The sequence below is a fragment of the Dipodomys merriami genome, unplaced genomic scaffold (genome assembly GCF_024711535.1).
Source record: "Dipodomys merriami isolate MVZ:Mamm:240054 unplaced genomic scaffold, mDipMer1.0.p SCAF_1, whole genome shotgun sequence".
NCBI classification, from domain to species: domain Eukaryota; kingdom Metazoa; phylum Chordata; class Mammalia; order Rodentia; family Heteromyidae; genus Dipodomys; species Dipodomys merriami.
In genome coordinates, this window is record NW_027202270.1 from 13,656,172 (window position 1) to 13,728,260 (window position 72,089).

At 44.1% G+C, this 72,089-nt stretch overlaps 2 protein-coding genes and 1 long non-coding RNA gene across 3 annotated transcripts in view; 2 read left to right on the top strand and 1 right to left on the bottom strand.

Moving 5' to 3' along the window:
- Positions 1-370: 370 nt before the first annotated feature.
- Positions 371-44,436, bottom strand: LOC138823154 (uncharacterized). Its single transcript, XR_011370753.1, has 3 exons — positions 44,158-44,436; positions 42,866-42,923; positions 371-531 (listed from the first exon to the last, which is right to left on the bottom strand). It is a non-coding gene; the product is annotated as an uncharacterized lncRNA (long non-coding RNA).
- Positions 43,485-48,162, top strand: Rnf228 (ring finger protein 228). The gene is made up of 2 exons (XM_070016115.1): positions 43,485-43,570; positions 44,080-48,162. The coding sequence occupies exon 2, from the start codon at positions 44,187-44,189 to the stop codon at positions 45,213-45,215; it is 1,029 nt and encodes a 342-aa protein (XP_069872216.1). The 5' UTR covers positions 43,485-43,570; positions 44,080-44,186; the 3' UTR covers positions 45,216-48,162.
- A 17,096-nt stretch (positions 48,163-65,258) lies between these two features.
- The window catches only part of Pax3 (paired box 3), a 6,920-nt gene continuing 89 nt past the window's right edge, over positions 65,259-72,089 (top strand). The window contains exons 1-6 of the mRNA XM_070026290.1: positions 65,259-65,343; positions 66,600-66,835; positions 68,127-68,256; positions 69,422-69,556; positions 70,175-70,435; positions 72,075-72,089. The exon at positions 72,075-72,089 is cut by the window's right edge and continues 89 nt beyond it. Coding sequence (XP_069882391.1) covers positions 65,259-65,343; positions 66,600-66,835; positions 68,127-68,256; positions 69,422-69,556; positions 70,175-70,435; positions 72,075-72,089 — 862 coding nt within the window. The remainder of the gene's footprint in view (positions 65,344-66,599; positions 66,836-68,126; positions 68,257-69,421; positions 69,557-70,174; positions 70,436-72,074) is intronic.

Here is a 72,089-nt window from a genome sequence, read left to right on the forward strand (position 1 = left end):
TAGGATGAATTTGATTAGTGAGATCACTAGGAAGCAAAAGAGTCAAGAGTCTCATCCTTTGACTTTGGGAAGACACAGAAACAATGCACCAAACCTGGAAGTTGGGGGTGGCCAAACCGTATCAGCAAGGGCCTTTGTCTTGGTTTTTTCCAGCCTCTATAACTTTGAGAAATAATCCTCTTTGTTCTTTATTAGCCACCCAGTCCATGTTAGTAAAACAGTTTAAGAGGGCAAAGGTTTCTCAAACACCTTCTTGCATCTACTGGCTCTTAAGAAACAACTTGTGCCATCAAGTTTTCTTTTAACATGGTCCATTTTTATTAGTAAGTTTTATTATTGAAACTAGACTGTACATCATTTAACCCTTTATTCAGAAGAACATGTTATTTTCAATCAGTTTTAACAGAATTCAGAAATATAGAGACTTGGCAGCAACTGTGCTCACAGACTAGATGAATTGTTCTAAGTTTGACCAAGTGAGAAAGCCAGTGTACCAGCAGCTCCTTTGTTCCAGATTTCAGCCCACTCGAGCTAGAGAAAGACAGTGATATCATTAATTTGGAAAATTATTTTCTACAGTAGAATAACAGCACAATGTGGCAATTTCCTTAAGCTTCAGCTTTAAGTCATTTTAAAATAGCAGCAATGGCCCCTGGCCAACTTAGGAATGTAGTGAATTGAGTGAGAGACCTCAATGCTGGGTTATTCCAAGTGGTGCATTAACTCTGTCAACTTGCCAACGGCTCAAACAAAAACTTTTTGATAAAGTTCTATTGCTTCTTCAGTAAACAATTTAGAAAGCTCGGTCACTAGATTTGAGCCAAGCAAAAAAGCACTTTGTTTTGCATGTATTTCCTATCTTTTTTTTCCATTTCTTCTGCTTTTCCCAGCAATTGTGCAGACACACAGTGAGCTGGCTCTATCTCTTCTCCCCAGCATCAGTCAGTGAAGTATAAAAAGAAACAATCATTTATTAAAGCATTACTATTTTAATAGTGCTTGTGAATGTGAGAGAGAGGGGGGGAGGGAGATAGAGGGGGGAGAGAGAGAAAGGGGAGAGAGGGAGAGAGAGAAAAGGGAAAGAGGGAGAGAGAGAGAGGGAGAGAAAGAGAGGGAGAGAGAGGGGGGAAAGAGAGATGGAGAGAGAGAGAAAAGGGAGGGAGAGAGAGAGAGATTGAAAGAAAGAGAGTGCCTTGAATTCAGGGCCTCAGCACTGTCCCTGATCTTTTTTGCTAAGGCTGGTGCCTTACCTCCTCTTCTAGCTTTTTGCTGGTGAATTGAAGATAACATTTTTTTTTTATTTATCTTCCAGGGCTGGCTTTAGACCTAGATCCACAGATCTCTGCCTCCTGAGTAGCTAGGAATACAGGTGTGAGCCGCAGGAGCCTGGCTAGTGCTTATATTTTTAAATGACATCACAACACTAGGAGAGTGGTTCTCAACCCTAGCAAAAGACTCTGATCGACTGGGAAGATGCACCAAACCAAAAATAGGGATGCTGGAATATATCCCTAGAAGTTCTGATCTAAGTAGTTCTGAGGTGGGAAGGATCTGGGTATCAGTGATTAAAAAACAAAAACATTTCCAGGTGATAAGATACAGCCAGATAGGAAGTACCTTACCTTAACTGAATTTCTAATCACAAATAATACACAAACTTCTTGGAGGTCCCCAGAGAGCCTTTAAAAGGTTCTTTAAAATCATCCCCAAAAGTCTTTTCCATTGATTTTCAAAATTCATTATAAAAATGAATATAACTATGTTGTTATTAGCACTTCACTCCAAAAAATATTATAAAGTATGTGTGTTGGCTTGGGATGCTCTTATCAGAGCATAGAAGGATAGAATGCAATTCATGTGAATTAGGCTATGATACCTAACCAAGCTTTCCCCATTGACAGCCCATAGGCAATCCCATAACCATGGATTTCACTGGTGCCCAAACCTGGATTTCTAAATAGCATTTTCTACCAAAGGGTACCAGGGCTTGAAAAAATGAACAAATTCATGTTCAGATGTGGAAAATACATCACAGGCCTGAAGATAGCTATTTTCTCTCAAGCAAGGAAGCTCAAAGTGTAATGAAGTTGTTTCAAATAGACTCAAAAGCCAGAGTGAAGGCATTCTTATAAGCTACATTTGAAGTAATTTGAACATCAGAAGGAACAATGACCTTAAGGTGGTTGTAACATAACCAAAATCTATAGTCTACAATGACATTCCACATTAAGTAAAAAAAAACAACAACTGGAGAGATGAAGAAACTCATTTGCCACTATTGGAATCAATTATTACAACTTCATTCTAAAAGGGGAGGAAGAAGTAGACATAAATTCTCCTCTTAACTCTTCCATTCTAGGGATGGAAGCTAATCTCCAGTTGATACAGCGAAGTTCTATTTTATGTATGGATACTAACTATTAAAAAGTAGATTTTATACATGGGGACATGATAAATTATACAAGACTCTAGGCATTCACAAACAGTGAGGCCAAAGGAGGACATTCTTAGGAGAGGAACACAAAGGGTGCACCTGATCATATAAAATGATATTTATGGAAATGAACTCCAGGAAATAGAAACAAGATTTTTTTTATCTTTGTACAAAAAGATTTTAAAAGATCATCAGGGCTGGGATGTAGCTCAGTGGCAAAGCGCTTGCCTAGCATGTGTAATGTCCTGGGTTCGATCCCCAATACCAAAAAAAGAAAAAGACAAAAAAATACAGTTAAAAGATCATCAAACTACATGAAAACAATTGATTCTTGTAACAGTTGCTAACAAATGATGAAAATAGTAGGTAGAAAGCTAATAGTACTTCTGCTTTTGTGACAGATGAACTAACAGGGATACAAGAAACCCTTCCACCTGACAGAACACAGAATGTAGGAAAATTTAACATCGAGGGCATTGGCCATCAGACAGAAAAGGACAGTGGCACTTGAGAGATGGAAACAAATGAGGTGAGCCCTTTGAATTGCCAGCTTACTGCTTGGCATTAGATTTCTGGCTGCATTTGCTTCTCAGTATTTTGACTAAGATCAAGTATAGATCTTTCTGACTGCAGTAGAAGTGAAGGGAATCCAGGCAGAACTCAGAGTGTCTCCCTGACTTGAGGAGCTAAAACTAGAAGTTCAAAAACTATAGCTGAGGGGGCTGGGAAGGTGGCTCAGTGGTAGAGCGTTTGCCTTGCATGCATGAGGCCCTGGGTTCGATTCCTCAGCACCACATAAGCAAAAAGAAAAAAGCTGGAAGTGGCACTGTGGCTCAAGTGGTAGAGTGCTAGCTTTGAGCTGAAGAGCTGAGGGACAGCACCCAGGCCCAGAGTTCAGGCCCCATGACTGGACCAAAAACAAAAAAAAAACAAAAAACAAACAAACAAAAAACTATAGCTGAGGATGTAGCTCAGTGGTGCAGAGTGTACTTGGCATGGGCAAGGCTTTGGGTTTGATCTCTTCCATTCCACAAAAAAGACAAATGTCATCCAGGATGAGGTTGTAGTGAGAGGTTGGAAGGTGAATGAAAAGGGTGAAGGCGGGCAAATATGGTCACAATACATTATATACCTGTGTAAAATGGCACAATGAAGCTCATTGTGGTTGGTCTGGGAATATGAAAGGGAAGATAAGAGAGAGTGTTGGAGGGGGTAAGTCAAATTAAGATATCTTATATGTGTATAGGGATATGTCAAAATGAAACTCCATGTACAATTAATGAGTGATAATAAAAATATAAAACAAATGAACAAACAATTCTAGATTCCTCAGAATTTTTAGGGCAGAAAAGTAATGAGCTTCACAAAGAAAATTCTGGAAAGGTGTTTTACTCAGGTATTTAACTAGTAATGACCAATATATGCACCAGAGAAAGAAGTATCTGAATGAGTAGAAGGAGTTGGGTTTTCTAATTAAGCCAAAACAACAAATAAACTAAAACTTCCAACAAGAAAACTCTGGCTTGAGTATGTCTTCATTTGTGAAATATATTTAGTATTGCCGATGTAGTCTTAGCAATCTTAGTCTTACAGAAAATTATTGAAGCTAGTCTTACTTTGAAACCAGAACCAGAATGTATATATGTATACATATGCATACATACACACATGTACATATGTGCATATGCACATACCCATGCACACACTTGTAATCCTAGTACTTGAGAGGTTGAGTAAGAGGATCATGAGTTTGGAGCTACCAAGACAATGTCACAAAAGCATAAATGAGTGAATGAATGAAGAAAATAGTCATGTACCAATATCATTTACGAACATATATAAAGGCTAAGCAAAAGTTAAGCAATTTGAATCTAATAGAATATAAATGTCATAACCAAGTGGAGTTTCTCTCAGGAATGCAAGGTTGGTATTTAAACAGAGGAAAGTTCCCAAACTAACAGCAGAAGAAAACCATCCAAATCTGATAAAGGGAATCTCTGAGGATAGAGATCACATCGTATTTAAGTTCTATAATCTTTTTTTTGGGGGGGGGGTCTAGTCGTGGGGCCTGAACTCTGGGCCTGGGCGCTGTACCTCAGCTCTTTAACTCAAGTCTAGCGCTCTACCACTTGAGCCACAGCGCCACTTCTGGCTTTTTTTCTTTTTGCTTATGTGGTGCTGGGGAATCGAACCCAGGGCCTCAGGCATGCAAGGCAAGTGCTCTACCACTGAGCCACCTTCCCAGCCCAAAGAGATCACATCGTATTTAATGGATAAAAGACTACATGTTTTTCTCCAGGAATAAGTTCTACTGATTTTATGTGGTATTGTGCAAGCTGGGCAGCAAAGATGTTTCTTTTTTGGTTTGAGTTTTTTTAACTGTTTTAACATTGTTGTTTTAACAACTGTTGTTGTTTCTCTGGGATTGAACCCAGGTCATTGCACTTGCTAAGCAAGCACTTTGCCACTGAGCTACATTTCAGTTCCAAAAGATGGACCTTTAGTCTGTGGTAGGGAATAACACTCCCTCCCCACCCAATTTTACTGTAGGTAAAACTTTACACATATCTAGAGTCCTGCAGAATTCTTCAGATGCTTATTTGTTCTCCAGTGCTCTTGAAATGGAGTGTGCATCCACGATACTTAACTTGGAACAGTGGGGCCTGGAGACAGAAAAATGACATCACAAAGGAACTGGTGCTATCTGGCTTAAATCAAAGAGTTCTGAGCAATCTGAACAGCCTCAAGGTTGCCCTTGTCTACCAAAGTATGTAGTGGGAGCTCCTCCCGCCACTGCTGCTTTTGTAATTGTGTTTGAAACCAGAGTTTTTCATCACTTGTTAGGCAAAAAAAAAAAAAAAAAGACGGAATCCACTGACATTTACATTTCATCCAATAGTGCTCTAGAACTTCCGCCTGTCGCTGAAGCTAAGTAAGAGCAGCTTTGTTATAAAACTCATTTGAACAGATTAGCATGTACTCTTTGTTTTATTTACTTGTATATAGACAGTTTGAGATACAAAAATTTGCATATTTTTTCCAGAATGGTCATTAACTTCTGCTTTTAAAAAGTAAGTCTGAAGCCAGGCACTGGTGGCTCATGCCTATAATCCTAGCTACTCAGGAAGGTGAGAGCTGAGAATCACGGTTCAAAGCCTACCTGGGAAAGTCTGTGAGACACTTATTTCCAATAAATTCCTCAACAAAAAAAGTTGCAAGTAATGCTGTGGCTCAAGTGGTAGAGCACTAGCCCTGAGCAAAAGAAGTTCAGGAAAAGCACCCTCAGGACTAGAAAATGAGCACGAAGCCAAGGCCTAAAGATTATGTAGAAGAATGAACTTTCTTTGTTGCAAGTGGTGCAAAGCATTGTGGTATCAATGTTTATAAGCTTTGTCCCAGGATGTATGTTTCTCTTGGCTTCTCAAAGTGGCAATTACTGAACATGAAAAGTAACACGCAGAGTCAGGCATGGAGGTGCATACCTGCCATTCTAGAACTCAAGAGGCTGAGGCAGGGAAGTCTTGAGTTCCAGCCTGTGCTACATAGTTAGACTCTGTGTCAAAAAGAAAAGAAGGAAAAGAGGAAAGGAGGGGAAGAGAGAGAGGAAGAAGGAGGAGAAAGAGGAGGAGAGGGTTGGAATTTTGTTATGCTTTCAAAATGTAATACGTTTTATTTTCAGGCAAGCAACCATCTCATTGACTTCATTTCTAGATGTTTGTTGTGATAACTATATTCGATTCTTCTTTTCACCACGTGGCAAATCAGAAAGGGAAACTATGACCTTCTGGATAGGCTTCATCTCTTTTGAATGGATAAATTTCAATGCAGTTAATTAACTTCATGACACTGGTCTAGGGGAAGAGAAAGAAAAGGAGGAGAGAGAAGAGGAGAAAAGTAAAAGAGGAGAGGAGAAAAGAGGAAAGGAGAAAATAGAAGAGATGAAAAATGAGAGGAGAAAACCATGCAAAATAAATGAAGTTTTAACAGTGGAATTTCAGTTATTCCGCAATGGTGAGACCCAGATTTATTGCACCTAGCTTTAAAACAAGACAGTCTCTCCATCGTCTCTGCCTGAGCTCATTACCGTAGAGTCTACTTCGAAAGTGAAAAAATTAAATTGTCTCAGCTTTACAGATTTGACTCCCTACTTTTCTTTTTTTCTTTTTCTTTGCTGTCAGAAAATGGTGAACGGAGTGGAAATTTTGTTTCAAAGCTGTTCAAGGATTATTACAAGCATAAAGTAGCCTTGTAAATGTCTCCCACTTGGAAGCAAAGGCACATCAGCAAAATACAACACTAGTGACATGAAGGATTCTTTTAAGTGGTGATACTTTCACATTTCTGTGTTTTCAACTTCATACAATGTTTTTATGCTGGTCACATTTGAAACATCTCTTCAGCCACACAAAATAAATAAGAGGTCTTTCAAGGTGCAACTACAACTTACATAGTATTGGAATTGAGGAAGAAAAAATTCAGTCTGCTTCATATACAAGATGGAGCAACAATGTAATCCACAATGTAACACTGACCTTCTCAAAAAAGGTTGCTAAGAAACATCTCCCATGTGTAGTATTCGAAATAAAACAATTTAGATTCTCACCGAAAAGTTTAAAAATAAAAATCATCTCATGTAAAAAGCAAGACATTTCAATAGGAAAGCTGATTCTTCTTCCCCTATTTTATACTTTCTTGTCTTCATGTAATAATTCTAAATTCATGAGAAAAGAATTTTATTACAGTATAAAAACCTTAGGAACAAGCTACAAGTACTGATTTTTTAATAAACAAATTTTCCTTCCTGAAATGTAATCAATCATCAGTAAAATGTACTCAACATTTGGAGTATACCTGTAACTCACTTAGGAAAGAGGTGTAATTAAGTATATTTGCTGATAAGGCTGTTTGTCTTAATATAAAGCACTTCAACAAAGAACTAGATCACCAATAAAAAGTATACTCTTAAAGCAGTCTGGAGGGCCCTCAGAAAACTAAATATTGACCTCCCCTATGACCCAGCCATACCACTCCTAGGCATCTATCTAACAAGAACCAGGATACAAGGACATATGCACCTCCATGTTCATTGCAACACTGTTTACAATAGCCAGGATATGGAAACAACCCAGATGACCTACTACAGATGAATGGATTAAAAAACTGTGGTATTTATATACACTAGAATATTATGCAGCCATTAGAAAGGACAAAATAATGGCATTCGCAGGGAAATGGATAGAACAAGAGAAATCATGTTGAGTGAGGTAAGCCAAGAGCAAAGAGACAAACAGCACATGGTCTCTCTGATAGTGTATGTTAAATCCAAAACATAAGGTGATACCACATAGTAAACCAGACTCGAGAAACAAAGGACCTCCACTCATCTGGTCAAACCATTACTAAATAAACCCATGCTGCTGATCACATATATGGCATATATGTGCACATCAGAGGAAAACTAGGAGGAAGACACAGAACTAGAGGGAAACAGCGGAAAACATACAACAGCAGGACCCATCACTGCACTGGACATTGATCAAAATGAACTAAGCAACTCAATGGCAGCGATGGGGGGGAGGGAATGAGAGGGAACAAGGGAACACTAAGCAAAAGGAAAGGAATGTACATATCACACAGTATGGAAGAAATAACTGTATTGTGAAAGCTCATAGAACTAATAAACTTTATACACCATGGTAGACAATTTGCCCCATGAAGGTTAGAATGTGTTTGTGACTTCAACTAAGTATCACTACCCCACAATACTGTGAAATTTGTGAAATTATGTAATCACTTAATCACAATAAAGAATTTGCAGAAAAAAAGTGTACTCTTTCACTTATTTGGGTTTACTTATTTAAGCAGAAAGTCATTCATTTTGGTAGAATTTTTGCCTATAGGACCAGGCCACAGAAGACATTGGAAATGTCAAATTGTCATTTGGTAAGAGACTAGTGCTTTCTTTTTTTTTCTTTTTTTTTTTTTTTTTTTTGGTCGGTCGTGAGGCTTGAACTCTGGGCCTGGGCGCTGTCCCTCAGCTCTTCAGCTCAAGGCGAGCGCTCTACCACTTGAGCTACAGTGCCACTTCCGGTTTTCTGGTGGTTTATTGGAGATAGGAGTCTCACAGTCTCTCCTGCCTGGGCTGGCTTTGAACCGTGATCCTCAGATCTCAGCCTCCTGAGTAGCTAGGATTACAGGCGTGAGCCACCAGCGCCTGGCGAGACTAGTGCTTTCTTAAGACAGAGAGGCAGCCATTCATTGTTTTGTGCTTGAAGAATTCCTCAATCAACTTCCTCTTTAGAATCAATCACAGTCTCTGAGCTCCCAGAAGGGCCTACCTCCAAGGTAACTCCCAACCCTGGGTGGGCACAGCCAGACAGGTATCTTTCTGTGTGCAGTGCAGTGGGCCTCGACCTTGAGCAGCTCCATCTGTGATTGCAGGATGTTCCCGTTGGCCTTGGAAGATGTGGTAATGGCGTTGATCTTTATTTAATTTTTATTATAGCCTATCCTTGCATAGCCCAGGCAGGCTTCAGACTCACCATCTATCTGCTGCATTCAGTGCTGGGATTACAGGCATATCCCAACATGCCCGGCTAAATGTGTCTTTAGTAAACTGTTGTAGTATTTTTATTTAATATCCCGTTTTACTCAGCTGCCATACTCCTGTGTGCTTCCTTAATTCAGAGCTCTTGTTCTGACTCTGTATACTGCTAGGCCAAGAAACCATTTCATCAGAGTTTTGCACTTCACACCAGTCATGTCTTACTTAGACATAATGCTATATTTTGAGCATAATTCAGGAATGTTACTGTTTTTAATTCTGTTCCTACTGGAAAGTAGGTCTTCTACTGAAAGTTTTGGCTTCTACGACAGAGTTGACTCAAGACTAGAAATAGATATGGTTACAGCACAAATCGAGGACTGAACTATCAATTCTAATGCTGGTGTTGCCATTGACAGGCATGGAGTATCTGCTTTCCTTTGATATATGGGTCAGTGATAGTGAATAGAGACAAACATGATGGAAAGATGCCAGTTCCTTAGACCTGAATGAGCACTTGTCAATGAGCAACGTGGCTTCATAGTTATGGTGAAATATGAAAATTGAAAAGTGACAGCAAACTTAATTTTGTTTTGCTTTCAAAATGTAATTGTTTTATTTTCAGGCAAGCAACCTTCTCATTGACCTCATTTCTAGACGTTTTTTGTGATAACTATAATACATTCCTCTTTTTACCATGTGGCAAATCAGAAAGGGAAACTATGCTCTTCTGGATAGGCTTTTGAATTTGTAAGTTTCCATGTAGTTAATTAACTTCATGACATTGGTCTAAGTGTAACTGAGACAAATCTCAAGTAGGAAATAGAAAAATCTTTTTCTATTACATAAAGAACATAACTAGAAGAGAGAATAATAATGTGTTTTATAAATATGTCATCTTTTAATTTTTCTCTTTCTATATGGTTCTAGTTGATTGGGTTTTAGAAACTGGATAAGATTTCCACTTTTACAAGGGACCTTGTAATGAATCATTTGACATCTGATAATAAGTGCCAAAGGAATAACACTAAACATTTTAAATGCCCATTATGGTGAATATGATTATTTCTGAAGGCTTAAATTTCCTTATTCCATAATATTGTTCATTTCTAATGTATCCATCAAGTTAGTTCACAAAACAGCACAGTAAAAAGAAAAGAGCACAATTATTGTGGTCTCCATCATTATTCAGATGTTTTCAACAGAAACTTCTAGTAGCATAGAATAAAAGGAAATATTTTAATGTGGTATAAAAAAGTCTTATAAGAATCCTATGATGAACATATTAAGCAATAACATTGGAATTGTTTCCATTAAAATTTAATTATTTCCATTAAATTATTTCCATTAAAGTTAGGAAATAATAATTTCCAGTTTTTTAACTCTAACAAGAAAAGAAATAATCAGTATAAATTTTTAAAGGGGGAATAAAATATCTTATTTTCTTCTTAATATCATCACATATTCAGAAAAGCCAAGAGGATAATAAACTTCTTTGAAAATAACAGCAGAACTTAGTAATATGATTAAGTACAAGATAAATATACAAAACCCACAGTAATTTTATTTTATAATAGCAATAATAAGTTAGAAGTAGAAATGGAAAAATCCTATTCATAATAGAATTTACAGAACAAAACTTATAACCTAAGACAACAGACATAAGGCCTTTACTCAGAAAAATAAGACAGGGTCAGACTATGTAGCCTCGGCTGTCCACAAGCCTTGGCCTCCTGAGTGTTGAGAGTCAGATATGAGCTAACCTCCCCAGGTAGGAAAGCATATACATGTTTTTTCCTTGAGGGACATGAAATAGAATGTGAACTAACAACTATTTTCACATCCAATATAAGGAGGTTTTTGGTTGTTCGTTTTTGTGGTTCTGGGGTCAAACCCAGGACTTCTCCCATGTTAGTCTAGGTCTTTACCACTGAGCCACATTCCCAGCTCCTCTATACTTATTTTTAAGTTATGTGGAGAAAGACATCATATAGGAAACTGAAAAGCAAATGGTAGATTAGAATGATATAATTATATTGTACGTGACAGGTGAAGGGTCATTTCTGCATACACACAATTTTTTCCTACCAATCCTTGAGAAAAAGATAACTCAATGAAACAAAAGGCAATTCACATAAGAGAAAACATAGGTTATCAAGAAATACTTGAGCCAGGCGCTGGTAACTTACACCTGTAATCCTAACTACTCAGGAGGCTGAGATCTGAGGATGGAGGTTCAAAGTCAGCCCAGGCAGGAAAGTCCATGAGATTCTTTTTTTTTTTTTTTTTTTGCCAGTCATGGGGCCTGAGCTCTGGGCCTGGGCGCTGTCCCTCAGCTCTTCCGCTCAAGACTAGCACTCTACCACTTGAGCCACAGCGCTACTTCTGGCTTTTTCTGCTTATGTGGTGCTGAGGAATCGAACCCAGGGCCTCATGCATGCAAGGCAAGCTCTCTACCACTGAGCCACCTTCCCAGCCCGTCCATGAGCAATAAACCACCAGAAAACCAGAAGTGGTACTGTGGCTCAAGTGGTAGAGTGCTAGCCTTGAGTTGAAGAGCTGAGGAACAGTGCCCAGGCCCAGAGTTCAAGCCCCACAACTGACAAAAAAAAAATCTTGAAAATGTGCCTAAACCCATTAGTAACATAGAAACACAAATAAGGAAGACAGAATGTCAATCATTTTAGAAATCCACAGGAGCTAAGGTGGTTGGAGGTGGGGTTGAAGTTGGCAACCTAATACATAACTGTTGAGAGAGTGTCAGTTGCTATGGTAGTTTGACTTTTGTTTGTTTGTTTGTTTGGTGTTTGGTGTGTGTGTGTGTGTGTGTGTGTGTGTGTGTGTGTGTGTGTGTGTGTGTGTGTGTGTGTGTTGGTACTGTGGCTTAAACTCAGGCTCTCTTGTTCACTTAGCTTTTTTACTCAAGGCGGGCACTCTATCACTTGAGCCACATCTCTACTTCTAGCTTGTTTTTGCTAGTGAATTAGAGACAAGAGTCTCACAGACTTTTTTTTTTAACTCACGCTGACTTTCAACCATGATTCCAGATCACAGCCTTCTGAGTAACTAGGATTATAGGCTAGACACTGTGTTTTGATATTATTCATCCCCTAATGTTCTATATTATTTTTAAAAGTAGGATACAAAATCCTATATTCTTATTTTCACATCCAAGGAACACGACAGCAAAAATGTCATAACTTCTGTACCTTTTAAGAATTGCATCTGTGGAACGTCAGAAGGAAGAAAAAACCCACCCTTGTCCTCTCTGAAGGGGGTTAGTTCCTGTCCCTCCCACTAGGCTGATCACCAAAATCAGCAGATGCTCTAGTACCTTAGACAATGCAACAGTGTTTACATATACTACGCATTGCTTCCTGTATATTCTTAGTCATTTTTGGATTACTTGTAAAGCTTAATGCAAGATCAATTCTATGTACCTAGTTGCTATGCTACATTGTTTATGGAATCATGATAAGAAGAAGAGTCTGCACATATTCAGATCAAATTAAAAACTATTTTCTATCTGATGATGCTTGAATCCACAGACACAGAATCTGGGATCTGAAAGGACTAGGTTTTGTCTTATGCAAAAGAGATATCCTGATGGACAATCTCTTCACTGCTGTAGAACTGTAAATAGAGATCCTTTTTCTACATGTTCATGAAATAGTGATAAGCGAATAAAAATATTACTACTTCTGTCCCCTCCAGTTCATGTCTAGTTGAATGGTGGTTTTGCCAACTAACAAGTTAACCAGCAAGAAGTACTGATGAATTAATAATAACAAAGACCAAATCCTTTGTCAGTGCCTCTCCCAAAAGCGTTTGTTTTATTCCTTGATACTTCTGACTCACTAGAATAAGAGGTACTGATATTAATATGTTGTCTTCAGTCACCTCAGCCTGTGAAAAATAGATTCCAACTTGAATCAACAGGAAACCTAGTAAAGTTGTCAGGAGTTAATGGGTTAAAGTTAAAGGGTTCTTTGAGTTATAAGACATCTACTCACATCTTTCCTCCTTTTCTCCCCGTTTTTCTCCCCTGAACCTTCCCCATAAATTGTTTAGTTCATTTTCAACATAGTGTCTAGTGAGTATAATTACTAATTTTCATGTGTACTTTTCTTTGAACAACTGGTGATAAATATGTATTTTAGTGTTCTTGTGTATATTACTCTACTGTAACCAAAAAATACTGTTTCACTGATCATTTGTTTCTATTTTACTCTAAACTGTGACATTTCTGGCTTTATTACATGATGCCCCACAGAGTTATCCTTTTATGTGTCCTCTTTTCTCCATGTAGCATTTTCTCCATCCCAGTGCACAACTATCTTCCTAGTCTTCTCTAACTCCATTCATGAAAGATGTGTCTTCATTATCTACATAATGGCTTCATTTCTCTGGGAACAAATGTTGGCCTCAATCACATTATATCATCTGTAATTTCATGTTGCATTTCCTGTGGGAGCCAAGCTTTAACTTCCGTGCTCAGAGAATTGATCATGTTTTTTTGTTTTGATTTTTGCTTCTCTTCTTCCACTCTGCTAGTGAAACACAGAGTGACATTGCTCAGGCCAGTCCTTCATATAACACCTTGCTGCTCAGCCCTGAACTTTTCTCACTTGAAAGTGATTTCCTTGGCCGATAGCATCTGTCACAGTCATAACCAATACCTTCCCCAGGCCTGCAGATTCTTTTTCTGACCTTGAGTAAATTTCAAGTATTCCTTAAGTTTTAATATTTGAATATAGGGCAGAAATTCTGGTCACTTTATGCCTGGCTTTTCCTTTCTCTTCTTTTCTTTTCTTTTTTAAAGATGATTGATAGAATTCAACTGAAGTCTGTACTCAAGTTTTTCCTCTGTAATTAGATGTCACCAAAAGATTCTGTTTTGCCTGCAGTATCTCTTCATTTCTTCTTCTATCACTGACAAAATACAACTTCCCAATCTATGAAGGTCAAAAAGTGAAAAGCATCTTAAAGGTTTATTGGCTTAATTGAAAAAGACGTAATAAGGGCAATAATATTAGCTCATTAGCTGATGTCTTTTCCTGTAGGTTACATGTTACTAGCAGCCTAAATTTCAGGCTGTCAGATGGGTGTTTTCAGCTCTATGTCTAGACTTTTTTATTTTAGCAATTTGACATCTGGGAATTATTTATGTGAGTAATTAAAGAAACAAAATATAGCCCACATTCTTGACTCCCTTAAAAATCGTACTACTTGAAGCCAGAGCTTGTTTCTTGGGACTAAATGTATTCTGCCTCCTCTGAATACATCACTCATCCTGCAAATTAGAAACTAGCGATCCCCATTAACAGCACCATTATTCTCCCTTATTGTGATTAATATCTCTTCCTCCTGAATGTGCATCTGGATTATGGCGTCTGTCCCACAGAGTTTCCATCTGGGAAGCTGAGAGCCTTGTCTTTCCCATGAACATATTTAACGTCATGGTCATGAGGTAGGCCTTAAAAATACCAATAAGTACTGATACAAGGAGCCTTAAAAAAAATGTTAGTTTTTAAAAACTTCCTACTGGGGCTGGGCGCTGGTGGCTCACGCCTGTAATCCTAGCTACTCAGGAGACTGAGACCTGAGGATCACGGTTCAAAGCCAGCCCAGGTAGGAAAGGCTGTGAGACTCTTATCTCCAATAAACCACCAGAAAACCAGAAGTGGTGTCATGGCTCAAGTGGTAGAGCGCTCACCTTGAGCTGAAGAGCTGAGGGACAGTGCCCAGGCCTAGAATTCAAGCCCCATGACCAACAACACGCAAAAAAAGCATACAAAAAAACCCCCTTACTACTGGGGAAGCATGGTATCAGTGAAATCATTGCATGTTTAGATCAAACAGAATTACATAACTAATGTAATTGGTCACCATAATTTGGATTGGTAGCAATGACTGATTAATGAATTGTCCATTTTCTGCCTTCCATAGTAGGATCCCACATATAAGATAATGGTTCACTAATGTACATTTCAATCAATGCTTTCTTCTCTCTGTCAACTAAAATGCCAATAAAATTCTGAGTGTGTTTGTGGAATATATGTATGGACCATTTAACTCCATACTTCAGTAGCTATTTATGCTCAGCTGTTACTTCTGATGACATTTTGGCACTTTATACCATACACACACACACACACACACACACACACACACACACACACACACACACCATACCATATACTATATAGTTTATAGTATATATAGTTTATATATTTTATAGTTGGTTCTTTTCTATTTACTGGAATGGTATAGGAAATGGATGGTCTGTACTTGAAACTGAATGACCACTTACTAAATGTATGATTCTGGGTAAATTACTTATCTGAGACTCTAATTTTCATCGTAAAATGGGTATTCAAGGAGGCAAAGGAGCATTCGACAGATGAGACCTGTTCTTTGGGCATTCAGGTCTAACCTGGTCCAGCAGCTAGATCATTTTATCATTAAAGGATACAGCAGTTCATTATTGTTTGTTCCTTCAGGAGAACTGTATTATAAACTTTCTATATAGTCTGTAATAAATCTGTATAAGTTTTTACCATCAAGAGTAAGCTGAAAGTTGCTTCCCTTTAAAGGAAAGCTTGATTCTTGGCGGCATCCACATATTGAGTACATATTTCATATGCTCTTCTATCCAGAAATGCCATTAAAATTATAATTCAGAAATAAAAGGGGTGATAAAAGCTAAGTTATTCAGAGGAAAGCTCACAGGTGAGGGAGGGTAACAAAGTTCTGTGTGACACCAGCATACCAAAGTGAGTCATTTTAAAAATATAATAATAAAAAAAGCTTGAGGAGTATCTGAACAAAAAGAACAATGCTGGAGCAATCACAACCTAACCTCAGAGCTACAACATGATACTGACACAAAAACATGCAAAAAACAATGGAACAGAAGCTCCAGAAATAAACCCACAGACCTATAGTCACCTAATTCAACAAGGTTGTCCAAAGCATGTGTTGGAAAAAAGGCAGATTCTGGTGCTAGGAAACTTGGATACATAATATGTAGATGACCTAATAGATCCCTGTCTCACAGCATATAAAAATGAAATTACTAGAGAAGAGCATAGGCTTTTACTACACAATATAGGCACAGTACGAACTCTGAATGGGACTCCAATAGCCAGAAAATAAGAGCAAGCAATCATGTCTCAGACATATACTAGTTATTGCAAATAAGGGAGACCATGGGACCTATGTTTCTTTGGGCCTGGCTTACTTCACTTAATATAATTTTTTCCAAGTCTTCCCATTTCCTAACAAATGGAGCAATGTCATTCTTTCTGATGGAAGCATAGAATTCCATTGTGTATATATACCACATTTTCTTGATCCATTCATCTACTGAGGGGCATCTGGGTTGGTTCCATATCTTAGCTATGGTAAATAATGCTGCAATAAACATAGTTGTGCTGGTAGCTTTAGTATGTTCTTGTTGGTATATGTCTGAGACAAGCAGAAATGGTCAGATAGGTTGATGTTAAGCAAAATGAACCCCAAGATAAGGATTCAAAAGTTTTTTTTCTTTCTGGCTATTGTTTCGAACATATTTATAAGATATTTCTTTGTTGCTTTGTATATCCCTCCCTCATGGTATAACCCCTGTTTTCACTGTATTTGATGTTGGTATAATTTGTGGAGAGGAAGGGAAAAAAATGTTTAAATAGGGATACAGGTGAACCCATTGCAACAATGAGATGTACAAGATGTTAGTCAAAAATGAACTTTACAACTTTGGTGCGGGGGGGGGGTGAGGGGAGGGGGGACATGGGAAGGGATGGGAAGGGGAAACAATGGAGGAGGCAGCCATGCTTGATAAGAAATGCACTCATGACCTTGTCCATGTAATTGTAACCCTCTGTATGGTATTTTCACAATAAAAATATTTTTTTTGAGTTTGGAGGGAGGGATGTTTAATTTGTTTTATGATAGTTGGGTTTGGACTCAGAGCTTCAGACTTGCTAGTCTGGCACCCTACCACTGGGACATGCTTCCAGACTTGTTTTCACTACTTATTTTTAAGATGGGGTCTCCTTCCTACCTGAGCTCCTAAGCCACAATCCTCCTACTCAAGGAGTCCTATTGTTGCTGCATGGTGCATGTTCACCACCACATCCAGCTTCCCCTCTGTGGAAAAAGTCTTTTGGACTTTTTCTGTCCCAACTAGCCTGAACCTCACTTCTCTCATTATCATTCTCCCCCCAGGAGCCCCTGATGCCTGGCTTGTTTGTTTCATTTTTTTTTAATTTAATTTTATTTGTGAACATACTGTACAGAGGGGTTACAATTACATGGGCAGGATAATGCATACATTTCTTACCAAGCATTGCAGCCTCCTCCTTTGTTTACCCTTCACATCCCTTCCCAGCCTCCCCCCTCCCCCCCACAATAAAAATATTTTTAAAAAATAAACTTTACAACTTTGGTGTGGAGGCGGGGTGGGGGGAAAGAGGGGGGGGAGATGGAAAGGGATGGGAAAGGGAAACAAAGGAGGAGGCAACAATGCTTGATAAGAAATGCACTCATTACCTTGTCCATGTAAGTGTTAACGCCTCTGTACGGTATTTTCACAATTTAAAAAAACTGAAAAATGTGATTATATTAAATTAAAAAGCTTCTGTATATGAAGCAACTAAAAAAAGCAGTCTACAAAATGGAAGAAAAATATTTCGCTAAGAATCATCTGACAGGAGGTTAACATCTAGAATATATAATGCATTCAAAAAACATGGTGTGTCAAAAGAACAAATAATCCAATTTGTAAACAGATAAATGAATTCAACATTGAACAGTCTTCAAAAGAAGAATCATAAGGGGCCAAAAATACATAAAAACTATTCAATACCCACAGCCAATAGGAAAATGTAAATCAAAAACACATTGTGGACAGGCAACGGTGGCTCTTTCCTATAATCCTAGCTACTAAGGAGGCTGAGATCTGAGGACCATGGTTCAAAACCAGCCCTGGAAGGATAGTCCATGAGACTCTTATCTCCAATAAACCACCAAAAAAACAGAAGTGGTGCTGTGGTTCAAGCGGTAGAGCACTAGCCTTGAGCTAAAGAGTTGAGGGGCAGTGCCCAGGCCCACAGTTAAAGCCCAATGACCAAAAAACAAAACAAAACAAAACAAAAACCAAAAACTACATTGTGATCCTATCACATACCTATCAGAATGGCAATCACCAACAAAAAAAAATACAAATGATGGTGGGGATGCGAGGGCTAAAGGAACCCTCATACTCTGCGTGTGAGAATGTAAATAAGTGCAACCACTAGGGAAACAAGTATGGAAGCTTCCCAGAAACTAAATGTAGACGTATGATTCCTGGGTAATACACAAAGGAATGTAAGTCAGCACACAGAGGGGACATCTATCTACTCATGTTTATTGTGGTACTTCTTACAATAGCCAAGTTAGGGAATCAGTCTAGGACTGGATAAAGAAAACATGTGGCACCGGTGGCTCATGCCTGTAATCCTAGCTACTCAGGAGGCTGAGATCTGAGGATCTCCATTCAAAGCCAGCCCGGGTAGGAAAGCCCATGAAACCTTTATCTCCAATAAACCACTCAGAAAAACAGAAGTGGTGCTGTGGCTCAAGCCTTGAGCTGAAGAGCTAAGGGACAGCATTCAGGCCCAGAGTTCAAGCCCCATGACCAACAACAACAACAACAAAATGTGGTGTATCTACACAATGGAATCTTATTAAGCCACGAGATGATGCAATTATGTCAAAAGCAGAAAAATTGATGAAACTAAAGGTCCACATATTAAACAAGATAAACCAGACTCAAGAAGATAGAAATATATTTCCTGTCATACGCAGACACCAGATCAAAAAGAGAAAAGGGACATGAGCAGGATGAATAAAGAAGAATAATGGAGGTAGGGGTAGATAAACAGGAGGAGGTAGGAAAGGGAAAATAGTTGGTAGAATATGATTGGAGTACATGGTCTGTATGCTAAGAGGTCTTAATGAAACCCATATAAAAATTATAAGCAAGGTCAAAAGTGAAGATGATGGGAGGAAACAGGAGAAGGGTGATATGATCGAGCACATTGTGTGCATGCATGGAAATGCTACAATGAAACCGCTCACTTTGTACAGATAATATATGCCCTTAAAAATACATGCTCACCCTGGGTCCACTAAAAATGAGAGTAAGCACAGGACCTCAGGTGTCTGCGCTTTTCACACCTTCCCTGGTGTCTCCAGTGAGTAGCCAAAGCTGGAACATTGCCCTTTGCTAATCAGAAATGAAATCAGAGAGCTTGTAACAGAAAGAGAGCGCATCGGGGTGGGAGCCAGGAAATCTAGATTCTAGGCTGAACTTTATTTAAAGCTGATAAACTTCAAACGATTCCATTAATACCTTTGGAATTTACTTTTTTGTTCCCCCCTTCAGGAAAAATAAAAGCACTTCCCAAGATCAATGAAGAAGGTCTAATCTTTGTTCCAAGATTTTATGGAAAGCAATTGAATATAAAAAGAAGAAAATGATTCTACTTTGGCGTGACTAAAGTGTTTCTCCAACTGTATTTCCAATAGTACCATAGACCATACCCTCTCTACTGCAGTTAACTTGTATTTGGCTTGCTTCTTCAAGTGGTAGAGCACTTGTCTAGCAAGGTGTAGGTCCTGAATTCAATCCCTCCTACTGAAAAACACATCTTCTTAGTTGTCTTTCCCTGTTCATTTTTTAGTATCACATTTAAGTTAGTTGTTTAAAGGGGTTTAAACTCAATGTGTCAGTTCGAGTCCAATGCAGCTGGATCAAGGTCCCTCCTTTCATTATTCTCCCCCATAATCTGACCCAACTTTACCATCCCCTCAAATTACCTGGTTCCATTTTTACATTGCATATAGAATATGGTGACTGTGTCTACGCTTCCTCTGCCATTTGTCTCCTCCTATCCCTTGGAGCTTCACCCTCCTCTGACAAAACATGTTTCAGCTTCCTGGCATGCATTTTGTCAAACTGGAAATTAGTTGCTCAAAGGAGTTAGGTCCTCGGAATCCTCCCCTGCACATACCATACTTCAGTCAATGTGTTCCGGTATATACGTACATATTTGGTATATGTTTTCATTTATGTTTATATTTTCCATCTAACTTCCACATATGAGAGAAAACATGTGCCCTTTGTTTCCCTGAGCCTGACTTACTTCACTAATCATATTTTCCCCTAGGTCCAACTAGTTTCCTGCAAATGGAGTAATATTATTCTTCCTGATGGATGAATAAAAGTCCATTGTATATATACATGCCACATGTTTGGGATCCATTCAACCACTGTAGGACATCTAGGCTGTTTCCTTAACTTGGCCATAGTGAATAATGCAGTGATGAATGTGGGTTTATAATTAGTGTTACCACTACAGAAGATCCATTGGGAGATTCCTCAAAAAACTAACCAGCAACACACTCCTGGGTATTTATCCAAATGATTTCAAGTCAAAGTACAATGAAGACACCTGGATACTCGTATTTATAATTTTTTTATTTTAAAAATACAAACTTAACCAAATGACAGTGGCTCATACCTTGTAGTCCTAGCTAATCAGAAGGCTGAGATCGGAGGATCACGGTTCAAAGCCAGTCTGGGCAGGAAAGTGCACGAGACTCTTATCTCCAATTAACCACCCCAAAGCCAGAAATGGAGCTGTGGCTCAAATGGTAGAGTGCTAGGCTTGAGCACAAAAAGCTCAAGAACAATGCCCAAGCCCAGAGTTCAAGCCCCAGAACCAGCAAACACACACACATATACATATACACACATACCACACACACACACACACACACACACACACACACACACACACACACACACACACACACACACACACACACACTCAAACTTGGACATACCACTGGGAAGTTTCAAAGCACCGAGTGTGGAAAAAAAAATATTCTTCTAACTCTTCCAGAGAGAAACAACAGTCACTCGTAGGAAATGAAACTCAACTGCCTGGACCTTCTCAGCAGAAAACTTCTGAGAGAAAATAGTTTTGAGCCAAGAGTGCCACAAAAATGCTTTATTGCCTATCAATGGGAAATGCTCTGCTTCCTCTTTTGACATTCACAGCTCATGGTTTGCTTCACATCATTTATTTCTGAAGCATTTACCAGAACCCTAAGAGGAAAGGAGACATGAAATACAAGAAATGAGCCATTAACCAGAAATCTAATGAAAACAAATATCAAGATGCAAGTTTGATCAGCTGCTCTGAAAACCTAGATTGTAAAATGAGAAGTTTCCAAGAAAACACACAAGAAGGAGAGCAGAGAGAAAGGAGAGGAGGAGAGGAGGTAGAAGGTATGAAGTAAATTCCAATTCACAGAATAAAGGTATTCAGAAAACTGCACGTAAAGTGCATTATTTTTATTTCAACAGCAACAATAAAAAAGGCAATCAGAAAGTAGGATTAAAAAATCAATTACAAGCCAGGTGCCAGTGGCTTACCCCTGTAATCCTAGCTACTCAGGAGGCTGAGATCTGAGGATTTCGGTTCAAAGCGAGTCTGGGCAGGAAAAGTCCATGAGACTCTTATCTCCAATAAACCAACAGAAAACCAGAAGTGATGCTACGGCTCAAGTAGTAGAGTACTAGCCTTGAGCTGAAGAGCTGAGGGACAGCGCCCAGGCCCAGAGTTCAAGCCCCATGACCGACAAAAAAAATAAAGAGAAAAAAAGAAGAAATAAATTGCAAACAATATTTTGGCCATGCCCATGCCTGTATTCCTGGCTTTTTAGGAGGTCATCCTAGGAAGAACTAGCTTGAGAAAATCCCATCTCAACCAATGGTTGGGTGAGGTAGCCGGCCATTCCATCTACAGGGACAGCACAATGGCTAGGCACAGTGGCATGCACTTGGTATACTCAATGACAAGGAAGCACAAGCCTGGGCATAAAATAAGATCCTACCACAAAAGTAATGGATGCAAGTCAGACGCTGGTGGCTCGTGCCCATAATCCTAGCTACTCGGGAGGCTGAGATCTGAGGATATGGTTCCAAGCCAGCCCAGGCTAGAAAGTCTATGAGACTCTTATCTCCAATAAATCATTTAGAATAAGCCAGAAGTAGCACTGTGGCTCAAGTGATAGAGCGCTAATCCCGAGCAAAAGAAGTTCAGGGATTACAACCAGACCTTGAGTTCAAGCCTCATGACTGGCAATAATAATAATAATAATAATAATAAGTAAAAATGGACTGAACAGGTGGCTCAAGTGATAGAGCACTTTCCTAGCAAGCTTGATACCCTTAGTTCAAGCCCCAATACACACACATGAACACACACACACATACACACATAATGATACTTATTACAGGTTGCCTTTTCTCAAAGCAGATGCTGGCAGGAAGAAATAAATGGTGAACCTGAGGCTGGGCACTGGTTGTTCATGCTACCAGGAGGCTGAGATTTGAGGATTGCAATTCAAAGTAAGCCTGAGCAAAAAAGTCCATGAGACTTTTTTTTTTCAGTCATGGGGCTTGAACTTGGGGCCTGGGTGCTGTCTCTGAGCTCTTTTGCTCAAGGCTAGCGCTCTACCATTTTGAGCCATAGTGACCTTTCCAGTTTTCTGGTAGTTAATTAGAGATAAGAGTCTCACTGACTTTCCTGCCTAGGCTGACTTTTGAACCATGCTCCTCAGATCTCAGCCTCTTGAGTAGGTAGGATTACAGGTGTGAGTCACCAGTGCCTGGCTCCTTTAGACTCTTCTCTCTAATTAACCACCAGAAAACTGGAAGTGGAGCTGTGGCTCCAAGTGGTAGAGTACTAGCCTTAAGAAAGCAGAGCTCAGGCACAGCACCCAAGCTCATGGAGTTCAAGCTCCATGACCCAAAAAAAAAAAAAAAATGAACCTGAGGATGCCAAATTTTGGTGTAAAGCAATTAGTTCCTTATCAAGTTGATTAGATCGTAAGAAAATCGTAAGAAGGATTTGTATTACCCTAGCTTTTTAATAGCCTGAATAGACAAAACCTACTTTAGGTTAGTTTAGGGACAGAAAACAGATCACAGGTTTCTGTGTATGAAATGCCATTCCAAAGCATGGCTACACTGAGACCTCAAATAAACGTCTATCCAATACTTCACAACACAGAGAGGGCAGCCATTCAGTGCTTTCTGATAGCAGAGGTGGAGGGCTATTGTATTGCCTTGGCTGGCCCAAGTGGCCATGTGCACTCAATCACTCCAAATCAGATTGGCTATTGGCTAGACTTGTGCTACGAGACAGCCTCTGTCACTCAGGAGTGCTGTCAGCCCCCTTCAACCTGGGACTTGAGAGAGGGGTGGTGCCCCCTTCCAAGGGAAACTAAGATGGGTGTTCGGAGTCCCTGTGTGGAGACACTTCCAGCTGAGGCTGGACTTGCTTTGTTGATTTCCCTGATTTCTTCAGCTCCTGGTGACTTCCAGCCATGAGGCCCAAGGGAGAGGTGCTAAAGAGCTTGTTTGGTGATCTAGGAGCTTGTTTAGTGATCTGCGAGCTTTCTACCTACTCTTGGGCAGGGTTCCTATAAACCATGGTCAAAGGTATACCTCCAAATGATTTTTAAAACTGTTTCTTTGTATTATCATTAAGTAGCTGAACAAAGGAAGTGTCCCTTAATAGAGCAGCTTGTGAACACAAGACATCGCGATCAGCGTCACCCTTCATCATTCTTACCTCCCTTTGACATACCCTCTTCTTACTTTTCTTAATTTTGCACTAGAAAGGATGAGGTCTTGACTGTATTCTCTCTCCCCTCCCCCTCTTTACTCCTCTACCCCTCTCCCTTTGGTCACCCTCCTTCATTGCAAGTATCTATTTATGAGTGCTTATTTTGTTGGGCTTTAACTTTGTACTTCTACAGAATTACATTATTTGATCTCTCCATAGAATATACTATACTTCAGCTCATTCCTTTGCAACTACCTGCATGCCACCCAATGCTTTTATTTATATGTTTACAGGCTCATTCTAGCATCCAAATATTTCAATGGCATCATAGTTTTTCAAACTTAGCAACACATTCAAATCAAATTGAGTGTAAGCTCAACATGTTGACCCCAGGGGTCAACAGAATCAGAATTTCTTGGCTTATATGGAAGGAAGGCATAGTTGTTGTTTTTTTTAAAGATACATAACCTTCTGTAATCTACTGCCAGATTTAACCACTGGTCCACATAATTACTTTATTAGATAGAGTAAGTAAGCCAGCTGGGATGTAGTGATGTCTCTCGTGCACTTATGTTGTATTTTCTAAAGATCTGGTCCTCAAATTCTCTTAAGAGATCAAAGTGCAGCCTTCTAAAAGAAACAATGGAACGTGTGATAGAAGAAAAATTTTAAATGATAAATAGATTAACCACTGAACAAATGAAAGTTAACTTTCTACACCACTTGCTTGAAGTAGTTAAGTGTTGCTCTGGACACACGCTCCCCTAAAGCTTGGAGGAATATGATACCTCAACTGCAAATGCTGGAGACCACCGTGTCTTTCCCTTGTACTTCCTCTTGGCCAAATTTCTTCTTGTGTTGGATGGCATGGGAAAACCTATGAGCATTTTTGAATTGCAACTAGTGACGCTGAAGGGTATACATACAGTTTTGATTTTAAGGGATACTTATGTGATTCTTTGCCTCTTTTTCTTTTCTTCTCATTTTGTTACTGCTGGAAGTCTTGGTGCCAAAACAGTTCCAGTAATAATCCTCCCACCACCTTTCTTCACACCCAACCTTGTGAATGGAAAATGCTGGGCTGCCCATGTATGGTTCCTATAATGCCCAGTGATCTGGAGACAACCCAGACAAGCTGGTCAGAGGACGTTGTCAATTCAGAGCTCCGTACAGCCTCCAAACCCCGAACAACTTTGCTGTCTTCCAGCTCCTCTAAAGAAGGTGCTTGAGAGTGCTTTTCCCCAAAGTGACAATAATCCTAAAAACGGATGGGCCAATTCCCACAAAGAATCATGAAGCAAAAAGCAATGTCATTTAATGCAGCCTGCAGAGAACAGATTGAACTCTCCGTCCAGTCTCTCCGAACAAAGTAGGATAAAATCATTCTTACAAGAGGAGGCAATCAAATGGTGTGCAAATAATTTTACTGAGGGTGTGTCTGATCAATATATTTTTCTAGATTTTCAGATCTTTCCAAGGCTTGTCAAGTTTAAATGTTGTGTCATGGTGGTTTGTTTTATCATTCCAAATGAAATTTCCATGTCTCTTCTTACCTCATAATTTGTATTATTTTTCCCTATAAAGGGCCTGAAGATCTCTCTGAGCTTCAAGTCCAGTTTCACCCCCGCACTCAGATAATGGATGCAAAAGACCATAATGGATTTGCCCTTTATAGATGCCTCAGTCTCCTGAAAACCAAATCTGCTTATTATTAAGTCAGCAGATGCACAGCTGATGGATTGTAATGACTCTGAAGGAATCTGTATGGCCAAAAAGATAAATAATACATTGTCTAAAGGGTTTCTTGAACGCATAAAGTTTTGGAAGAAAACCCTTTTTCAAAACACAAGAGAAATTAGCAGAGAGGCTGGATCGTGGTCTGGAGAAAAATTGTTTATATATAAACAAGTGTAATTAGCTATGCTACAGGAAAGGTGACTTGGCTGGAACTTCCATCAGGGGAAATATAACAGCATTGTTACACGCAGTCAGTTTAGTGACCACATCTCACACAGCTTGTCTGCTTGGCTCAGGCCACCTTCAGAATCTGTTTGCTGGTTTTCTGCAAGGGCTTTGGGGAAGAGACTGCCCAGCTGCTTTATTGTTATAACGACCCATATCTCCACCCAGGCAGAACCTTGCTTCCAGCTCTAGTCCCTTATGGTACAGACAAAAGGAGAAATCAATTTCCCCTTATTTCCTGAACCTCTTTGCACAGTCTCAGCATTGTTTTGAATTCTCTGCTTTGAGTGCATTCAATCATGCCTTTGATTCACTGGGTTTACTAAAAATAATATTCTGTGGCCATAAACACTTGGGACATAGGTTTAGACAACACTGAACTGATTTCTTGACATCTTGGCAACAGTACTCAGAGCCTTGAATTGTCAGCCATCAAATGCATACTATGGTTGTAGCTTGAAATGCTTGCTAGGTGGTTTAATCACAAAATGCTTACATTGTTGTTGTTGTTGATGATGATGGTGGTGGTGAATGAATGAATGTGTATGGGGCTAACTTTGGGAAATGCTGTTTCAGACTACAACAGAATGAAATAACAGAGGGTAAATGCTTCATATAACGTGAACTCAGCAAATTGTATGATGCTGTCATGGTAACTATCATTGTGATTAGTAGGACGAAGGTGGTCAAAAAAATCAATTGTTCATGCCAAATTATTGGTGCAAGTCTTAGAATGACAGAATAAAACAAATATGTTTACTTGCATAATGATCTGATGTAATAAGTTTTATTTTACCGAAACATAAGAAACACTGTGCATGCCTGTTTGTTTGTTTGGTTTTTTTAGAACTAAGGTTGGAGCCCAGTGTATCACACTTGCTTGATAAGCACTCTACAACTTAAGCCATGTCTCCAGTCCCATTGCCTTGAGATTATTTTTCACATTATGTCTTACTTTTGTTTGGCACTGGCCTCAGACTGCAAACTCCTACCTCTACCTCCCAGTTACATATGCTGCATACCACCAGGACCTATTTAATTTTGAGATAGGTCATGGTAACCTTTGCCTAGGCTGGGCTCAAACTGTGATCCTCTCATCTCTGCCTCCCATGTAGCTGGGGTTACAGGCATGTGCTACTACACCCATCCTGCTATCAAGCTTTGTCTGTTACTTCAGTAGATTTCATTGCATTTCCTAAAAACCAGAGGCTTTCAATGCCATCTCTATCAAAATCTCAATGGCGCCGGGCGCTGGTGGCTCACGCCTGTAATCCTAGCTACTCAGGAGGCTGAGATCTGAGGATCACGGTTCAAAGCCAGCCCGGGCAGGAGAGACCGTGAGACTCCTATCTCCAATAAACCACCAGAAAACCGGAAGTGGCGCTGTAGCTCAAGTGGTAGAGCGCTCGCCTTGAGCTGAAGAGCGGAGGGACAGCGCCCAGGCCCAGAGTTCAAGCCCCACGACCGACAAAAAAAAAACAACAAAAAAAAACAAAAAAAAAATCTCAATGGCATTTTTTGCAGAAATAGAAAATTTTACCCAAACATCCACATGGAATATTAAGGCACCCCAAAGTACCAAACAATGTTGGAAAAAAAGAACGAAAGTAGAAAATATTCATACCTGATTTCAGAATATATTACAGAGCTACAGTAATCAAAACAGAGTGATACTAGGATGGAGGCATAATTCAATGATGGAGTGCTTGCCTAGCATGCATGAGGTTTTGGATTCAACTTCTAGCACTGGCCTCTCAATGAGGTATTAACATAAGACACATGAATACTCCAATGGAATAGAGTACAGAACCCAGAAACACCCTCCCTCCATTAGATATCATGATAATGATTAAGATAATCACATGATCTTTGACAAGAATGTCAAGATCATTTCATGGGGGAATAATCTCTTTAACAAACAGTGCTAGGAAAACTGGATACCCATGTGCAAAAGAATGAATTTGGACTCAGAACATACAAAAAAATGTAAGCCAAATGGATTAAAGGCAAAGGCTATAAAACTTCTAAGAGAAAACAAGCAAGGCTTTGTGATATTGGTTTTAACAATATCTTCTTTGATACAGTAAAAGCACAGAAAAGAAAAGGAAAATAGATAAATGGGACCATATCAAACTTAAGAACTTCTGTGACTCAAAGAACACATTCAACATACCAAAAAGACAATATATGACAGAAACTATTTGCAAACCATTAAGCTGATAAAGAGTTAATCCTCAGAACAGATCTCAGTTTCTACTACTCCACAACAAAAACAGGTAATAATGTAAACATGAACAAAATCTAGGAGTATATATTTCTCCAAAGATGAAACACAAATAGCTAACAAATACATGAAAAGATAGACATGATGACTGACATCAGAGAAACTCAAATCAAAACCACAATGAGCTGTCACTTGATCCCCTTCAGAAGAGGTACTATTAAAGGACAGAAAAGAACAAGAGTTGCCAGGGATATGGAAAGTCTGGAGCCCTTCTATTCTATTGATAGGAAAGCAGATGGTGCAGCAACTATGGAAAACAGTATGGAGTTTTGCAAAACAAAAAAAAAGTAGAACTGTAATATGGCATAGAAAGCCCACTTTTGGGCACATATCCAAAAGAACTGAAACCTGTACTTAAGCTAGTATTATTTATAATATCCAAGAAGTTAAAACACCATGTCCATTGATGAGTGAATGTATATAATGTAAATAAGATACACATATAAGTACAATAGAATAATATTCAGGCTTCAAAAGGAAGGAAATCCTGACATGTACCATAACATGGATGCACACAATGCCAAGTGAAATAAACCAGCCACAAATACACAAAACTGTGTTATTCCATGTACAGGAGGGATCACATGTGGTTAAGTTGACAGAAATAGAAAGTAGAGTGGTGGTGGTGATCAGGAAATGGAGGGTAGAGGAGAAAAGGGCAGTTGTTGATGGAGACAGAGTTTCAGATTTGTAAGATGCAGAAATTCTTAGCATCTGTTTCATAACCATCTGAACGTACACTATTGTTTGCGCATATGCTGGTCCTGGGACTTGAACTCAGGGCCTAGGCACTGTTCCTGAGCTTTTTATTCAAAGCTAGCACTCTACCACATGAGCCACATCTCCATTTCCAGACTTTTCATGGTTAACTGGAGATAAGAGTCTTGCAGACTTTCCTGCCCCAGGCTGGCTTTGAACCACATTCCTCATATCTCAGTCTCCTGGGTAGCTAGAATTACAGGCCTGAGCCAACAGTTTCTGGCTTTTATACTTATACTATTGGACTGTGTACGTAATCATGGCTATGGTGATGAATTTCATGGCCTGTGGCTTTTGCCATACATATAAAGAAGAGAAGAGCCATGAGCTACTCAAAGACGACTCAAGGTCATTCACATCTGGACTTTTGTTGACATCTCTTCATCTTTGTTTTGACCAAATGTGAGAACCAGAATATAATATATAAGAGGTTATAAATAGATGCTTATGTGCATAAAACAAGAGAATTCTCACAATGAGTGAGAAATAAAGGAGAGTTAACATGTTTATATTCCAAATTCCTTTTCCTTTCCCAGTTTTGTGCTTTTAGTGATGATTAGCTTGGCTAGTCAGTCTTTTAGACCCTCACAAAGTATCAGAGATTAGAGACTCAGCCCTCCCACAGTCCACGGGAACCTAAAACATCGCCTCTGGCTGTCACTTTCTTGTCAGGTTGAGATCGTCTCTGGTGTTAGCCTAGGAAGCTGGTTACCTTCAATATTTCATGGCATTTGGCAGCTTTTAGAGTCTTGATATTCATTGCCAAGATAGAAGCAGCTGAAGAAATAATGGTAAGAAATGCATAACAACTGCACTTCACGTAGCCTCTTCTTGGCACCCGAAGGGCTGCTTTTCTTTTTTTTACTAAAAGTCTTATACATTACTTCCATCTCCTTTCTTCCACAGTTCAAAGATCCACAGAATTTGTGCTTTTGTGATTTTTATTAACATACATTATACAAGAGGAGGGTTCACTGGGACATTTCTGTGCATGCAGCCGATGAACCCCGATGAACCATCTCTCCTGCCCTGCCTCAAAACAATGTCAATAGGTTTCACTGTTCTGTTTTCACGTATACATAGACCTATACAGACAGATTCACCTTCACTCCCTCTGTTGATGGGTACCCCCTCCTTTTGGTACGCACTCTTCAACAGAGCCTTTGCTTCACTCTCATTATATGTTTTTTTTCTCCCATTTTTATTAATCATACAAAGAGGTTTCACCATGGTAACTGCTGTGCACATAACTTAGTCAGATTAACCTTTAACCTCCTCTGATGTTTGCTCTCTCTGTTCCCTCCCCCAATTCACTATTATTACTCGGCTTTCGGTGAGTTTTCTTAGGCATTTTCATACATAGACACACTATTCATCCTCCATTATCCTTTCTCTCCCCTTTCCTCTCTCATTCCCCTAAGCCCCCACAGTTATGTTCCTGTTACATGTATAAATATTATGTGATTATATAACATATGCCATACATACAACATGTATATATGCCATGTGTGTGTGTGTGTGTATATGTATATATGTATATATATATATATATATATATTCACTTTAACACACCTTTTCTACCTAACGTATAATGATCTATCATTTAATAAAAAGGCAGGTTTAGGAAAGGGAAAAAAGTTTCTGGCAGCAAGGCAGGTTGGATTCAAGAAAGACTGTCTTGTCTTGGTGGTGGTATTGGAATTTTAACTCAGTGCCTTGTACTTGCTAAACAAATTGTCTACCACTTAAACCATGGTCTAAGCCTTTTCTGTTTCCTTTTATTTTTTTCATATAGATCTTGAATTTTTGTCTGGGGCAGGCCGGGACCATGCTCCTCCTATTTATGATTCCCTCCTGCCTGGCTCGACAGGCACACACCACCATGCCCAGGATTTATAAGTTGAGATGGAGTCTTATGAGCTTTGTAAACAGGCTGTGTCAAAATTCAGTTCTCCTGATCATACCTTTCACTAGGATTACGGGAATAATCATTGCATCTGCTGAAAGATCTTTCAGAGAAAACAACATCACATATCCATGTCCAGCTGCCTTGACCACTCAAAGGGTACTACATGATACAAAGGCAAGAGGCAGCCTTAGAAACGAACCTGGAAATTGTTAGCACATAAAGCATGAACTGTTGAATAGATTGGAGATATTTCAGTGGGACAATCTTAGTTCATAGATTTCTTCCAGAGAGGAGCTAGCCAAGCTCTGCGGATCTGCAGCTCTCTAATACTTCAGAAAGATCTGGGTGGCAAAAAGCTTCAAGATGATGGGGAGAAGGGTGTATTTAAGTCTACTGCAGAGCAATCAGTGAGTATTCCATTCTGTGCACAGAGGAAGCACCGATAAGAACCAAATTTTTCTCTTCTTGCCCTGGACATCCTCATTCCAGGATTTAGAGCAACGATGTCCTATGTCTGGAGTGATTGGGGCAGAGCTCTGGCTCAGAGACCCAGCAGAGTCTGCAGAGACAGGAGAGAAAGAGGCAAGATCCCGGACCTAGCCCTGGGCAGTAAGCTCTGCAAACCTTGATCTTCCTTCCTATTTCAGTGTGGACAGAGGGGATCCCTCCTCCCCTGTAGCTTCCCTGATTTCTTACAGAAGCAGAAAAAGAAGAAAAGAACAAAGTAACAAAAATACAAATCTGGATTGAAAGCCATTCTCTCCAGATCCTTTAAACTAAAATGCTTAGTGATGTCCACAAAAGTAAGCATTGCTAGTATTAAGGTGGGCATCTGTGGCTCACACCTGTAATCTTAGTTACTCAGGAGGCTGAGATCTGAGGATCGTGGTTTGAAGGCAGCTCTAATTAAGCATATGGGGTTGTAGTTCAAGTGGTAGAGTGCCACTTTGATTTAAAACAACAACAACAACCTGGGATAGCACCCTGAGTTCTAGTTACAGGGCCAGTACAAAACAAAACAAAACAACAAAAGAATGATTCCAATTCTGATTCTGCTTTAAGACTGATGAGTCATATAAACATTTCCAAAGATCACAGTTGACAGAATAACACTTGGACTCCTATCACCTAGCTCCAACCAGTTCATGCTATCTGAACTCGATGTTTTCCCCATTAAAAAACTATTGTTATAGGGGCTGGGAAGATGGCTCAGTGGTAGAGCGCTTGCCTTGCATGCCTGAGGCCCTGGGTTCGATTCCTCAGCACCATATAAGCAAAAAGAAAAAAAAAAAAAAAAAAAAGAGAATCTTGCCGGGCGCTGGTGGCTCACGCCTGTAATCCTAGCTACTCAGGAGGCTGAGATCTGAGGATCGTGGTTCAAAGCCAGCCCGGGCAGGAAAAGACCATGAGACTCCTATCTCCAATAAACCACCAGAAAACCGGAAGTGGCGCTGTAGCTCAAGTGGTAGAGCGCTCGCCTTGAGCTGAAGAGCTGAGGGACAGCGCCCAGGCCCAGAGTTCAAGCCCCACGACCGACAAAAAAAAAAAAAAAAAAAAAAAAAAAAAAAAAAAACTATTGTTATTATAAAGGTGATGTAGAGGGGGGTTACCAGGACACAAGTCAGGTAAAAAGCACATTTCTTTTGGGACAGTGTCGCCCTTCCCTTGCTCTCTGTTTTCCCCTCGCATCCCAACCACAATTGTATAGTTTAACATAGTGTCTAGTGAGTACCACTGCTGCATTTGCTCACCCTTTGTCCCTCCATTTCTTTGCCTTACCTTATACTCCCAAAGACAGATAAACTAATAAGACAAAGGCAAAGAAAACTAAAACAGCAACAAAGATTAAAAACCTCTTGTTTCCATTTCCTTAAGTTCATTTTGATAACTATTATTTTATATGATCAGAGGCACACAGGCATTGTGCCTTTGTGATCCTCCCCTAAGAATATTCTCTTTTGGCCTCACTATGTGTGAATTTATCATGTCTTGGTATATTTTAGGTCAAGTTTCTGCACAGGGGAGAAAACGGACCTTGTTTGCCTCTCTGAGTTCACCTCACTTAACATGATTTGTTCTAGGTCTATCCATTTCCCTGCAAATGATACAGTATTCTTTTCTAATGGCTGTGTAAAATTCCATTGTGTCTAGGTACCACACTTTTGGATCTGTAGGGCATCTGGGCTATTTCCACAAATGGGCTATTGTAAATAGTGCAGCAATGAACATGGATATGCAAGTGTCATTACAGTATCTTGGCTCATGATGTTCTGGGTAGATGCCCAGGAATAGTATAGATGAATTGTAGGGAAGATCTATGCTTAATTTTTTTGAGGAACCTCCAGACTGCTGACATCTCCACTTTTTAAATGCATTTATCTCTTTGTACTGGAGTTATTTGGAAGAAAATTCAAGTTATCACACCCATTTTCCTATAATAGCTCTGCATGCATTTACAGACAATAAAGACTTTTCCCCCATAACCACATTACTATTATCAAAACTAATGAGCCAGGAATAGTGATGCATTCCTGTAATCCCAGTTACTTAGGAGCAGAGGTAGGAAAATTTTGGTCTGATCTGAGGCTGAGCCAGGCAAAATTATTGCAAGACCCAATTTGCTAAAGAACTGGTTGTGGGTCAAGTATTAGAGAACTTGCTTAGCAAGTGCAAAGCCCTGACTTCAATACCCAATAGAAGGAAGAAAGGAAGGAAGGAAGGAAGGAAGGAAGGAAGGAAGGAAGGAAGGAAGGAAGGAAGGAAGGAAGGAAGGAAGGAAAGAAGGAAGGAAGGAAGGAAGGAAGGAAGGAAAGGAGGGAGGGAGGGAGGAAGACAGGCAGGCAGTCACTTGATGCCCTTGTTAACCACCGCCTGAAACAAAAATCATCCACAGACTCAATCAATCTGCTGGGTGGCATTAGCACTGGGTGCTAAAAGCCTTGTAGCGTTGCATAACTAATGATAAATACACAAGAGGCATCTCTAATAATTATGCTGATCAATAATTTAAAACTTTTCAAAGCAACTTCTAATAATCCCCAGGGAACACAGCAAACTTTTTTCCTTGCCTAAACTATAGCCTAAGCAAAGAAACACAAAGTATCTAGTGGAACGACACATTGGATGTATTTATTAAATAGATGATAAAAATCAACTGAATTTTCCTCTCTTGATTTGCTAGCTCATTGAAACAAAATTAAGGCACACACACACACACACACACACACACACACACACACCACTATACCAAAAAAAACCCTGTACATTGGAATTCTTAAACAGAAGGAAAAAATACTTCTTCATAAGCATGAATGTTAAAATAAAAGCATTTTCATGAGGCTAACCTAATAACTCAATAAAAACTCAAGCTGCCAAAGGCTAAGTAGTATGAAGTAACTGTGTCTGCCCAATCACATGTAGCAGATTATATGTTTGGAGGACAATGACTTCCACAAAATCTACTCCCAGTGCATCTTCTGAACTTAATACAAAGACGGAAGCAGTGATGTGACCCATATTTGTATTGTCACAGCACCGAGAGCAGCAAAACAGCTTACCTGAAAAACCTATTGATAGAAAAATGCTTGAGAAAATTCTGGCGGGGATGATTATATAAAATGTTAATTATCTGGGACTGGGAAGGTGGCTCAGTGGTAGAGTGCTTGCCTTGCATGCATGAGGCCATGGGTTTGATTCTTCAGCAACACATAAGCAGAAAAAGCTGGAAGTGGCACTGTGGCTCAAGTGGTAGAGCGCTGGCCTTGAGTTGAAGAGCTGAGGGACAGCGCCCAGGCCCAGAGTTCAGACCCCACAACCAACAACAACAACAAAAAGTTAATTATCCATTAAGAAGTTCATGCATCAAGAAAACAAACAGCAAAAAATTCTGGTGAGGATGCGGACAAAAGAGATCTCCATTACACTGTTGATGGGAATGTAAGCTTATTCAACCACTCTGGAAAGCAGTGTGGAGGTTCTTCAAAAACTAAATATAGAACTACACTATTACCCAGCAATTCCACTCCTGGGCATTTATACAATAGAACACAAACAAGGCTACAGTAAAGCCATCAGCACAACCATGTTCATGGCAGTACTATTCACCATGGCCAAGATATGGGATCAGCCCAGATGCTCCTCAATAGACGAATGGATCAAAAAAAATGTGACACACACACACACACACACACACACACACACACACACACACGAATTTTACTTATCCATTAGAAAGAATGATATTGTACCATTCATAAGGACATGGAAAGGCTTGGAAAAAATTATGTTAAGTGAAGTAAGGTCAGGCCCAAGGAGACAAGGGATCTATGTTTTCTCTCATGCGTGATAGATAGAATGTAGCTGTAAATCTATAAATAAACACATTGGGTGGTACGCAAGTGGTCTCAAATGAGTTAACTGAAGTACAATAGACTCTACAGACAGCTTAAATTGTGTAATCTTGTAGAAAGACTAGGTCAAAGCTCAACAAAATCAGGAAATGGATACATGGAGGGGAGGAGCAAGGGGAGAAAGGAAGATGAATAAGGGAGTGGGATGCAGTCAAGAATTCATCATTGCCGGGCACCAGTGGCTCACGCCTATAATCATAGTTACTTGGAGGCTGAGATTTGAGGATCATGATTCAAAGTCAACCTGGGTAGGAAGGTCCGTGAGATTCTTATCTCCAATTAATCACCAGAGAACAAGAAGTGGCAGCACTATATGGCTCAAAGTAGTAGAGTGCTGGCCTTGAACAAAAAAATTTCAGGGACAGCACCCAGGCCTTGAGTAAAAAAAAAAAGCCCCATAACCACCAACACCAACAAGGAGGAAGACAAGAAGGAGGAGGGGGAGAAGGAGGAGGAGGAAGAGGATAAGGACAAGGAGGAGAAGGAGAAGGACAAGGACAAGGAGGAGAAGGAGGAGGAAGAGGAGAAGGAGGAGGAGAGAAGGAGAAGGAGGAAGAGGAATCATTGTTTAAGCCATAAAATTAAGAAAAGCAAGGGAAGGGGGGTCAAATGGGGATGAGAATATTGAAGGGGTGACACTGATCAAGATGCATTATATTCATAAACTACTCTGTTAAATGGCACCTCCTTTTTATAACTACTTAAAGATAACCTTTAAATAAAAATAAAAAGACAGTTTAGGTCAAGAAAGAAGGGAAGGCTGCGCTCCTAATTTGTACTTATAAATCTTTTAGTTTTGATTCATCAATGGTGTACATTTCTATTGACTTAAACAAAATAATTGCCACAAAATGAGCACAAACTGTAAAAAAAAAAAAAAAAAAAAAAAGATTCATGTATTCATGCATTGAGTATGCTGGGTGCTTTACTAGACACTGGAGAATTGACAGGGAAGCAAAGACAGGAACTCGTGCATGGGTTCTAGTGCATATGTGAAGGCAGAAATAGCCAACAAGTTAAACACAGGACATGTAAATGTAGGGTGAGTTTAACAGACATGCAACAGGCCCCTGTACCCAGAAAGGCCTTGTCCTGGATTTAATACTCTGCTGACAACCTTCTTGAAATTCTTAATTTTTTTTATTGATTTATTGATTTTTGTCAGTTGTGGGGCCTGAACTCTGGGCCTGGGCGCTGTCCCTCAGATCTTCGCTCAAGGCAAGCGCTGTACCACTTGAGCCACAGCCCCACTTCCGGCTTTTTCTGCCACCTTCCCAGCCCTCTTAATTTTTTAAAACCAAAGCTCCACATCTTAATTTGCAGCAGACCCAGGCAGCAGTGTTGTGTCATTATGACATAAAACCCAGCAGGTGCGTAAGAGGGACAGGAAGTGGGCGGTGCAGGGTGAGTAGTTTGAGACAGAATGGTCAGCGAGCGTCTCAAATGGTGGACATCTGATCAAAGATGTGAAGGAGCCTAGTTATAAATACGATTCATACACAAGAAGGACTTTCACTGTTGTTAAGTCATTGATTGCTATTGAGTTGTTCTTCCTAAATGTACACTGGAGATTCAAATTTTTAAAAAGTTGGAAATACCCTGAAGTATAATAGACTTTGGGGAAGAGCTTTCTCGTCCACTCCCTGCCTCCATGGGTCTCATTTGGCTACATTTCCAAAGCATGTACAGAAAAACTCAACAGCTTATCACCTGACCCACCTATCCAGGTTACCCAAGTCTGAAATCGAGCCCCCTCCCACTTCAGCCAGCAGCTTCGGAGTCCTGCGGTAACCAAATCATATTCCGCACCTTTCTGTTCAAGACCCTCCAGTGACTAATGCAAAACTTAAAATTATAAACCCCTCTCAAGGGTGGAGAACCTTCTTCCTACCAAGGGCCATTGGATATTTGTAACATCACTCACAGACCACATAAATGATGGATACAGGCAGATGGCTGTGGGAAACGGACAAGAAGCCTTTGTGAAGTATGTGTATGTTGTCATGGACCTGCCCCCGTGCCTTCAGGGTCTCATTTTTATCACCTCTCCTAGTTCATTCTATTTCTGCCTTTGGCCTCTTTGCTGTTTCTAGAACACAGTGAGAATACTCCTATCTCAGGACCTTTGCATATACTGTTCTCCTCAGCATTACATGATTCTGTCCTTTATTTCCATAAGGTCTTTGCTCATGTTATTATTCCCCCTGACTTGCTACATTTTTCTCCATAATATTTTCTACTTGTAGCTAGAGCTTATGTTCACCCATGTTTCCTGTCTCACACACACTAGACTATAACCCATGGGGGTAAGCATTGTATTGTTTTGTTCACTATCTGGTTAGAATCCTCATCCCTCAACATGTGGTCAGACATATAGAAAGTACCGTGATTAGTAATCTGGTGAATACATCTAATTAGAATGAAGCAAGATGTGTAGCTGTTAGTAAACTATATAAGTATATATTTATGAGAACAAATGCAATGATGGTAATAGCTATGCTGAAGTATAGCACTTAATTTAATTTTTTCTTTTCTGAGGGCTGGGGCTATAGCTCAGAGGCAGAACCCTTGAGAGCTCTTGCCTACTATGAGTGAGGCCCTGGATGGATGCGTAGCCCCCCCACACACACACATATGCACATGTATATACATGAACACACACATGCATATGCACATACAATCTCTTTTCTGAATTTTCTTTCAAGTTATTGCATGGTTTCAATAATCTTTCAAATTACTGTATTTATTATAAATAAATAGTATGCAACTTTAATGAAATAAATGCTAAATAAAATGTTGGAAAGTTTGAAAATCCTGGTAAGTGGGTTTTACTTGAAGGATTGACAAGAAGGTAAGTGGATGGGGATGCTTTAGTCTAAAACTTTTATGGAATTTTAGTGTCCTTGTGATTTCAAAGCCACATAAATTGTCCACGTATTAGAAGCAAATCTCTTCAAATACCCCTAGCTAGTCTAGATAATGGTCTAGATACATGTCATCAAAAGGCCTGTGTGTTAAAGGGTTAAGCTCATGGTGCTATCAGGAGGTGAAGTTACCTCTAGGATTTGAGACAAGAGGAAGGATGTTAGGTCTTTGGGGGCAGATATCCTTGAAGGAAACTATTGGGACTCTGGCCCCTCCCTCTCCTTCTCTTTTTGCTTCCTGGCTGCCATGAGATGAAGAGTTACTACAATGTATAGACTCAAAAGCATCTGGGCCAACTGACCGTGGGCTGAAACCTCCAAAACAAACAAGCCCAAATAAACCTTTCCCCTTTGTGCATTCATCACCTCATATATTTTGTTACAGGGCTGATTAACATAATCTCATAAACATATATAATGAAAAATTAACCTTATTTCAGAATGGTTTTAGGTTTGTAGAAAATTTAGTAAAAATTCCTAATGCTCTCAGGCATACCTGGTTTCCTGTGTTAATCACACCTTTCCATTACTATGCTACATGTATCATAATGAGCCTCTGTTAACCACACCTTTCCATTACTAAGTTACATGTGTCATAATGAGCCTCTGTTAATCACACCTTTCCATTTCTATGCTACATGTATGTATCATAATGAGCCTCTGTTAATCACACTTTCCATTACTATGTTACATGTGTCATAATGAGCCTCTGTTAATCACACCTTTCCATTTCTATGCTACATGTATCATAATGAGCCTCTGTTAATCACACTTTCCATTACTATGTTACATGTGTCATAATGAGCCTCTGTTAACCACACCTTTCCATTACTAAGTTACATGTGTCATAATGAGCCTCTGTTAATCACACCTTTCCATTTCTATGCTACATGTATGTATCATAATGAGCCTCTGTTAATCACACCTTTCCATTACTATGCTACATGTATCATAATGAACCTCTGTTAATCACACCTTTCCATTACTATGTTACATGTATCATAATGAGCCTCTGTTAATCACACCTTTCCATTACTATGTTACATGTATCATAATGAACCTCTATTAATCACACCTTTCCATTACTATGTTACATGTATCATAATGAACCTGTTAATCACACCTTTCCATTGCTATGTTACATGTATCATAATGAACCTGTTAATCACACCTTTCCATTACTATGTTACATGTATCATAATGAACCTGTTAGTCACACCTTTCCATTACTGTTACATGTATCATAATGAACCTCTGTTAATCACACCTTTCCATTACTATGCTACATGTATCATAATGAACCTCTGTTAGTCACACCTTTCCATTACTATGCTACATGTATCATAATGAACCTGTTAATCACACCTTTCCATTACTATGTTACATGTATCATAATGAACCTGTTAGTCACACCTTTCCATTACTGTTACATGTATCATAATGAACCTCTGTTAATCACACCTTTCCATTACTATGCTACATGTATCATAATGAACCTCTGTTAGTCACACCTTTCCATTACTATGCTACATGTATCATAATGAACCTCTATTAATCACACCTTTCCATTACTATGTTACATGTATCATAATGAGCCAAGGTGGATACTCATACTTTTATTCAAATTCCCTAACATCCTATGTGTTCTAGGATGGCTTTCAGGGTTTTATTTTTTTTATTTTTATTTTTATTTTTGGGTCCAGTCGTGGGGCCTGAACTCTGGGCCTGGATGCTGTCCCTCAGCTCTTCAGCTCAAGGCTAGCACTCTACCACTTGAGCCACAGCGCCACTTATGGCTTTTTTTCTTTTTGCTTATGTGGTGCTGGGGAATCGAACCCAGGGCCTCATGCATACAAGGCAAGCGCTCTACCACTGAGCCACCTTCCCAGCCCGGCTTTCAGGGTTTTATAGCATGGTTGGTCATCCTTTCTCCTCTGGCTCCTCTTGGCTTCTCTACTAAATTCTTGGTTCCTGAAAGCCAGGTGTCCTCAACAATCAAAGATGTCTTCTGAAATAGGACCTCAATACACATTGAATTGAATCGACTCACTTTCTATTTTAAAATGTCAACTGTTTGATGGAATGATTTGATACCTGCTTCTGAGTGGCACTGTCTGCCTCTACATAACTTTCTCTAGTACTACCAAATCTCCCTTGATCCCGATGTTATGTAAGGCTTTATTTATTACCACTGGCAGATCCTTGATGCATGGATTCATTTAGAGGAGTAGGCCTGGTCTTCTAGATGGAGACACTCATTACCTGTGTCTCTACCTCTGAAATGGACGAGTTGGGTGAGAACAACTCTGCTACTATTGGCTGCTCAAATCCTGGGCTGGTTATAAGAGCTTTCTCTTCAGGGCATTTGAGTGAGGATTCTGAGATTGGCTATAGGAACTTCTGCTATAAATACTAATGTTAAAAGGGACTGGGACTATTCTTCATGTCTTAAATATGTAACATTTTCAATCGCTGCAAGGGACTTATATGGAAACTACTCTGACACCATTTTACAGCTTGGGAAACAGCTCCGAAAAGCTGAGCGATACAGCTAATGTACACACAGGGAGAGAAGTAGACTAGGGATGGTCAGCACCCATGTTCTATGACTGCTTGTTCCTTTGTGAGACAGCAGCTCCCAAAACTAAAGCATTCTTAAATGGCTGGTGGAGAGAGGATAGACAAAAAGTTGCCCAATACCATGGCTTGGCTTTCTTCTAAGTACCTCCGATCCTCAAAATCAAACAACCCACCAAATAGTAGGATTCTTGCAAAGCCAACTCAAACACTGCTTTAATACTGAGCTCCTTGTTTCAGGCTTACGATCAAGCATATCTTTCTTAATTCTCACACTAACGGTCGTGTTTCAGGATTTCTTCTCCAGGAGATATGATGGGCATTCATTCCATCACATGGTCCACTGGGGGCAGATACCTGAGAACTGTGTTACACAAGCTCAACAGTCTTCAGAAACGTCACCGCCCCTCACTGCACCAATGAACGTTCCTACATGACTCTTCTAAGAGTTCTAAAAATGAAGCAGTGGCTCTAGGGGAAAAAAACCATTGGAGCTGGCACCTCTAGAAAATTATCTAAGCACAGTGAGCAAAATCTAGCATTTTGGAAATGGTTTGCGCACCTTGGTCATTTTTTTTTCCTGGTACCGAGGTTTGAACTCAGAGCCTCAAGCTTGCTTGGCAGGTGCTTTGCCACTTGAGCTATGCCTCTAGTCCTTTTAACTGGTTCATTTGAAGATGAAGTCCCGAGGACTTTGCTGCCTAGATTGGCTCTGAATCACAATTCTCCAGCTCTCTGTCTCCTGTGTAGCTGGGATTACATGTATGAGCTACTGGTACCAGGCCAACTGCTGACAAAAACTATACTTTGCCTTTCAAAGGACAGTACGGTGAGATCTAAGCTACTTTCAAGCTGTAGAAGACATGCTTATTGCTGAGAAATAACGATTTTGAGAGTACTATTTGCATATACTAAACAGGAGTTGGAAGATGTTTGTGGTTTGCGGTTCTCAACCAGGTTTTTTGTTTCTAACACTGCTACTGATATCAAATGGGCCCAGGACACAAAACAGGCTGTAACGGCAGTACCCACAGGCAAAATGACAGGGCTGGCAACGGATCGTGGGCGTGAGAAGAGATGAATCTGCAAAAGTCTCAATGGTTTGCTGAAATGCGTGCTATGTCCAGACACACAGGCCTTCATAGCTCCTGGCTGAGTGGCCTTTTGACACAGTTTGCACACATCCTAGGAAGTGGGTAGAAGAGAAGAGCAACACAAATGCACACCAGCCCTTCTGCATCTGTGCCTCTCCTGTGACGGTCTGACATGTCTCCTAAATTAATATTAAATCAAGGCTTCTGGCAGAAGACACCAGTTTAAAAGTGTACATAAAACACATTTCCAGCTGGGTGCTGAAAGCCCCCACTTAGCTACTCAGGAAGCTGAGACCTAGAGTATCCTGGTTACAAGCCAGTCTTGGCAGAAAAAGAGTCCATAAGATTCTATCTCCAATTAGCCAACAAACAGCTAGGCTAGAGGTATGGCTCGTGTGGTAGGGCATCAGTACAACAATTCAAGCCCTAAGTTCATGCCTGGGTACTGACAAGGCAAATAAACAATACCCACACACACACATACACATACATTTCCAGACTCTTCATAATCATTCAACTCAATGAAGCAAAGAGGACAGAAAACCTCTTATTTCAGGTAGCTTTGGATCACTCTGAAATATCCCATGGCCTTCTGATGTCCCATCAACTCCTCTGTGATCATTGCCTCATCATATGAAATACAACATTGAGAGTATTGTCCCCAAATCATGATTATAAAATTGGAATCCAGAAAACAGAAAGTGGGTTTTTCACCAATTCTCTTAAGGTCCCTTAAGCTTAAAATACCTATCACATCCATTATCCACACAGAGTAAAAACAAATAGAACAAAATTATCCCTTTATTTTCAAACACCCCAGAAACTATTCACATATAATAGTTATAAGAGTAACACCTCCTCTCCGTCTCTTGTCCAAACACTAGCAGTTTAAACTTTTCCTTCTGTTCTTTCACTTTGCTTCCTCTCTAGACATTGTGTGTGTATATGGGGGGTGGGGGTGGGGTTCAGAAGATGTAATCTTAAGGCCTAGTGCTCTTGCTTAGCTTTTTGGCTCATGGCTGGCACTTTACCACTTGAGCCACACCTCCACTCTTGCTTTTTGCTGGATAATTGAAAAGCCCCACAGACTTCTCTACCTGGGCTGGCTTTGAACCCAGATCTTCCAGATGTCAGCCTCTTGAGTACTTTAGATTACAGGCATGAGCTACCAGTCTCCATCCATCCTTTTTGCTAATATTGCTGAGGTATCTCTTGCCTTTGAGGAAAATCTGAGCAGAAAGTAAGAATATTACTATGGCCAGGAAATACAGAAACTTACAAAGTTATCCCCTTCCTTCTTGAGTGAGTATTCTTCTTTTCACTGGGTAAGGCTCCTCCTGGAGAAATAAGAAACCCATTTTCTGGTTAGGCATATCTCAGTATCACCCCTCAGGTGGTACCCCAAGTCCACTACTCCTTACCCTGCCCTACTTTTGGCTTATCTTCTCGTCTGGGTTTCTGTAAGCTCACAGAGGTTTCCGCTCTCTACCTTTGCTTGATAAAAGTTGAGGTGGCTGCGTGCAGGGGAGGGAGTGAGGGATGTCAGCGGTGAAACCAGACACTTGAAAGTCTGTGAATCTGACAACTTTCCTCTCTGCTTCTAAACGCCTGGGCACCAACGAAAATAGTTCCATCTGTTTTGGTCAGTGCCAGGAAAATGGCAAGGGCCTGCTCCAAGTCTGTCTTCATACCTCCCCGCAATATTGCAGAAAGGGAAAAAAGGTACTGTTCCACTCCAAAATCTCCTCCAAATGGCAAAAAAAAAGGGGGTGGGAATGCCAGCACTCCGCTTCCACCCTGACGAGCGCGCTGCAGGGCCGCCTGGCCTCTGCTAATAAAAGCTCAAAGCCTAAATGGCTCGGTGGTTATTGGCTTTCGCCCTTGGACAGAGAAATGAGATCACGATTTTCACCAAGGGAAGGAACCGCCACTGCCAGGCTGCTGCCGCTTCCCCTCCAGGCGCGCATCCCGCATTACATCACCGGTGAGCTGGGGTAGGGGGGAGCAGGGGGAGACTTCTCCAGAGACCCGGCCCCAGACAGGGAGGACAAACAAGGGGTGGGGCGGGAGAGTGTCGAGGAACAAGGAAAACGCAGGTCCCCGTTTCCCACCATCTTGGGGCGGGGGTGGGGGGGTGGGGAAGGAGAGATGAGAGATGCGGGTTGTACAGCGGAAACGCAGCAGCCTTGAGCAGCTGCGACCCCAAATGCGCCCCTGAACCCCCTCACCTCCCAAGTCCAGCGAACCCTGGAATCCGAAGCTCCGGGGGAGGGGGTGGATACGGGAGGGGTGGGGCTGTCTGGAGAGGGCCCTAGCGGGACGTCAGGACACCGGAGAGACTGGGGGCGGAGGGGGGACCGTGAGGGAGCGAGGCGCCCGCGCGGGAGGGTGTAGGGGAGTGGGGTAGACGGGGGGGGGGGGCCGGGGAGGCGGTGGCCACAGCTCCCCTGCCCGGCCCAGCTAACGGAACTTCCCCCGCCCCGGCGACGGCAGACGATCGGCGTGGGGGGAGGTAGAAGCGCCTCCTCCCCGCCCCAGCGGCGGCCCCGCAGGGGGAGGACGGCGCCTCACCTGGCCCCTGATGTGGGGCGGATCATGCCATGGCAGCGCCGGCGGTCGACAGCGGTGGCGGCGGCGGCGCCCAGAGCCCGAGTAGCAGTCCCGGGAGTCGGGCGGCAGCCGGGAGCTCCGCAGCTGCGGGAGGACGGGACGGCGGCGGGGACGCGGGAACCCGGGACGCGATCGCCACGGGCCCCTCCCTCCCTCCGCTGGAGGACTACGAGTGCAAAATCTGCTACAACTACTTCGACGCGGACAGGCGCGCCCCCAAGCTGCTGGCGTGCCTGCACACCTTCTGCCAGGAGTGCCTGACCCAGCTGCAGCTCCGCGCCGCCGCCGGCGCCGCCCCGGAGCGCGCGCCTCGCCCGCCACCCTGGCACGGCCCGCCGGGCGCCATCGCGTGCCCCGTGTGCCGCCACCGCACGCCCCTGCCCGACAGCCGCGTGCACGGCCTGCCCAACAACACCAAGCTCGCCGAGGCCTATCCGCTGCGCGCCGCGCAAGACCCGCTCCCCCAGGACCGCCTCCCGCCGCTGCCCGAGCGCCGCGCCGCGCCCGCCGCGGCCCACCCGCCGCCCGCCGCGGCCCCGCCGCCGCCGCCGCCGCCGCCCGCCGAGGACGCGGCCCCGGGGTCTCGCGCGCGCTCCGGCCTGCGCGCCCCGGGGGCCTACGAGAGCTGCCAGAACTGCAAGCGCGCGGCGCTCACGGCCGGCTGCGTGTGCGTGGTCTTCTCCTTCCTCTCCATGGTGGTGCTGCTCTTCACCGGCCTCATCTTCGTCAACCACTACGGGGGCGGGGGCGGCGGCGCCGGGGGACCCCCGGGAGGCGGGGCGCCGCCCCCTGGCGCGGCCCCTGCCACCGGTTCACCTTCCCCCTCGCCGGTGGGGCCCATCTGCCTGTCGGTGGCCAGCATCCTGGCGCTCTTCTCGGTCGTGGTCACCTGGATCATTTGCTGGCTCAAGTACCGGCCCGACGGGGCGGCCGCGGGCTCGGCGGGGAGCGGCGCAGGTTCCTCGAGGGGGCGGGCCGCGGCGGCGCCCGGCGGCAGCGCGCGGAGGAACGACACGTAGCGGGGCCTCCCGGCCTGCGCCCCCACGGCGTGCGCGGCCCAGGAGGATCGGACGGGTGGCTCCGCGCGCTCCAGCTTCTCACCCCGTTCCCCGCAACCCCGGGATGAGCCTCCCCGTCGTCCGATCGCCTATGGGCCTCGTTTTTTCCGCCCCGCAGGCTCTTAGGGCTCCGGCGCTAGCCAGGGGTGGAAACGGTGGAGGCCGGGAAGGGCGAGGAAGTGCCCAGACTGGGCAAGGTCGACCATCACTTTACACCCCGTCCGTTCCAAAGGCTTGAAGATTAGCGCCGAGGGGAGCAGAGTGGGACCCCAGCCAACTCTCCAGAAAACTAGCTTTTCTGTCGTTGGCATTTGCGAATTTCTTGCGGGGTGCGGGCTGGTGCGCGCACGCGCGCACGCGCTTGCACGGATCAAGGTGCACGGACCAGAATTGCCTGGAGGAAGAATGAATGAGACTTGAAAACGGGAAACGTTTTTCATGCTTCCCGGTTGTAGGAGGATCCGGAAGGCTGAACACGCCCCGCGGGCACGGAGCGGACTGGACTGAGTGCCCGCCTCGGTGCGCGGAGAGGCAGGTGCGCAGCGCGCGTGCGCGTGCGGGGCCGAGCCGCGCAGGCTCCGCGGGGCGGGGGGGGGGGGGGGCGGCGTGGCGCGTACCGGCAGCCGTGAGCCGCCCACCGCCTGGCGGCTGCAGCAGCGCCCAGAGGTCCCGTCTCTTGGAAGCTGGCGGTGGTTTGATTCACGGTGTTACTGCCAGGAAGTCATTTCATCCTCTGTGACTGGACTGCGATTGCTTAAAGAGCCCGATCTCCCTTTTCACAAAACTGACTGACGGTTGCCCCCGCCTGGAAGACACTGAAAGCGATTCACGCAGAACAGAAAGTAAAGGTTTCTCCCTTGACTTTCGGTTTCTCTTAATTTCATTTTTAAAAATCGTGTATTTTTTTTGCCTATGTAAGCCTGGAAACGTTGAAGAAGATATCCTCACAAGCTGTGTTCAGCGACTTGACTTTATTCTTATACCTCGGATCCAAATGCATTTCAAAATTAGGAGCAGAAAATGAAAGTGGGTTGGTAATGAGTTGATCGAAGACTTTCTACTGTGAAAAATGAATGACTCAACTGTATGAAGACTATAACAACGTCCAAAGATGAGACTAAGTGATAAGCCTTTCTGCCTTGGACTACAAAGATACATAGTAGACATTTGCCATAAAATATTATTTTGAATATAGCTGTTTGCCATCACCAGGATCATGTCTACATCTAGTCACCTGAGGGGAAAAAGAATACATATCTATCTGATTTTGTAACTAAAGGATGAATTACGAGTGCATGTTAGACGTGAATTTGGTGCCTTTTTTTTTTTTAAGAAAAAACGAAAAGGTTCCAAATGTATTTTATATGAAAACATTCCTTAACCCTTCTTTTGGGATTTGGGGTGGGGAAAGAGAGTTTTCATGCTGGAAAAAAAAAAAATCACAGAAGAGACTGAGGCTCTGCTACTGTTCCTCGTGTGTTTATGTATTTATGCAAGCCATGCATGAAATCCTGACAACATTCTATTATCTGAACTTGAATGGAACATTTGTCCTATCATATGAGTGCAGTAATTTATTGGCCATCAAGCCATGGTGTGACTACAGTTTAGGAGGTACAATATAGTGCAGTATATGTCTACGTTGTCTTAATAATAAAAACAAGAAGTATTTATAGAAAAAATGTTCATGACATTTATTTCCTTGTGAAATGGCTGAAAGTTATTTGTACCACGTTTCTCTTTCTTTTTCAAGAAGAAGGATGCTTTAATGGCATTTTATTCATTTTATTGTTATTAAGTTGTTGTACAGAGGAGTTACCATTTCAAAAGTTAGGTAAGAGGTCATTTCTTTATGGACAATGCCACCCCTTCCTTGTCTTTCTCTTTCTCCATTACACATCCCTTTCCCAAGGTCACTGCAGCTGAGAGATGTTGGAATGTGTACTGCTAAGAGGAGAGGCCCATGGAATTATTGCTGTGGTTTGGTATGAGCCCTTCTTGAAGTGAGTTCTTGGGGTATTATAATATTCTGGAAGCAGCTTACCCATCTACAACTACAGCAGCCACTCCCACAAAATTATTTTCTCACGTTTCTGTTCCCTGAGTTCACCTGACTAGTACAAGGAATCACACTTCTGAGATCAGTTTTCATTTACTTCTACCTAACATCCTGAATTAGTTCTAGATGTATTTTTGTTTTGGTCGGTCGTGGGGCTTGAACTCTGAGCTTGGGCACTGTCCCTGCTTGAGCCACAGCACCACTTCCGGTTTTCTAGTAGTGTATTGGAGATAAGAGTCTCCTGGACTTTTCCTGCCTGGGCTGACTTTGAACCTCGATCCTCAGATCTCAGCCTCCTGAGTAGCTAGGATTACAGGTATGAGCCACCGGCGCCCAGCTTAGTTGTATTTTTTAAACTTTTTGTTCACCTTTGCTTCCCTTCAGTAGAGATGCTGTTTGCAACCACTTCAGTTGCAAAAAATGCATCCACACATGAATGCATGTGGACGTGGTGGACATGGCTGTATGTATAATACATATTATAAAGGCATAGTGGTAACAGAACTTGGCTTTGTGGATGTAACCATGTGTGCATGTGTACACAAACATGTGTTTGTTATTTCTTTCTCTTAAACTGGCAACCTAGAAGTCTGTCTAAAGTTACTTGGAGACCAACTTGCTTCATAAAGTTTATTTATGTTCCCCAGAAGTACACCAATGATGTAACCTAAATTATTCTTCATAAATGAGAAATTCATCTTTGAATTGCCTTGGTCACAATGAAAGCCACATTTTGCTTCTTTTATGGATTGCACATGTAAATTTGAGTTTGAATACTTTAAAATTATAGATTTTCTTCATGGCTTAATACATAACCATGAAGATTTCTTTTCTTGGCTGACCTTACCTTCCCACGAATTTCTGACTTTGTTACCAGAAATTGAATGGCAAGAGGAGTGATAAAAAAAAAAAAAAAAAAAAAAAAAACATTTGTCTGGTTTCTAATGGGCTTTTATTTCTAAGTATTCAGGTGTGTGTGTGTGTGTGTGTGTGTGTGTGTGTGTGCCCTTATTCACCTGTTTTTACAGATTTGATTGCCAGGAATAACAACACCATAGATATAATAGGAAGTTGGAAAATGATTATTGATATATTTTGATATGTATTGATATATTGATATAGACTGAGTTATCCAGAGAGCACCTAGAAACAATAGTGTACAATTCTCCTCTTAGTTCTTTAGTTCCTTGGAAGAGTTTGACTTAATCTTAAACACAATGGGTGAGAATTATCAATAAAGTCACTGCTCATCTACTCAGAAACCAGGGAACTTCCTGGCTCCAATTCTCCTCACATTCAGGTTTGTTTCCATGGAACATGAGCATCAGATTCATCATACAAACGATGAGTGAAACACCAACCCTGGGAATGCTTAATGATTTGGTGAGCAGTGTCCACTTCAAGAAAGCTCCCTGGGTTTGGAGTAGAAAACCAGTGTCAGCAACTATGTGTGAGTCTGAATAATAGCTCTCCCCTTACTTGGAAAGACTATGGACATCATATCTCTGTGAACCCTAGGCTCAACTATAAAATGGGGAGAAAAAATATCACCCTCTTTTATCTCACAGAGTCAGGTGTGAGGATTTGTATATTTATACACACTTTTCTATACCACTAAATGCTTTGGAATCTAAAGCTATATGTGCACCTGTGCTTTTGCTTTCATTCTGAGGTCCAAGGATCTAATATCTCCCCACAGAGAGCTAGATTCCCAGGGGATAGTGATCTCACTGCTACTTCCTTCCCAACTCTTAGAACTGTCTGTAGTGGTCTTAATTATCTGCTGAATTGTTGATTTCTTGCAATCGGAATTTAAAGACTACAGGAACATTGCCTGCCTGGCCTCTCTTCTAAGCTACAAAGCTGTACTGAGTTCTTAGCATGTAGTAAGTGGTTAATAAATATTGTGTTGAGCTACCTGAAGGAACACACTGGAAGGAATGGTGGGCAAGTTGGCTCCCCAAACTCACTCTGCCAGTCTGCGGAGACCCTGAGGGTCTTGGGTAAATAGTTACATTCACTATTACACAAGGATTTTTGAAAGGTTAAAAAAATATATATGCTCCTGAAAAATCACTTTGGGTTTTGAGAAAAATCTGTGCTATAATAGAAGAATGCTTGCTGCATTTTATTCAGTATAAAGACCAAAGAATATTTAGCTATTCTGATCACTTCTGCATTGTGACAGTTAGTGTGCATTTATGACCACAATAATGCTGTTCACTCCACTGGGAGCAACATCTGTGTAGTTAGGGGAAATATATGTGGAAATTTCCATAAGATTGAGAAGATGTTCTGTCAAATTTCTTTATTTTTTTCTTGATCTTTATTCTAATAATAGTCTTTCTAATTTGTGTGTGTGTGTGTGTGTGTGTGTGTGTGTGTGTGTGTGTCCATTGTAGAGTTTGAAATTGTGGCCTGGGCATTGTCCCTGAGCTTTTTAGCTCAAGGCTAGCACTCTACCACTTGAGCTGTGGCTCCATTTCCAGCTTTTTGATGGCTAACTGGAGATAAGAGTCTCCCAGACTTTCCTGCCTGGACTGGCTCTGAGCCATGTTCCTCAGATCTCAGCCTCCTGAGCAGCTAGGATTATAGGCAGGATCACTGGTGTTAGACATCCTTGCCATTCTAGATAAAGCATTCTTTGCAGATTTACTAATTTTTCCCTCTACTCCCATGTTACACCCCCAGTCCCATACATGCTAATTTTATTCAACTCAAGAATGAAGTCATGCAGTTACTCTGTGGTACCTTCTATCACCATTTAATTCCATTGATATCAGTGTTTTACATTTCTGCTCTGACACAAAGATAGTAAGTTTATGTTATGAACAATTAGCTGCATCCTTGTTAAATACAAATTTGTTTTTCTTCCTGTGAAGTCATATAAGTTTTTACTGAATATGTTAGACCATGAGTTAGAGGAATAGCTAATATTTACTAGAATAACTTCTTAATGTCAGAAAGGACTGCAACCAGATCATGAAGACATGTGAATGAATAAAGTCTAAGATTAAATTGTCATTTGATTGTCCATATATATACACACACACACACACACACACACACACACACACACAAATAGATAGCTCATTATTGTTTCCTTTTATCCATTTTGATTTTGAGGTGTCTTAGGAAAACTGCAGATACATCAACAAAGATCAAGTTTATTTCTGTCATACGCTCACAATCATTCCTGATCATCAAATATATTTTAAGGGACATTAGTATTTAACGTTCAATCTCAGACAGTATTCCTAGGAGCTGAAGAAGAATGTGCACACACACTTCCTTTAGAAAAACAGTTGTCCGTTTATGTAAAATTGGATTATCTTTGGCTTAGAAATGCCACATTATCATGAAGTTGAGTGGAGGCGGGAAGGGGAGGGGTGAAGTGAGAAGAAAGAAGATTGAGAAGTCTCCTTAAGCTCCCAACATCACAAAACACACTACAACATAAACAGAAGAGAAACTGCTCAATCATTGCAAAAATAAACCATTTCCCCCCAAAGGCTTTGATTTGGGGAGCTGTGGAATACACAATACCTCCATCAACAATCATGAGTATCCACCATTATTTAGAAATAATGCATTTATCTTTCTATTGCGTTATGCATAGGGAAATACTTTGCAGCCAAACTTGGGGTTTGAGATCAAGTTGCTTCGGACCTACAGTTTGGGGGAAGGATTAGCTTTCAGTGAATACTAGACAATTGTTGCCCTAAGGGAAAAACTTGGGGTCCAGCTTGCAAGACAGTGATTTGTCCCTAGAGTTTCATAGATTGTTCCAATCGCACACAGCAATTTTCTGAGGACTCCAGTCTCAGGTGACTGTAAAAAAGGAACTGCAGAAGGACCAGCCCCGCCCCCGGAGAGTATATTTAATTAGTGCCTCCGTATGTTTAAAAGGCACCCCAGTGATTCCTAAGCAGCTAGATTCTCGAATCCTACTTTTCACAAGGTGTTTATTGAAACTGTCTTCCTAATCTCACTTTAATCAACGAAGCGCTGAATGGTCGCTTTCCTCCTCTCTTTAGAAACTATTTGGGAGAGTATAGGCACAATGCTTGGATCTTGGAAGTAATCATACTCCAGATAACCAAAGGAGAGCTGCTTAAACGTTGTTCTGTTCTCCCTCTCTCCCTCCCTCTCTCCTTACCCCCCCTTCTCTCCCTTTTCCCCTCCTTCTGCCCATCCCTCTCTCCTCCCTTCTCCTCTTTTGCCTGTGACACCCCTCACCCCGTTTCCCACGAGCTGGGATTTGGCTAGCATAGGCTGGGTGAAGACACTTGAGTCTTCCTCCATGACTTTTCTAGGAAATCACCTGGCCACTTCCATATAGATGAGTGGTTTCCAAGTTGGGTGGGTCCTTAAAACTCAGCGGGGAACCTGGAGCCGCGTGGAGCGCCTGTAGTCCCGTCAAGCTGGAGGATCCCTGGAGCGCAGGAGTTCAGCGCCCAGCCTGGGCAACACGGAGAGATCTATAAATGCACCAATAGCTATCACCAGGGACCCAGTGGAGGCAGCTTGCGAGGGGTGAACAGGAAAGTCTCCACTGACGTGAGGTCATGGCCAAGATAGCCCAAGTCCACGGTGGCGGCCAGGTGCGGTTGGCAGCAGATCTCCACTGGCTGCGTCTTCAAATGCTCCCTGGAATCCCGAGCGGCTAAACTCCGTTTAAAGAGGGGTCCGTTCCGTGTGCGGAATGATTGCAGGCCCTCGGAGCCGGGTGTACCCAGATGGGCGCGCGTGGGGGCAGAGCTTGGCCTGGATGGGTGTGAAGCCGGGATCACCTGTGTTTCTATGCCTCTGAGTGCGGGTGCCGCCCATCTCAAGTACTGGGGAGAAGTGGGGTGCTAGGGGCCACTCCAGGCTGCCCCAGCTACTCTGACACAGCGAATGGGGTTGGGGGGCCTAGCAAGGGTCCTGGGGGCCCTCTGGGAGTGGGAGCTGAGGTCCGTACCGTGGGCCCTTCCCCAAGGCTTTCTGAGCTGGACAGAATCCTAGACCGTCGAGGGGGACCGGCGCTGATCTCTGCTCCCCGGGGCCCACGACCCTATGAACTGCCTCCTTCGCAGCTCTGCACCCCAATTTCCGGCCGGGTCACCTGTGGGTTTGAGATCCGGAGGGGAAAGGCAAAGGCGCAAGAGCGGGGAGGAAACCAGATCTTACGACCTCTTGTCTGCCCAGTCACTCGGCCACTCTGCTTAGTTCCTGTTGTGTTGTTCGCTTATTTGTTTGTTGTTTGTCTCGCTGTGCTGGGGATGGAACCCAGGTCCTGGGACTCAGGTGGTGGAACGTGAGCGCTTCGTTACTGAGCCACCTCCCCAGCACCCGGGTTTCTTGTGAAGGGGACCTGGTCTTTCGGCTTCAGGGTTCCACCGGGGCGTTATTTGTGATCAAATGACACATTCAACCTCGCTGGACTGCCAGCAGCCATTCTCAGAGCCCTCCTGAAAGTCCCCACCACCACCACCACCATAACATCGATTAAAAACAGCAGGGCGGACAAGCCCCTGATCGTTGATAGAGTAGAAAAGCCCCGCGCAGTGCGCCGCTACCCGTGGTGACCTGTGTCCATTCTTTCGCGACTTCCACGTTTTGTCACCTGCCCCTCCTCCAGTAAGGGTTAGCAAGTCCCAGACTCCCTCCCCCTTCCCAACCCCCCCCCCCCGCCCCCGCCAAGCACAACTCGTCGTTTCCAACCACACCCCGAGATACAAAGGGGGCCTTGTCATCTTCCGAGGGCAAGGTGCGCAGGTGTTGGTGGGGCTGGAATACTAGGCTAATTTGGGGTTCCGTTTGTGCATGCCTGTTTTCCTCCAGGGTCCTGAGACTAGCGGGAACCCCCAAACCTAGCCACACAATTCTGACCCCAGGTTTCCCCACCCCCTCCACTGCTCTTCCAGCCCTGGCTGCTTAGGGGAAGGAGTCAGGCTCGTCCAGGACACACCTTCCTCAGCTTCGCTGGGGCCTGGGAAAGCCTTGAAAATGTGGTGTTCGAAACCCTCTCGGCCACTAACTTGATCTTCTCCCTACCACGGGTCTGGCTCGAATTTGAAGAAGGTCCAAGCTGCTTGACTGTCTCGGGGTCTTCTCAGCGTGCAGATAGAGCCTAATAAATTCTCCCTGGGAGAAATAGAACACATTGTTTAAAATAAGCGTGAGGTATGCCTGTGTTCTAAAGGTAACCGAGTTGCAGTAAATTTTCAAACTCCTTTTTTCAATCAAGATGAACAAGGTAGGTTTGTGCCTTCCAGAGGCATTGAGTGGAATTTCTGGTCAAGCATGGTGGTCCACGCCTATAACCCCAGTACTCTGGGGGACTGAGATAGGAGGATCGTGAGTTTCAAGCAGTCCTAGGCTACACGGTGACACCTTGCCTCGAATTTTGTTTTGTTAAAACTTTACAGCCATGCTGTGCTCCCCCCTACAATCCTAGCTACTCAGGAGGCTGAGATCTAAAAATCACGGTTCAAAGCCAGCCGGGGCAAGAAACTCCTTGAGACTCTTATCTCCAATAAACCACTAGAAAACCGGAAGTGGCACTGTGGCTCAAGCGGTAAAGCGCTCGCCTTCAGCTGAAGAGCGCAGGGAAAGCGCCCAAGCCCAGAGTTCAAGTCCCACGACTGACCAAAACAACAACAACAAAAACAAAACTTTACAGCCAGAACAAAGTAAACACTGTAAGGCAAAGTTCTTAGGTAGCTTTTACTTCCATCCCACCGGAGTGTGATCAAATTGGTTGAAAATTGGGGCTGTCTGATGAACAGGACTTTGCCCTGGGTTTCAACCCTACACCAGAGCTTCTTACCTGTATGGCATTAGGAAAGTTAATAAGCCTCTTTGTGCACCCTTTTCCTCATTGATAACTAGGTGTGTCCAGCAGGAAGTGAATCTCTGTAACAAATTGACACTGCTAGTGCAAACCAAGCATTCATTAAATATCTTATGGTTGTTGTCATTGTTGTTTGGCATTCTCTTTAAGTACTTCTGTCACACATCTGGGTTTTCCCAGTTTTCCTGGGTAACTTACTCAGCTTTATTGGGGAGAGGTGTCTAGGCAGTTAGATCCAGGCTGTCTGAGTTCTCCTGCTGGGCATATGCTTTTGGAAGTATCTCCTGGTGTTTGTGACCTGATACCAGGCTGAACAGATGACAAACAAATAATGGCAGATAATGGCTTGTCAGTGTGTGGTGTTGGGAAGCGGGTAGTGTCTTCCTGAGTCCCCACCCTGCCACTTCCATAACCTCTCCTTTCATGGAGCTTGTTTCCAATCATCTATCAAACTCACAAATACCCTTTCCCCCAGCGCCCATTACTGCTGTTTGTTTGAGGTGGTAAGTTCCAACCTCTATCTCACTTTATTTTAAAAATAAGCAGATTTCAACATCTGGAGAGAGGAAAAGAAAAAACCCAGAATGTTCTGAAGTGAATATTAAGGAAAGGTGTGGGGTATGTAGCAGGATTGTAACTATTTTGTTTTCCTTCATGGGGTCTGTTTCCCCACCTCACGTAGCCCTGATATCCTGCCGCCCAGGTGTACAACATTTCTAGTACATCCACACACCTGGCAGGGCTGCGTGGGTGCTCACTTAGTCCACATCTCCCAGTGCCCGAGAGTCCCCCCCCTTTCCAAATCAGAAACTAAAAAATATGAACTCATCTTGTTTCCATAAGGTACATCAGCTAGACTTTATTTGATCAGAACTATCTTACAATGGTATTCTGGTTTCTCTTTCACACTCTCTGTCTCTGTCTCCACTCTCCCCTATTCTCTCTTCTCTCTCCTTTCTCCTCTTTCCTTTCTCTCCTTCCTCCTTTTCTTCTATATCATCCCTTGCAATTTAGAGAATCTCACTTTTTCCATTTTGCTAAGATTTTTTTTTTTTTTTACTCTCTGAAATCTTTCATTCTGAGGATCCTTTTCTGTGTTCAAGCTCAGAAAGCTTACTCAATTTCCCCCTTTCCAGAGTGAGGGGGACAGAGTCTAAAAGTCAAGATCTGACTTCCTCTCCTCTTGGGCCAGCCTCCCCCAACGAAACCACAGTTTGCTTTTCTGAAAAGTGAGATTTCTCTGCTGCCAGAGAGTGGAACAAAAGCTGTGGCTCTAAATGTCACCGTGTGCCCAGAGGGAGTAGAGGTGATCCCGTCTACCACAAGAGTGACACCGGTGACACCGGTGTCCACCGCCTGATGACGGGGTTGCTCTGTTCTCTTAGCTTTGGCGACAGAAAATATAATATGGTGATTTCTTTTCCACTTGGACCTCCTCACCTCTACCTCGGCTTTCTGCTTCATGTCCCTGCTAAGCAGACCCCTGATATTGTTAAGTGTTGCTTTCTGATTTTATTACCACAGCTGAGCAGCATTGCTCTACAGCGGCTCCTCTGCCAGTATAGGTCTTCTACCTCCCTCAGTGTGTTTCTTAGTCCCAATCTTCCCAGAGGTTTCAAAGCATTTATAGTAAGAACTTGTAATCCTAGCTATTCAGGAGGCTGAGATTTTAGGATGGAAATTGGAAGCCAGTGGAGACAAGAAAGTCTCTTAGACTTGTCTCTCCCATTAACTGCCAAAAAGTGGAAAGTAGATCTGTGGCTCAAGTGGTAGAGCACTAGCTTTGAGGGACAGCACTCAGGACTCGGAGTTCCAGCCCCAGTACCAGTATAAAAACAAAACAAAACAAAACACCTTGTGGGGTCTTTGAAGATAGTCCTTATGAATGCCCCTGTCTATTTCTTCCTGGTTGACTTCACCAACCAGAAAAGGAAGGTCTCAATCTCTCCAGGAGTGGCAGCTTCCCAAGCTGAAATTACCCTCAATGGGCACACAGGTCTATAGGGGACACAGCTTCTTCCCAAACATTTCACCAGCCTTGAAGAGAATTTCCTCACATTGGGTGAATGGAAGAGACAGATTCTGGAGAGTGGAAGAGGGGGTTGGGCTCTAAATTTTATTCTCTGAGAAATTACAAAAAGTATGTTTGCAGTTGATGGAGGCAGAGATCAAGATGCCCAAGGTTTAGTAGTGCCTCTGTTCCAGGAATTGACCCATAAATCAGTGAACCTTAGGTCTTAATGAGAAAGGGGGTAAAGAAGTGAAAGTCCAGTACTGAGAGATGCCAGCGCCTAAGAGAGCCCAGACAAGCACCACGGACACAGGAGGGAAGGAGGCAGGGCTCAAGGCCGCTGCCAGCCATTGGCACATTGACTTGCTCTTCTTCCTCTTCTTTACTTGAGCTATGCCACTCAAAGCTGAACAACCTGGTGGGAAGGGCTGACTGCATTGGGTTCTGAGAGAGACTCAGAGCAAGGCAAAGCTTCCCACCTCCCAGGGAAACTGAGGAAGCAAGCAAGTATATGGTGATGCCAGGGTCTTGGGGGGCATCCTGGAGCACAGCCATGGGTGGAGCTGTGGGCTAGCTGTGGGCTGGGCTTGATCCAGCATTTATAACTGGGTTGAAAAGGCAGGACACCACCTTGTAGAAGATGCAATGTTGGGAGAGTGATTCTTCTTAAGAAGCCAGCACCCACGAAGAGAGCGAAGAGAGCGTGTGCAGCCTCCATCTTAATGACTAAGCCTCCATTGTTATCTTTCCCCTGCTTCAGACCCTTGAGTCCCCGCTGCCCACCCCACCCCCTACATACTTTTTCTTCAGGGTGTCAGAACCTTTTCAAGTGAAGGAATCTGAGACCCCAATGGTCCAGGTTCAAGGCACTCAGAGGTCAGAATCTGCTAGGAGGGGGTTGGATGTGTAGGGTAGGGATAGATAAGGGGAAACTGAGGCCAGTCCTGATAAAGCCAGGTCATTTTCTTTGAGCACCCAAGGTCCTGGCTTTCCAGATCGCTGTCAGAGGATCTGAACTTAACCCTCACATTTGCCACCCACCCCTTTCAATCTCTTGCCAGCTTCCGGCTTGCATTTTGCTAGGAGCTTTCTCCTTCTCTCCAGAAAAGGTTTACACACACACACACACACACACACACACACATACACACACACACACACACACACACACACACACACACACACATCATCACAAGCAGCTGTGCCACAGGGTATCTGTTTGTACCTCTGAGGAGTTAGTTGGTCCCCAGAATAGGTTCTAGAATCTTCCCACCCTACTACACAGGGCTGTCATCCTAAGTGTCCTCTTGGTAAGTGGACTAGTTTTCTTCCTCTTGCTGAAGTCACCCCAGAGGTATACTGACTGTCCCCAGGATAGGTGATCAGCACAGATTTATTTTTTTTAATCGTCTCCTCTAAATAGCATCAAAAATTAGAAGGCAAGTGAGACTGGGCCCAGAGTAGGGGAGGAAAGGGCCATGGATTTCTCTCCCTCCCCTCCCCTCTCCTCTCCTCTCCTGAGTGCTGCTGTGTACACACACAAACATGCGCCCAAAGAAAGGATGTTCACAAGAAGAGGCTTTGCTTTGCCTGGCGGATCCCGGACTGTGGGAGCTGTTAAGGGCCAGCGCGCCGCAGACACGAGTGTCCGAACTTCCCCGCGGGGTCCCTCAGCCGAATCGTGTCTCTCGTGGGCACCCACTATAGGGAGAGCCGGAGAGCCCTGGTGGGGGACGGGGCTGGCGGGGCACGGCCGCCACCGCGGCTACTCCGGTCACGATCGCGCTCGGCGGGGCGCCGGGGGTACTTTCGATTTGGGTGATTGAACTTTCGCTTCGGGTGACGATTCAAAGGGCGCTCTGGAGGGCTGCGATTTCAATAAAGATGATGCTCACGCTCGTCTTGTACACATGTCCCTCTTAATTAACGAAGAAGTGTTTGGGGGAGGGCCGCGGGGAGGTAATCTCTTTGCGTTTGGAAAATTCCCTAGGTAGCCTGGGCTCCGTGGAGGGGGCGGTCACCGGAACTCAGCGCTAATTGGCAACCACTGGGCGGAGATGTGGAAATCAAGGGGACCTCACCTGGCCCCCTTCACTTCACTGTCTGCAAGGGTCACTCCCTGAGGAAAACCCTAAACTCCCCTCCACCACCACCTCTGGGTTGCAAGGGGTTCTTCGCCCTCCTCCAAGTCAGTAACCTGCCTTTGCTGTGCTTTTCCCAGCCCCTGGGCCCTCTTTCCTCCTCTTCCCGTCCATGGGGCACCCCGCAGAACCCAGATTACCCAACTCCCGGGCTGGCTTCTGTTGGAGCCTTCAGCCTGCAGGGACTATGTTCGGGAGTATCTACAAGCCCCGTGTGCTAACGTGACCGTGTTTCTAAATTTCTGAGTCGGATGAATTTTACTAAAATGCTACCCTCTCTCTGGCTACACTGTCCACCAGCATCAGAGCAGGAGAGGAAAGTAAGTACTGCTTCTCCCTAGATGGAGGCTGCATTAAAATACACTCTTGAGTTTAACTGGAGACCCCCTCCTCCCCATGCAGTGGGCAAAGCAAAGTCTTCCCGCTCAGCAGGAACTGAGGTAGGGTGACCGAGTGGCATTGGGAGGACTTGAGAGCCAGGAAGCCGCTTCAAAGGTTTCAGTAACGACTCTCGGGCCTTTATTTATGTCCCTATTAATACAATATCCATCATGCAGATATCGATCTTTATCCTTTAAACTGAGACGCTCAGAATCAATTAGCCATGCAGATTACATTTCCTACATATCCAAATGTTAATCTTGTAGACTGAGGGCCAGTGATATATATTTTTGCAGCCAGAAACTATTAGATTTCGTTTGGAAAAGGAAAGAAACCAAGAAGAAAGGCACTCCCGACGTTCGTTTCTCTTGGGGCTACTTGTCTTGACTCCTGGCCCCAGCCGGGCCTGGGATACCCCTTCGCCAGTCTCTTTTTCTTTTTGGAAGAGCAAGGGACACAACAGTGCTGGTGACCGGAGCTAAAGGTCCACCAAGGGCAAGTCAGACAGCTCTCTGCAAGATGGCCTGGGCAGGCCGCCATCTAGCCCTGGATTTGCACTTCTGTTGCTTGCTACCTGCAGCTAAACCAGGGTGTCCTGACGTTTCCTTTGGATCTGTTTCGTGGTCCAGGGCGTTCAGAGTTCATCGTTCCAGTTCCCTCTCACGCTTTGCCCGTTTTCCAGCCTCGGCATCAAAACTATTCTCTCACTACAGTCCCCAAAGCCAACTATTGGAATAAAGTACTGAGAATGACAAACTTTATTTAAAAGAGGAAAAGGACGTTTTCTGGGGAATGAAAAATGAGGGAAACAACTTAAGATCTATGAAATCATTTAATGCAAGTCATAGCTAGAGATTCAGACTGGTTCTAGTGATGAAGACTTCCTCCCCCCTCTTCCTCCTCCCCTCCTTCCCTTCTCCCTTCCCTCTTTCTCTCCTTTTAATCTCCTTCCCTCTCTCCTTTCCTGCCCTCCTTCCTTTCCCTTCTTTCCCTCCACAGAAAACCTGAGGTTTTCTTTCCTCCCTCCTTCCCTTCTCCTCCCTCCTCCCCTTTCTTTTCTTTCTTGTGTATCCTCTCTCCTCTCCCTCCCCCGTCCGTCCTTCTCTTCAGTTTTCAATCTTCCTTTGGTCCCGGCTTGGAGAAAGTGCGGGGCTGCGGTGGGGGAAAGGCGGGCGGGCACTCCCGGGTGCAGAGCCGGGCCCAGGGGAGGCAGGTGCTGGCCGCCGCAGGCTTGCGATGAGTCTGGTCGGGTCCCGGGCCGGGTGGAGCGAGACCTGGGCCTGGAAACCCGTCCTCGGCCACCTGTTGCGTTTTCTCCGCTCCGTCGGCGGAGCCGTCTCCGGCTCCCGGAGCGCCTTTAAACGCCAAGGTCCGCGGTGGCTGGGCTCACTGGCCGCGGGGTCGCCTCGGGACCCCACTGGGGCGATCGTTCAGCTCGGCGGGAAGAAAATGGGTCTGAACCTTTGTCTTTCCGGCTTCTCTCTCGCGGTGAAATCACTCCCGGCAAAAAAAAGTGTGTGTGTGTGTGTGTGTGTGTGTGTGTGTGTGTGTGTGTGTGTGTGTGTGACATAGATTCAAGCTGAAAAGAGATGGCCGTCCTGGACTCATGGAGCCAGGTGGCATCGAAGAGTTGGTGGGTACCGATCCAAGGGAAAGGCCTGTCCCCGCTTCTCTCCCACTCCACCCCCCACCCCCCGCCGCCCCCAGCCCCGCGAATGGGACACACAATCCGCTCCTGTCCGAAGCTGGGGGAGTCATTTGCCTACTTCTTGCTCTGGGAGTTTCTGTCCCCTTAGAAACCCAGCAGACCTGCATTTCTTCACTCCCAGCTTTGTTCCTGGTGGGCTTCGGACTTAGGCCCAGGCTACCCCTCGTCCCAGCCAGTCCCCTTCTATACACGGGTACCCTCCATCAAATCCTTCTCCCCCACTGGACCCTCCTCTCTGAGTCATGTTCAGGACTATTTCTAATTTTACAAGACTTTTTTTCTCCCTATAGAATTAGACTCTAACATATCTTGCTTTTCTTGTTCACGTAAAAGCAGATTTTACAGACGCAAATAAACGTCTGTGGGAGACCAGTGGTGGTGCTGGAAATTCTCTGCCTTCTTCATAGAATTCCCTGCCCGCCCCCCCCCCCCCATATCTCTCCCATCCCTTCCTCCCTTTCTTACTTCCCCTCCTCCTCTCTCCCAGTCCCTCCCTTCCCCCCAAACCATGTGTTCTTTATTGAGAGCCCTCTCTGCTCTTACTTGTCAGTGGCCCACACAACCTTTCAGTGCCCACACCACGTTTCAATGGGACGTTTCAGTGCAGTGTCCAGATCCTCATCCACTTCTTAGATCTTAACTCATCCCAGCTGATTTTCTGATGGGGAGAAAAGAAGTGCCAATGCATTTTGACAAATAACTGTGTAAGTGTATGGGTATGTGGGGGGGGGGGCGCCTCGTACCCGCAGCTGTGACAGCGATGTTATGTGCCGCTCCTTTAACCAGCACAATTAGCAATTGGTACCATTGCACTTGTGACTAAGAACCAGAAGTTTTCATTTTTCTTTCTACCAGCACCAAACAGCTTTTCTGTAGGACTCAGGATTTCTTGGCTTTGTCCAGTCTGGGGCTACATCCTGAGATCATGCTGTGACCGGGCCGGTGACCAGGCTGGTGTCCAGGCTCTTTCCCTGCAGGTCACTCTAATGTTCCAGAGCTCCAGACCCTATAGAAAAGGACTGTGTGAAAGACATCTCCCCCAGACACACACAACCAGGGACATTATTTTGAATAGATTATAATTTCCTTTAAAGACCTGTGTCCAGGGAGAAGAGAGGTCATCCCTCAGAGGCCTGGAGAGGCCCTTGGGCCATGAAACAAACGCTTGTCCAGTTAGCCAGCCCGTGAAAGGGCTGCACACAGATGGATGCTGAGCCATCCGGATAAAAGTCACTTAGGCTGGCTTTCAAACCAGAGAGGAAGAGCCTTCAAGGAAACAGGGCATGATCACCACCCGGGCCTGGCCAGCCAGCTGGCTGTTCATTTCATCTGAAATGCCTCTGTGATGGGCAGTGCCATAGGCAAGCCAATGCAAGCCCCCCCCCCAAGACTTCAGCTTCAATTTGCTCTGGGCAGATAGCGTGTGTGTGTGGACGCAGCTGTGATTCACAGTAAAACTGTAGGGACTTCCCTGGAGGCTTTCTGGGTAATTTGTCCTCTTGGGGGACATTTCCAAGGTTGGTGTCAGGGCCGCACTTCTTGACTTCCAAGCTGCACTGCTGGATCACAACATTTCCAATTAGCCACATTCCTCGCCTGAACTTCGAACTTGGTGTCCCACTGACTCCAAGGGGGGGGGTGGGGGAGAATGAACTCAGTGCACTACGACTCTTCCAGCAGCAGGGAGGGTGGCTTCTGCTTCCCAAGTCACTTCCAAAAGAATTACAGAGATCCCCAATCTCAGAAATGAGGAGGGCGTTGGAGTAGGGAACTCTGTCTGGAGTCTGAAACCTTAGGGAAACTCTAGGAGCAACCTGTTGAACCCAGCTGGGTGGGTGGGGGGGGGTAGTGGGCTCTGATCTGGTTTGGTCTGGCAGGGACTGGATACTACCATCTATAAAGCCTTAGCCAAAAATCACTGTCCTGGTCCGGGGCTGGATTGGACTTGTTGAACACAAGGGATTTGAACTCCTGAAGTCTTCGGAGGTAGTTGGAGCCCCATGAGTGCACACTCTTCCTTCTAGGAATCCTCAGGTACCTCTGGGTGGAGAAGGACTGAGCTAATTCTTTAGGTGCATCAAAACCTCTCAGGCCCTGTAGGAAAGGAGAGAACACACAACGAAACAGATTGTTTCCCCATTCCTTCATGTTATTCCAGTGAGCGGTGTGTGGGCACTCAAGAGCCAAATCAAGCCAATTCAAGGCAATACGTTGGTCTGAGGGTGGGTGCAGGGCTCCGGAAGTCACTAAGGAGTCTATAGCAAGCCTGTCTCCCCAGGAATGTGTGGGTTCCCAGAAGGGATAATTGCTCAGCAAGAGAGCACCAGCCTGCACTGTGAAGCCCTGGAGACCCAACCTGGGCTCAAAATCAAATGACAGTCAGCCCTAGAAGATTTCCTCATGTTCATGGTGGGTTTGGGGTTCCCTTTAGCTTGGTAATCCCCCTTCCCATACTGTTACTGTGGGTCTTAGGAAATGTTTGGTTATCTCTGCTCAAACGCTGGGATGGATGGAAAAGAAAAGCATCTAGCTCTTCAGATACCATCCAAAAGTGGGTTAGGAAATAAGGACTACGACTTTGGTGACTCCTAATCAGCCAAAAAAAAGGGGGGGGGAGAAAAAGCAAGCAAGCAAGCTTTCCCCTTGACAAATTGAATCATCTTAAGTAAAAGCAGGTTAAACAGGCCTCCACTCCAAACAGCTTCTCCACTTAGTACTATGAATACACAGGCCCCTCCCCAAGGGTGGGTGGATAAGGGGGAGGGGGTGCAGACATTTTCTTGAGTCTCCAGAGGCCTTTCTCCCAGGGTCAAACCAAACCTTCTGACACCAGGCCCAGCCCTGAGCTTGTTTGCCTCCCCCCCACCCCCACTGGCAGTGGGTTGGTTCTTAAAGGGCCAACTCATGGAAGGTTGAACAGTCACCATTTTAAACTCACCCCCCACTCCAATCTTTGCCTTAATTAGGAGTGGGCAAATAGGATAGGGGTCCTGGGTTCATGTCAAAATTGTCAAAGGAGGTGGGGGAAGGGAGACGGAGAGAGGGGTGGACTGACTCCAGGGCAGGAAAAATTCAAATATGATAAAAGAAAAAGGGGGAACTTGAAGCCCAGAAGTCATTGTTTCCTTTATTTCAAAGGGAAAAACCTGCCTGATTCTCATCCTTTTGATTGATTAAGGCCCTGAATACCTCACAGTCCCGGAGTGACAGTCTCTGAATAGACTTGAGCGAATAAAGCGAGGAGCAGAGACGCGGGGCTGGCACTCGGGGGTGTAAAGGAGGCGAGTTCGCTGGCACTTACCAAGTTATAAATAAAAGGCTATGCACAATGGTACCTTCTCTAAGGACAGACAGTCTTTACAACACTCCTGGCGTCATATCCTGCTGAGGGACACTTCAGCTCCTAGCCAAGACTTTGCTCCTTTTATTTTTCCAGCCCCTTTAGTCTGAATGCCATAATAAATTCCTGAGAACAAACGCTGCAGCCGGGCAAAACTTTAACATATAGATGCATCTCTGCCTCCGGGGTCTCTACGTGGAGATTTAGAGCCCCAGCATCCTAAGAGAGTTTTTGTTTTTTTGGTGTTTTTTTTTTTTAAACCAAGTAAAGGAGATGACTCTTCCTAACGGGCCAAACTTTAACGATATAATCTTAGGGCCTGGTTACCTGCTTGCTGCCTGTCTGCCCAGCTACCCACCTCCTATCCCTCACCTCTAGATGGAAAAGACAGAAAGGACATTACAGGCACATCCTGGACTCTTCAGAGAGGAACCCCATGGGGAGGATCTTAGAACGAGTCTAGGCCAAGGGGCAGAGACTGACCAGAGGAAGGGAAAGTAAGCCTTATCAGCGCCCCCTGCGGCGGGCAGTAAGCCCAGCCCGAGACCCACAGGTGGAAAAATCGGGGATTTAAAGAGAATGAGAGAAACTGTCGAGACAGGCGGACACGGAGAGACACAGAAAGACACCAAGTCAGAGACGCAGAAACAGAAAGGCCAGGAGAGAGACCGCGGAGGCGCGCGCCCCGAGAGTGGTAGACTGAGGCACACACACGCGCGCGCGCACACACACACACACGCACACACGCACACACACACGCCTCCGCCGCTGTCATCACCCTCGGGCTGTTGTCTCCCGGGTTCCTCGGGTCCACCACCACCACCACCACCACCCTTCTCTCTTCGGGGCTGAGGCTCAGCGCGAGTCGCTCTTGGGGTCCACGGAGGCCCGGGCAGTCTGGGATGGGAAGAGAAAGTGGCCGCCGTCGCCCAATCAGCGCGAGCCTCCGCCACCCGGGCCGGTCTCCTCGTGGGCCAATCGCAGCTCAGGGCTCCTGACCAAGCTTTGGGTGAAAGAACTAATAAATGCTCCCTAGCCGGGATCCCAGCACTCGGGGTCCCGACGAGAGGAAGGCTCGGGCCGCGCTCCTGCCTCGCCCCCCTTCCTCCCCCCCACCCAGCTCATCCCGGCGCTTGGAACTCCCCCCCCCGCAACTTTTCCCAGCGCCGCCCCCTCCCCAGCCCAGCTACGGCGCCATTCGACCAGACGCACACCAAACTTTTTCCACCCTGGGCTTGGGGATCCGGGAGTCTAGGGGTCTCCACACCCGGCCCCCCCTCCACCTTCCATCTCCAGCCTCTGGATTAGGAGGCCAGCAGCCGACCCCCTCCTCCTCCTCCTCCTCTTCCTCCTCCTCCTCCTTTCCCGTGTCCCTCCCTCTCTTTCCTGTCGTTTTTGGGGGGAGGAGGGAGGAGCTCTTCACGCTCCGTAGAGTTCCCCAGGGTCACCCGCTGCGCCGCGATCGTTTTTTTTCCCCTTTTGCCTTCTTCACCTGGATATAATTTCCGAGCGAAGCTGCCCCCAGGATGACCACGCTGGCCGGCGCTGTCCCCAGGATGATGCGCCCCGGCCCGGGGCAGAACTATCCACGCAGTGGGTTCCCGCTGGAAGGTAAGGAAGGGCCTCGGCGCCACCTGAATCCCGGGGCTGGAGATCGACTGTCTCCCGGCCCCCCCCACCCCCGACCATCCCCGACCCGCACCGACTCCTTCGGAGAGTCCAAGGAGGAAGTCCCACTTCAAGAAGCCGGAGTTGGGGGCCAGGCCCGGCCTCACTTTCCATCTACCATCCGCTCCCCGGTGAAAAGCCCGGCGCGGAGTTTGGCGGCCAGGCCTGCGGCCCGCGGGCTCCACCACTTTTTCCCGTTGTTTGGAAAGGGGATGAACAGCATTTGGAGCCACCCACAGAAGCCACTTCTGCGCGCAAACATGGTCCCAGCGGAGTCCACATTGGGAGGACGTTTGGGCGTCCCCGCGGAACCTTCTCGCAGGGCAAAGTTGTTGTAGTGACTACAGGCGGCTCCTGCCATCGTAATTGGACTTTTTTGTTTTTTTTAGCACTAATGAATAATAATAACAACAATAATAAATCAATCCCGTTCAACTCAAATAGCAGCTCCAAGTTTCTGGATCCTGTATGTTTGGGGATGCCTTTTCCCTCTGTCTGCCTGAAAATGTAGGGCATTTCAGAAAGTTTTGCAACTGCCTTCTTTTCCTTCCTCACCCCCTTCAAGAGCTTTTCTAAACAATTTGAAAGGTTAGGGCCCGGGCGAGCAGGGGAGGGGGTGGATTTGGACGGTGTCTTCAGTGCCCCACGAATGCAACACCCGTGCTATGAAGCGAGGCCGCGATGCCCACCAGCCTGAGCGCCACCGCTGTTGCTGCGTGTAACAGGTGACATTGGCCACCACCTGTGCCCGCGTTCGTTCGGTGTCCTTTCTGAGTCTTTGACTGTACTCCAGAAACCCCAAGAACTGCCAGCTCGCCCCAAACCCTTACTGTAGCCCCCAGTTGGGCAGATTTTGAGGATAGATCTTGCCAGGACCCCATCTTCTCCACCAACCCCAGGGGCTGCTTGCTCCAAGTCGCTAGTCTGGGGTCGAAAGGGAAGAAGAGCTCCGGACCAGGTAGCCCGGCCTCATCACGCGATTCCATGCCGCTGGGATGCTTAATAATTTGACCAAATGTGACCAAAAGCGGGCCTAGAACTGGGAGTCGGGTAGGAAGCAGTTTAACTTTGGGGCTGTCAGAGAGAAGAATGCAAAATTCGGTGGGTTCGTCTTTTCTTGTTGTTTTCTATTCCCTCTAAGTGACTTTCTACGTGTCCTTCTCTTTTTTGTTTTTTGTTTTTCTCCTTTCTTCTCCCAGTGTCCACTCCCCTGGGCCAGGGCCGCGTGAACCAGCTCGGCGGAGTATTTATCAACGGTAGGCCGCTGCCCAACCACATCCGCCACAAGATCGTGGAGATGGCTCACCACGGCATTCGGCCCTGCGTCATCTCGCGCCAGCTGCGCGTGTCCCACGGCTGCGTGTCTAAGATCCTGTGCAGGTACCAGGAGACAGGCTCCATCCGTCCCGGAGCCATCGGCGGCAGCAAGCCCAAGGTGAGCGCGCGGGCCTGGCTGTCCTTACTTGGGGCTTGGGCTGCAGTTTATCTAATGGAACAGCAGGTCGGGACTAAGGGCTGCCACTTGGGGCTTTTCAAAAAGTTAGTCTTCAAGTCCGGGAAGGGGTGCGTGTGCGTGTGTGTGCACTAGCGCACACACGCACACGGGTGCAGTAGCAAGGACAGTCCTTGACAAACATTATAGGCAAACTCAACGTTTTGTAAATGAAACACATAAATCCTGGGAGCGCTGAATATCTCATGAAATTATTTTATCAAACACCGAAAGCTTGGAAGCTGTACACGTTCACCTGTTGCTGATGTCTTCTTAACTGTCTTCCCTCAAGCCTCATTCACCGCACCGCGCTTTCCAAACTTCAGAACCTCTTTTTCTGTTGGTTTAAAAAATGATTTCTGTCCCATATTTAATTATCCAAAGACTCCAAAAAAACCCCATTTGTGATTTTTTTTTTTGTAGTAAGCATTGACTCTGCTTCAAAACGGCAATTTAAAATGATCTTCAAATTATTTTGGTTCTCTTTTCAAAGAAATTCACACTGGCTAGGGCTGTGTGTGTGGAGATTACACATACACTATCTTTTCTTCTGCTTCCGAGGGAAAGCCAGGATGATTTTCTAGTTTGCAGGGGGCAAACCCCAAAAGAGTTATGGTAAACTAGGGACTTTCAAATATGTTTCAATTCTCTCATTCTCCCCAACCCTTTCTCAACCTAAGAATCCTTATAAACTCTTTATTTGTGGTGAGCGGAAAGTATAAATCTCTCATTAGGCATATCACTCTTCCACTCCATTTTTAAAAATTCAGATAGACAACTTTTTTGCATCTCATTCTGCTCTTCCCTTAAAAAAAACAATCTTGTATCTGTGCAGTGGTACAAGTTGCTGATCTAATTAGTTTATTCAGTAGCTCTCTCAAGCATTACCTTTTTAGTTTCATTTTCGCATGATTCGGGTATAAAGAGTTGTCTTTATTCCCAAGCATCAGAAAATGCCACCCTTGCCTCCAAGATAGTCTAATTCTTCTTGATTTCAGTGGGTTGTGGGAGCTTATCTGGGCAGGTGGAGGGTCCCCAGGCTGCACTGGAGTTCCTGTCTGCCTCTTTGTAAAGCGAATTGCCTTTGAGAGTTGTGATTCTTTGGCTAACACGGGGGGGGGGGGGGGGAATATCTTCTCAGAGGATACTGGAAAGGGCACCAGGCTAAGTGGTGGGTTATTTTGTCTAGCCCAGAGTACCGGGGTACTCATGCGGCCCGCATGTTCTCTTAAAGCAGGTAACGACGCCTGATGTGGAGAAGAAAATTGAGGAATACAAACGAGAGAACCCTGGCATGTTCAGCTGGGAAATCCGAGACAAATTACTCAAGGACGCAGTCTGTGATCGCAACACAGTGCCTTCAGGTACTAGACCCAATTAAGGTCTCCATGCCTACAGTCAGTCACTATTACCCATGCGGACATCCATACCACAATCCCTCAATGATTGATCCTGACTATTGGGCGGCGGTTCTCCCAAGGCCCTGAAATATTTATAAACCAGACGTTCTTGGCATTTTATGGAGCTGGGGGGGGGGGTTGCTTGTCCCTAGGGTGGAGGGTTAAGAGACCTCCATGGACAGACATCTCTCCAAAGAAGGCAGGGAAGGGGATGTGAGGCAGAGGCCAAGCATTTATTAATATTGATGTTCCCTTTTAAAGAGAAACAAATGTTTTGGTAACCTCCGTCAAAAAGAGATGGAGCCCTACCAATCAAGATTCTGCTTGTGCTAAAAGAGAGCTTAGGCAATTCCCCCTCCCATATTCCCCGAGAATCAGTCTCAGGGACCATCCAGCCTACCACCACTGTCTCTCCCCCCCCCCCCGCCCTCCCCCGTCTCCCCCCCAGGGAAGAGAAAGACCAGCGGTAGAACCAGAGTCAGGGAGCGTTGGGGAGTTTGTTTTTAATTAAAAGGAAACTCCCTTTTTCCCTTTGCAAGAACGATATATTTCAGGGCATGGATTTGTTTACCAGACTGGAATCTGGAAAAAATAAATGGGGGAGAGTGCATTTTCTTTTGATTTTTACAATAGGAAACGATTCTGCAGTTGAAATTTAAACCTTTTATAGCCTCAAAAGAAAAAAAAAGTTGGTTTGCAGGGGGAGCAGGTCTGCGGTGGCTCTTGACTGCATTCGAACCTCGAACCTCCAGGGCCAAACGACTTCAGGTGGGGAGACTCTCAGGCCAGAAACTTAGCATACCATTGAAGAAGTGAAACAAACGCTTCTCAAAAGGAGAGGGACAAAGATGACATTTTCTTTTTCCACCCACAGTCGAAGGCTGGAGGAGTTGCTCCCGCTTCCATACCTAGAGGCCTATAAAAGGGATGGGGGTTGTGAGTGGAAGGAAGAGACAATAGTGTGCGGCACTGATGGCGGAGGCCGGAGATTCGGATTCTGGAGGGAGATTCCAGCTGAGGGAGCAGGACAGGATGGAGGGTGGCCCTGGTTGGGGCTTTTAGGGGGATGGATCTTGAACAGGCTGGTGCATTTCAGCTGACCGTGGGCCCTTTCTCCTCTCATCTGCAGTGAGTTCCATCAGCCGCATCTTGAGGAGTAAATTTGGGAAAGGCGAAGAGGAAGAGGCTGACCTGGAGAGGAAGGAGGCCGAGGAAAGTGAGAAAAAAGCAAAACATAGCATTGATGGCATCCTGAGCGAGAGAGGTGAGTGGTGGCACAGTGGCTGCTAGCTCCTGGCCCTGGCTTGTCCTGGTTCTCTGACAACCCATCGCTGGCTACTGTAAGAGCCTTCAAATGAAAGAACACAGAAGTACTTGCTATGAAAACCAACATCTGCTCTGTTCTAATCTGTTACTTTTATCTTCATGGTGCTGGGGGTGGAATCCAGGATCTCACGTATACTAGGCAAGTGTTCTACCACGGACTCAAACTTTCATTTATTTATTTATTTATTGTTGTTGTTGTTATTATTATTACTATATACCAACTTTAGTCCACCGAGCCTAAACCGGTGAATGAGTTCATCTGTATGTGGTACTGATGGTGTCTTGGAGATGAGTGGAAATGAAGACTGGGAATCTCTGAGCAGTTGGGGTATGATAGAGGATATTTAAGCCTCCAGAGTTTGCAGTAGCTTTTCCAGCCTCAAGAAAAGCAGGGATGAGAGAGAGGGGGTGAGGGCAGACAGCCAGAGACAGAGACAGATACAGACATAGACACAGAGACAGAGACAGAGGCAGAGTTTTGATGGGTTTCTAAATCCATCTAATCTCTTCCGTGTTGTGTGTATGTGTAGAAGTTGGCTGTTTTTGTCATTTTAAGTATTGATGGCATTTAACCTGAAGGTGTCTGAACCCAAGCTTTGGGTTACAAGACTGAAGGATCTGTGCTCCTGGGTTCTCAGTACTGTCATCCTCCGTCCCCTCAGGGGTACAGACCACCCACTCCATATTGGCTGTGGCCTGTCACCACCAAGAGAAATTCTTCCCCCGCCCCCAAGGGAACAAGAATTGCAGGCTGCTGCTTTCCCATTATTACCTGCTTGGAGTTGTCCTGAAACTTCAAAGTTAGAAGGGGAGGAGGGTGAGAAGAGGGAGGGGAGAGAGACAAGGGAGTGTTCAATGCCTTGGGAGATGGATCTGAACAGGATCATTTTGCCAAGATCTTTTTGCCTAGATCTTTACCAAGATCTAGGTGATTTTTGGTTTGCTGAGAGTTGCATCTCTTCAACTTAAAAAATATCAGGAGTGACTGGGTTCCCTTCTCAGTTTGGTGGGTTCCCTGACTGGACCCCTTTGGGCTAAGCTGAGTTTTGGAGCTATCCTGGGGGCACAGGTGGCTTTCCAGGGTGTATGATCTGACTAGGGTGGGGTCCTGGGTGGGATTGAGCCAGGAAAGTCACTTTTTATTTTTTTACCTTTATCATCTAAGCCTGGGTGTGTAGCCTTCTACAGTGGTTTCTTTCTGAACGGCTGCAAAAATCTGCACACAGAAAACATTTAGGTTTACAAACAACTAGAATGCTTTGGGACACATAGAATGCTTTGGGACACTCATGCAGTTGAGAAAAGATACCTCAAACCCAATGCTGGTGAGCAGTGTGATGATGTGTGCTGTCCCGTCCCTCCCTTTAGAGCAAGAGCCTTCCTTGGACTCAGTTTAAGCCTCTCTTTTTTTTTTGGGGGGGGGTGGTATCTTTTCCTGGCCTGATCTCTGAGAACACACTTTAGTTTTTATTCTAGCCCAGCAGGGAGATGCTGGGGTGGAAGGAAGGTAAGGAGTTGAGCAGTTAGACAACCTCAAACCTAGAGAGCTCTTAAAGCAATGGCTCAGAGGGCCAAGAGTTGTTGGAGAGGCCTATATCCCTGGCTTTGCTAACTTGTTGCTGGAAGCCACAGCGGGGCAAATCTGCCTGTCCCTCTCAGTACAGGCAACCGAGGCCCAGGAGACAAAACGCCCCAAATGAGCTGGTCAAACATTTGTACAACTTTTCCAGCTTTTACAAAGAAGGCCTTCTCTACACAATCTACACTTGGAGATGAACTTGGGAGACAAAGCCTGGAGAGTCCATTGAAACTCACACTTTAGCTTGGCCCAGACAAAGCTCCAGCTCGGAGCAGCTTGATGTGAACAAAGGAAGGCAACCTTTTTATAATTCAAGGAGAAAAGAAGAGAAAACAGCCCCACAAAGGACCCAGAATAGACATTATGGCCTTGCAATGAGGGATGAATTATTCAATGAGCCCCAATAGTTGCTGCGCCAGGAAGTTTTATGGACTCTCCAGTGTGGAAAAAGTGCTCATTTCACCTACAAAATGTTTCTAGTCTAGCTGCGCTTGCTGCCATTCAAGGGAAATTGCTACCATTTTAAAAATCAGAGTATTCTTCCCAGTGGGAGCTGTGCGGTTGACAACACACACACACACACACACACACACACACACACACACACACACACAAGGCCCGCACACACCTCAGCAGCTGACGCTTAATTTAATTTGGAGCTGTCAGGGAACGCACAACCTCACTCTATTTGGAGCCTCCAGCTTCTTTTCAGGAGGAGCTTTGGAAGGCAAGAGGAACCCAGAGAAAGAATGGGGTGAAATGTACTGAGATACAGTTTGCAATCTGGAAACCTCAAAAACAAACAAACAAAAAATCCCATCCCTTGTTGGGCATCCAAAGTGTCAGGCTCGCTCCCCGCCATGTTTGTACCGTACAGCCGACGTTGAGAAAG

Coding starts and splice junctions, on each gene's coding strand:
- Rnf228 (XM_070016115.1), top strand. CDS start 44,187: ATGGCAGCGCCGGCGGTCGACAGCGGTGGCGGCGGCGGCGCCCAGAGC.